General features: G+C 36.3%; 1 protein-coding gene and 1 pseudogene across 1 annotated transcript; one reads left to right on the plus strand and one right to left on the minus strand.

Moving 5' to 3' along the window:
- Positions 1 to 15,284: 15,284 nt before the first annotated feature.
- On the minus strand, positions 15,285 to 57,279 carry SLC6A15 (solute carrier family 6 member 15). Its single transcript, XM_028105494.1, has 12 exons — positions 57,033 to 57,279; positions 38,454 to 38,923; positions 33,464 to 33,621; positions 32,980 to 33,106; positions 31,508 to 31,689; positions 30,000 to 30,110; positions 26,395 to 26,636; positions 26,094 to 26,286; positions 23,593 to 23,785; positions 20,639 to 20,798; positions 16,738 to 16,900; positions 15,285 to 15,656 (listed from the first exon to the last, which is right to left on the minus strand). Exons 2-12 carry the CDS (start codon positions 38,740 to 38,742, stop codon positions 15,285 to 15,287), a joined length of 2,190 nt encoding a protein of 729 aa, XP_027961295.1. The 5' UTR covers positions 38,743 to 38,923; positions 57,033 to 57,279.
- On the plus strand, positions 55,590 to 57,662 carry LOC148163797 (uncharacterized; annotated as a pseudogene).
- Positions 57,663 to 72,089: the final 14,427 nt, after the last annotated feature.

Genomic DNA, 72,089 nt, shown 5'->3' on the forward strand with positions numbered 1-72,089 from the left:
TTTTCCCGTTACCAAATTCAGTGTTCTATGCCTTTGGGATCACAAGTGGGAGCTTCCAGAGGCTTCCTGGAGTCCTCCTGAAAATAACCCATACAGGTACTGCAGGTAGCTGAAGTCACTGGTGATGATTTTCCAAGTTCTCCCATTATTTCCCCCATTTCCTGAAAGTACCTTTTCTGCCCTCCATATCCTCATGGTTTGAAAAGTCTCTAGTTATCCATTTACATGTCTTTTCTGGATCACATTAATCTAGAATGACCTCCAAATGATATACCATTCTATCCCACACTTCTTTTCCTCATAAGCCATGTGATAGAGATGGGAGAAGCAAAAAGAAGCAAAAAAGAAGGCAGCAGACATCAATATTTGTTGATTAGTCTTTGAAATTCATGCAGATTTCCTAGTACTGGGATCCTTAGAGAAGGGTCAGATGAACATTTGTCAGAAAATACTGAAATATAGTATTGTTTTATTAGTCACTTCTAAAATTACTTCTAAAGCTACCATATTGTAATTCTAGGAACCATCAAGTAGCAACTAAAGAGTGGGCGTTCTGAACCATTATGGAATTGTTATTAAATGATATAAAATGTCATAGAAGAACAGTGGCAATCATATCAATAGCTTACATTAGCACTTAAAAATTTTTCAGGGTAAAAAGCCTGCATAATTTCTTCATAAGACATTCACTATTGAGGCATTATTCTATAATAATGTCTACTCTTCCAATTATTTTCAAATGCTAAAATTATCAGTAAACAGATATAAAACACACAGGAATATTTCATATAGGCAAGACCCTGTGCTATGCGTATTTTTAGGGACATACCAAAGCATTTACATGCTCCCTCTTTCACAGAGAACCTCAGGGTCATTCTTAATCCCTCCATTCAATAGATCAGCCTGCTCCAAAATATACCTAAAATCTACTCCTTTTCATCTACCTTACAGTCACACTGAGTAAGCAATCATCATCTCCTGAAGACCTGCCTCCTTACTCCTGCTTCTACACCTCTTCTCCCCACTCCACCATCAACAAGCCAATTCACACTCAGCACACAGAGTATGGTTTTAAAACATAAATCAGATCATGACAATTACCTGTGATACAACTTTCAGGGCTTCTTCTTTCTTTTATGATAAAACCCAAATGCCTCTCTCCAGCATACTCTTGCAAGGTAGAGCTTCTGCATAATTCCCAAGCCTTATCTGGTACGTACCACGCGTTTTTCCTCACGGTGCTCAGCCATCCTGCCTTCCTGGCTCTACCTCCCTCCTCTGCTCTAGCATCTTGTATTTGCTGTTCTCTCTCCCTGGTAATCTCTTCCCTAGTGCTTTTTTTTTTTCCTCCTTTTTCTTTGGAAGTAATTTCAAATTTACATAGAAGTTGCCAGATAGCATTAAGAGCTCCCATATACCCTTTCCTCAGATTAGGACACTTGCTTTCATAGGCACAGTAAAATCATCACAATCAGGAAATTACCACTGATTAAAATTGCTTAAATATTACCATCTAATTCACAAACCCCATTTGAATTTCACTGATTGTCCTAATAATATGCTGTAAAAGACTAAGATCCAATCCAGAATTTTATGATATACTTATTGGACATGGCTCATTAGACTTTTCAAATCTAACAGTTCCTCAGGCTCTCCTTGTATTTCATGTCTTTGACAGGTTTAATGAATACAGCCCAGTTACTTTGTAGAATGTTTTATATTGATTTGTGTTCTCCTTAATACATTGTATTAGAAAGTACACCATGGCTAATTGTATTCCTGATGATGCTAACTTTTACCATTTGGTTAAGATAGTGTCAGATTTCTCCACTATAGCGTTCATTACTTAATGTATTTATTAATAATAACTTTAAAGAATTTTGTAGAAAAATACTTTGAGATTCTATAAATATTCTATTCCTCATTAATGTTTCTATCTATTTATGATTCTTATATGAATTATTTGTATGATAGTTGCCAAATGCTGATGTTCCTATTCCAGCATTGCTTTTACATATATTAGTTAACATTCTACTTAAAGAACTTGCTGTTTCTTCAATTTAATATATAATTATTTTTGTATAGATGGAAATTTGAATTTCTGTTTTACTCAAAATGTTGACAATTGTTACTATTGTTATTTGTTTTGACACTCAAATTCTCTTCTATCTGGTCATTGGAAGCCTCTTCAAAGGGGTTGCCAGTATCTTCTACTCATCTACATCATTCTTGGAGCACTTCCTTGTTCATAGCCCAACTAGTTGTCCTGAGCTCATCTTGCTTTTTCTTTGCCAATCCCTGGAGTCAGACACTTCTTCAAGACCCCTTGTTCATTTTAGTGGAGAATAGTATTTATAAACCAAGGTCTGGGCGCTAGTTGTGCTCTTTTCAAATGGGACATCATTATTCATTGGCTGGTCAGTGGAGAGAATTGGGAAATACATATGTGTATGTACATATGCACACACATATATATGTGAGGATACATTTCTACACCTACTTCTCTACAATTTATTTTTAAAAATCACCATTTCACACTGCTACCTATGATGCTAGACTCCCCTTTTTATGCTGGTAACTCCATCTTTAAAAGCATGGGACTTTATTCGCATTACCCTTGATTTATTTGCTTATTTTCTCCTCCCCCCTATATTGTACCTACCAGTCTTCCAGCAGTGTTGGCAAAAGCTCAATGCCTATGAAGGAGGAAGAAAAGAGGGTAGGGGGAAGAAAGAAAGTGGAAACTTCACCATGTCTTTTAACCACTTCAGTGTCATTCTTAGGTCTTAGTTCAAATGCAACCACCCTTTACAATGGATCCTTTTCACACAGGGACACACTGGTCATAAGTAAAAATATAAAAAGATTGCCTATCTAGTTTTTATAATCTCTTATTTGAAAAAAAATGTGTCAACTTTTTGATGCTTTATTCCAGCCAACTGGTTAAAGTCTCAGGTTCCTTAAGACCTGATTCTGCCACTTACTAGCATTGTAAACTTGGGCAACAGATTTTAATCCTTAAGTACAAAAAAGTGATCACAGTATTAAGATGGCTAACTCAAACAGATGTGAAGAACAAATGAGATCAGAACTGTAAAATTCTGCCATGAGCTTTACTTGGCATGTAGCAAGCACTTTGTCAAAAAATGTTAGTTGCTGTTGCTGAAATATATTTTGGGTAGTATTGTTACTGATATTAAGTTCAATTCATCTTAATGTTAGCATTCACACTCCAGATTTATGTTCTTCAAGAATGTATGTATCCCCCAAATCATATCTTACACAGATACCGTTAAACTATTCATACATTTTTAAAGAAACATTATAAATTTATATCAATACTACATAATTGTCAGCACATTATACAAAACAATGTAAGTTTATTTTGCTAGACTGTCTATTACAAAGAGGTACTATTTATTTTCAAAGATGATTCATGGCATTCTACACACTAATATACACATACACACACACAGGAAATATAAATATCTAAACAAGGATGAAAATTGTCTAATATATTTTCACTACTTATATTTTAATTTGAAAAAAGTGTTTTCAAAATATTTCATTAATATCCAGAATTGTTACTGGAATATCAATACATTATGTCCATTTTCTTAATGGTTTGCTTTCATTGAGGGAAACAAGATTTTCTAATGATTGTTTATTCGTGTTTTGTTTTTAAGAGTCAATTATGTCAGTTTTTTGATATTTTTATAAAGGCTTTATTTCTACATAGAAATAAAAATATTTTTTCTTTTAAATTTACAAGGTAATAGAGGTGTAAAACATAAAGCTTTAAGCCGTAAAAAGTAAGGTTTTTACATAAACATACACCTTCCAAAGCACCAATTATTGCTGTCAATTTACTTGGACATAACATGAATGAAAATATTTGAAGCCTATTGATATGGAAATGTGCTACTGCCCTCTTATGGAATATACTTGAATGACAGTCAGTGATTTTACACCTCCCTGGAAGTAGAAATAAAAAATATTTTAAAAATGTGATTCAGTTCGTTATACTCCGTTCTATTCATTTAGTGTTTTGTTAATTTCCTGACCACAACACATTTCAAAAACTTTGTTTGTATAATTTTCTTTTCCCCTAATCAATATAGAATTTCTACAAATTTCCTTCTCACATAGTATCCTTTGAATTTGTAACAGAATTATAGTAGTATATTTAACGGAAAACTGAAATTTAATATTTGACCATCTAATTTTGAGGGTGGCTGAAAATACTCATTTTAATGTTTAAATCCTGGCTGGTTAAGATGGCTAGTTAATCCAGATGGAAAAACTGGATAAAATAAGAACATGTTGAAAATAATAATTATCACTATATAACATGTACTGTTTGATATGTATTGTTCTAGGTAGAAAGCATTCTAAATATATTAACTCACTGCATCTTCACATCAACCTTGTGAGTTAGGTGCTATATCACCCTAATTTACAGGTGAGGAAAAGGAGGCAAGGATATGTGATCTATCCAAGGTCACTTGGGGACTGACTAGCAGGGCTGGCATCTAAAACCCTGGCAACTTGCTTCCATGTGTTGAATTCCAAAACTCTACTGGTTCTCTGTGATCGAGATACTTTATAAAAAGATCTGATACATTTATCAATGATCCCTGAAAAGAACCCAGAAATCGTCAGCTCATCTCTGTTTAGATTATTTTAAAGAGTTTGAAAAATTGGATGGGTCAACTAGTTGATCCTATTTAATAAGAGTGTGGGCATTCAGATACGTGTTTATTCTCCTCTAATGCTTCTTTCTCTTTCAATTTCTCCTCCTCTCCTATTCCTCTTTCCTTTAAAAAGGTGGTGAGGGGGAAGCACATGTCGATTCTGTGCCAAGCACTATGTAACTCCAGGAAATATAATTCTGAGTAAAACAAACAACTAACTTCTGGGAATTTATAAGCTAATGTGGGAAACAGAGAATCTGAATATAATGTCATGAGTGCCGTTCTAAGGGTAAGCCGAGCAGATAAACACGACAAACAAATCCCCAAAGGAAAACGCTTTTTACACTGAGAACTGAAAGATATATAGATTCTAGCCAAAGACAAAGGGAGGAGTGGGGAGGAATGGAGAGCAATCTGGATGCATAGAACGATATGCGCAAAGAAATGGGTTCAAAGGAATTTAGGACATTCAAAGAAGCATAAATATAGCTATTGTACATGACCACAGTGTAGAACGTGCTGGGAAAAAGATGAGCCAGGGGTAAGGCAGAAATTTATTATGAAAACTCAGGCCTACAGTTTGCAGTTTGTCATTTATCCTAAGGAAAATACAGAGCCTTAGAAGGGCTTTTAAGAGAGTGATCAGAACAGAATTAGACACTTAAATGTTCTCGTTACCTGCATTTTTCTCCAGAAATATAAAGGAAAATAGTGAAACTTATATTTTAGTTTTACTCATAGCTGTTGTTAGATTTCTATTTCACCAGGGAAGCTGAACATAAATGAACACCATTCAACCTTCTCTGTTGTGGGTTGAATTGTGTCTCCCAAAAAGATACATTGAAGTACTAACCCCTGGTACCTATCAATGTGACCTCATTTGGAAATAGGGTTTTCAAAGATCAAATCAAGTTAAGATGAGGTCTTACTGAATCAGGTTGGGCCTTAATCCAATAGGACTGGTGTCCTTACAAGAAGAGAAGATATAGCATCTCTCTCACATGAAGAGAGAAAATCATGTGATGGAGAACTTTGTCAGGGACACCAAGCATTGCCCAACACCATCCCAACTAAAGGCATGGGGCAGACTCTCCTCTAGAACCTTCAGAACTGTGAGAGAATATATTTCTGTTGTTTTAAGCCACCCAGTCTGTGGTACTTTGTTTTGGCAGCTCTGGAAAATGAATATACTCTCCCTCTTAGTTCTGCCTTTATACTGACTTCATTCCAGGAGCACAACAGAGCACTACAGAATTCACCAAGGGATAGGCACTTGACTTATGAGAAAAGGCCATTGTTATATTTTGCAAGGCATTTTTACATAGTACTTTCCCTTCTCTGAATTTTCTCTATAGCTAACTAGTTAAGTAAAGGCAATTATCCAAGCACTCAGGAGGTCTCATAAGTCTAGTGTCTTCTCATTTGCCTGCCAAGATAATAATAGTGTCTGAAGAAATATTCCCTGGTCAGATGATTCTCAAGAGTTTAGATGGACACAGATGAGATACTGTGCATGGATGTGGTTGCAGATTAGCAGCCTGTTTGCAGAATCTGGCCCCCAGACCTGTGTTATTCCATTAACACATGTGACTCTTAGTGTTTTTTTTAAAACAATCATTTTGAATGAATTTAGACATGTAGTCCAGTCCCTAACATTCCCTCCTGCTCTCTAGATTATCAAATTTGTTTAACTTGAAGTATCTGAGTTTGTCACCATTTACCTTGCTTTTCATAGATGTACCTGTCATCCAGCTATATTTTTTTTATTTTATTATGTTAATCACCATACATTACATCATTAGTTTTTGATGTAGTGTTCCATGATTCATTGTTTGTGCATAACACCCAGTGCTCCACGCAGTACGTGCCCTCTTTAATACCCATCACCGGGCTAACCCATCCCCCCACCCCCTCCCCTCCAGAACCCTCAGTTTGTTTCTTAGAGCCCATAGTCTCTCATGGTTCGTCTCCCCCTCCAATTTCCCCCCTTTCATTTTTCCCTTCCTGCTATCTTCTTTTTTTTTTTAACATATAATGTATTATTTATTTCAGAGGTACAGGTCTGTGATTCAACAGTCTTACACAATTCACAGTGCTCACCATAGCACATACCCTCCCCAATGTCTATCACCCAGCCACCCCATGCTTCCCACCCCCCACCACTCCAGCAACCCTGTTTGTTCCTGAGATTAAGAATTCCTCATAGCAGTGAGGTCATATGATACATTTCTTTCTCTGATTGACTTATTTCGCTCAGCATAATACCCGCAGAAGATGAAACTGGACCATTTCCTTACACCACACACAAAAATAGACTCAAAATGGTTGAAAGACCTCAATGTGAGACAGGAGTCCATCAAAATCCTAAAGAAGAACACAGGCAGCAATCTCTTCGACCTCAGCCGCAGCAAATTCTTCCTAGAAACATCGCCAAAGGCATGTCATCCAGCTATATTTATCCTGGTAGAAGGCAGGGAGGGTTGGCTTTGATCTGGTTTTAAGCCAATACAAAAAAAAAAACCATTGCTACTTCCATATGAACAGGATTTTGGTATTCCCATTCAAAGTTTTGATCCCTCAGACCTCATTTTTTCCTTTGATTCTTAGCTCCCATTTCTTCCCTGGATCTCTGACTCTCGACTTTTCTGCCACATCTTCAATCTCTGGCCCTGCATTCATTGGTTGGATCTTATAACTTACTCTGTATCTCTAATTTGGTGGTAATTTACACACGGCATAGGCTTGGAAAATGTATTTGGAATGGAATAGAAGTATGTAATTCCTTGGCCATTTCTAAGAGGCTTAATTTGCTTTGGCATCTCAAGGCTAGTATTACACATAAGAAAAATAGGGAAAAACTTATTATATGGCTTGATTTTTAAGGGATTCTCAAAAGCCTCAAGTTTATAAGGATCATCTTCAGCCTTTGAAGAATGCCTGAATCTAAGGATTGCTTCATCTGGGCCAGCAACTGTGCTAAACATTGCATCTCATTATCTTCTTTAATTTTCCTAATAACCATATGTGGTAGACATTATTATCAATCCCACTTTACAGATAAGGGAACTGGGGTGCAGACTGGCTTGATAAGTTGTCCAGAGTTATATAGTAATAAGTGGTAGAGCATATAATAAAAAAAAATAAATCTAACTCTAGGACCAAAGTGTTCTTATTGTGTGTGTGTGTGTGTGTGTGTTATATATATATATATAATTTGCATATAGCCTCTTGTAAACTTGGAATTCATTTTTTTAATGAAATGTTACCCAACCTAAAAACAGAAAAAAAGTGAACCTGCTTTAGTTGATTGAAGAAGGGGGTGGAGTTGAGTAGAAGCCCTATCTCTTGCCTCCCCAGGCACGAGGGCTTCTGTGGATTAAAAGTGGAATTAATTGAAGACTGTACTTGCTCGTAGGAGCACCTGGGTGACTCAGTCAGCTAAGCACCTGACTCTTGGTCTCAGCTCAGGTCTTGATCTCAGGGTCATGAGTTCAGCCCTACGTTGTGCTCCACACTGGGCATGGAGCCTACTCGGAAAAAAAAAAAAAAAAAGACTGTATTTGCTAGCAAACAGTAGCCCCTGGGAGTGGAGCTAAAACCTAAAACTTTTCTAATTATTTATTCCTTGACTGATGGATAAAAGTTAAGGAAAAGAGAACAGAAAAGAGCAGGGGAACACTACAGGCTCAAAGTGGACAAAGTGGGAGGAAAGACCTGAGGAAAACCTGGTCGGCTTCAAGCCTCAGTTAAAACTAGACAGATCGTCCCCGGTTTAGTGATGGTTTGACCTATGAGGGCTCAACTTATGATGGTTCGACTTTATGATGATGCGAAAGCCATATGCATTCAGTAGAAACCATACTTCTGCTTGTGAGCTTTTTCCAAGCTAGTGATACGTGGGATAATACTGTCTCTTGCGACGCTAGGCTGTGGCCATGAACCACAGCTCCCATTCAGCCACGTGATCACGAGGGTAAACAGCTGACACACGACCACTCTGTACCCCTACAACCATGCTGTTTTTCACCTTCAGCACAGGCTTCAATAAACTACACGAGCTATTCAATAGCTTATTATAAAATAGACTGTGTTAGAAGATTTTGCCCAACTGTAGGCGACTGTAAGTGTTTTAAGTTAGGCTTAGGTATGACGTTCAGTAGGTTAGATGTATTAAATGCATTTTTTGTCATATTTTCCACTTGCAATGCGTTTATCAGGATGTAACCCCTTCATAAGTCCATGAATATCTGTAAATACCCAGCTTAAATGGTGTTAATAAAGACTAGGGATGCGATAGGTAAGTTTTCTATACCTAACTGCCCAGGCCTCTATATTAGAGCTCTTACCTGGAATGTTTACACTTCACCGTTTCAAAATCTTGAACTATAATTTTCTGTAGCTGAGTCTCCAGACTTTCAAATCTACATTACCTAAAATATATTGTGCTCCATAAAACATGAGTTATGGGTGGGAGCTACTTTTCCAGAATTTTCATGGGTTATGCTAAGCAATAACCCCGCTTTCAGTGAGTTCCCATGTGATTTTTAAGATGGGACTATGGTTAGGGCTCCATTCTAATGTGACAGCGCCTAGTGTTTTTTTGTGTGAAACCAGCTGGACAAATCAGAAACCTGGACAGCACAAGGCTCCAAGTCAGCCTTGAGAGCTAATCAATAAGCACAGACAAGGCTGCCATGCCTGGCTGATCAGTGGAGGGTATCCCAGCTTGGGAAGGGAAAGCGAAGTCCCACAGTCTGTTCATCCATCTAGTGCACACCAGGAAGCTCTTCTGCTGGAAGCATTTCCCTCTTTTCTCTGGAAAGACCAGAGCTGACTGATTCGTCTCTCTTTAATGATATCACATAGGCAATCCTTTTTTTTCTATTAAAAGACAAAGACTCGTTCACAGATAAATTACTTTCCTCTCTGATGACCGGAACAGTGGTGTAAAGACAGAGATTCGGAATTCTCTTCCGACTGTTGTCAAATAATTATCAGCATTATTTTTATTCAGAAATAGGACTGTTTAATGCCAAAAATATCTTCTTCCTATGACAAGAACTTCCTTGATGCCCTTGAAAGTCCCTGAAATTATTTGATTATAATAAACACTTGTGCCTCAATCGTATACAGCTATTGAATTCCCATGAGACAAACTACTTGTGAAATTCCGGATACTTTTTCATTTAATAGTAGCAAAATCGTTGAACTAATGCTTGTCAGCACTATATGCATTACAAAGTTTACTTTTGTGACAAGAATACCAAAAAAAAAAAAGTGATGCTTCTGTCACTCCCATTCTAGAGATGTTTTGCTTACTCTGCCTAAAAATAGAGAACCAGTTTTAAAAGCCTTGTTTGGAAAAGTTAGAAATGCAAAAACTTAAAAACTTTGAAAAATTCAAGTTTAGGAAATGGACGACTGTATTTTCTAAAGCAATACAGAAAGTAAGTTAACCACAAAGTGATGGCAAAAAGTGTGTGCTGTTTTGCTATTGTAATTCATATGTAAAATTCAAGAGGAAGGCAGCTTAATCTCTTTGTTTGGACTGGGATTTGTTAGAATATCAATGTTTTATGAAGAGGTGGGAAAAAATTAAAAGTGAAAGAGTTTTGGATGAGGAAATGCTCTCTATTTTTAATAGATGCAAGTTACAGCTACAAGTTAAAAAGTAAAGATAAAATAGATAATAAATTCCATATCATGATAAAGTGTGCATTATGTAAATAACTAGATTTATTCTGTTGAATCGAAGTCTCAGAATCCGTTGATCGGTGACCTCACTTGGCTAAAGTAATGGGGAGTAGATGTTCTTATTTGGAATGGCTGGTTGGTTAGATGTTTGGTTGTCTGCACTGATATTGCATCACTTCATACAGTAACCCAGAAAAAAGGATTGAGATGATTCAATCTCACATGATTATTTATAAAAGGCTGAATTGAATGGTTGATTCTACCTAAAATATTATTTAAAAACTACTTAAGAATAAACTTAGGTTTGATTAGTCAAGCAGAGAGATTGGGCCATACAGATCCCCTCTTGCTCAGAGAGGGTATCTCTTTTGTTCAATTCTGCCAGATATTGACTTAACTGATCCCAAATGTTCTCAGATTGATCCTTTTAATATTTATTCAAGTTAAAGCAAAGCTTTAAGATGAAGGGTGGGGGGAGGCATAATCCTGACGAGAGAGATACCCCTCTAGGGAAAATGAATATAGGCCAGGCATCTGCATGCATGAATTCTGTTGACTTGGGTCAGTAATGTGGGTGAATGCTAGTGATGAGCAGATCAGGTGAACACCACATTGCTACCATGCTTGAAAATGTTAAGCTTTACTCAATCTTTTCAAATTAGTGTACACTAGAGTATTGTGTTCTGCTTTTTTGCTTTTCATAAGCATCCCTTTAAAGAACAGTAAAATGAGATATACTGGCAACTCTTTTAATGGCTTTTTCTCAAGAAAATTATATTCTCAGAAACATAAATGCCACTCTCTTCTAAAATCTTTATCTTCCTTACTATGCAACATATGAATATATTCTGAAAAGGCAAATGGGGGGGAAAGGATTGCAGCTGGGCTACCACCATTAATCTCCAGGGCATGGTTCTTTATACTTACATGTCCCCACAGGCAGCACTGCATGGGTACCAACAGCGCATGGTTTTTGCTATTCATATAAATCAGGTGTTTTTGTTTTCGTTGTTATTGGTGGTCGTGGTAGTGGTCTGTGTGTGTACCTGAAGGTGGCTCTAAGAATGACAGGTGTGTTACAGCAACAGCAGAACCCAAAAGTCATTGAATTTAGGACAAGAGAACATCCCAGTCTTTTTTTCTCCTTTTTACCTCCACATGATAGGCATTCTGTAGCCAATGTTTTAGATGGGAACATATGTCCAAATAAGTAGACAATCAGCCAATTTTGAAGTCAGTCATTTGAGGCAAAACAACATATGAAACACGTCAGGGCTAGTTATGAAAGTAATATATGCTATACTCAGTAATGACTAGCTTATGGAAAGTGTTATCTTTAATATTTCCAATAGTTTTCTAGAGTTTTATATTTTTTTTGTCAAAACTTTAAAGCTCAAAAAATTTACAACTAAAATTTATGGGAAAATCCATATAATTGGTATTATTTTATTCATATTCAATCGACATAGATATGGGTCTTCTGGGGGGGGGGGAGTGTTCAGGAAGCAGTGACCAGAATAAAGTCTCAAAAGGAGAAAGATATTTTACTTTTCAAAGCATTTTTTTAAATTATGATTTCCAACTTCTATCCACCTAAATTATTTTTCTCCCCAGTTATCACAATTATAGTGTCTTCGTTTCCATTCTGCTTGATTGAAGACAATTAGAGTTCATATTTACTTGTCCTTCTTTCCATCTCCTTCATACCCACGGTTCCTAACCAAGAATGCACATTAAAATAAGTTTAAAAAAAAAAAAGTCATGTTCTGCATCCAATCCCAAAAGAATTCACATTTAATAGGTTGGAAATACGTCTCTAAAAAGGACACAAGTAACTCTAATGCATAATTATAGTTAAGAAGCACTACATCTTAATCTTAAACATTCTGCATCACTTGCCCATCTAAAGATTCAATAATGAAGGTAACTTCTTCCTTTAAAAAATGCACATATTGGGGTGTCTGGGTGGCTCAGTTGGTTAAGCGACTGCCTTTGGCTGAGGTCATGACCCTGGAGTTCCAGGATCAAGTCCCGCATCAGGCTCCCTGCTCAGCAGGGAGTCTGCTTCTCCCTCTGCCCCTCCCCCCTCTCATGTGCTCTCTCTCTCTTTCTCTCAAATAAATAAGATCTTTTAAAAAAAAATGCACATACACATAAACACATGGAAATGCAAAAATACTTTCGTAAAATTATATCCTGACTTTGTTGCTTCAAACTACTAGACTCACTCCTTATGATTCTAACACCTAATAGTGAATACTTCTTCTCCCCTTACTTTTTACCCACTGTGAACACTCTGTTAGCCCTACTGTCACACTCCCCAGCCTCCTTTCCATTTGAAGGTAGCCAACACCTGACTCTGTTATATCCAGGTACATTTTAGGCCAGTTTACAAAAGTCATGGAAAGTAATACAAAAACAGGTATAGCTCACATGCACTACTGTTTATTGATTAAATCCTACACTGCCTGGGAAAGGGTGGGAGAGGGGTCTCTCTGACAAAGAGGAGAAAAATAGGGTAAAAATGAATAGGTCACACTAATTACAATAGTGCCTTGGCTTAGTACTAAGAATAGGGTAGATTCTTGGTGGAGAGATGCTCAAAGAAAGGGGAGCAAACGAGTGAATGAATGAACAGCCAAAGAACTGACTGAATAAAAGAAGCAGAAAGGAGAGAAGACCTGTTCTTTTCACTGTCTAGTTGTCTCATCTGCCACATGAGGGCATTACAAACAATTTGGCTTCTCTTCCAGCGTACAGGATTCCTGCATTCTTCACATGACTGTGTAAACAAAATGGAGGAGATCTATTCTCCAGTGGAAGGCAAGTATCCCATCTGTAGATTTAAGAGCCCATGGCGGGAGGGAGCGAAGAGAGATAGTGTTGTTTGACAGTCTATAGTCGTGATAAGGTAAAGGCCAGCAGGTAAATAAGTATTTGCTACAAACCTTTTAAAATTGGCGAAGCTTATAAAAAATACTGCTTCAACACAAAAGTAAAATTTATTCCTTCAACATCTGAAATAATGAGGCAGATCTGTGTGCTTTCACATGAGACAATGTCCAGGATAAATTATTCACAGAAATAAGATCCAGAAGACAGAACACAGAATGCTGTTATTTGTGTGATGCATGTACACATCGCCAAAAGGACACGTAAGAAACTGGTAACGGTGGTTGCCTTCAAGGATGGAATTGGGCGGCTAGGAGAAATGTTGGGAGGGAAATTCACTCTACACTGAATTGTCATAATTTTTGAGTTCTGTAAAATGTACATACATTTCCTATCAATGAATATTTTTTTAATTTCAAAGTGATACAAAATACAATATGAACAAGTATGTAAAAACAAAACCAAAAGTTTTAGTCACCAGTGGAATTATATTTTAAATGCTGTGATGCAGTCTGTTAACATATATCTCTAGCAGACCAAACATATTTGGCCAAACATTCATTAATGGATATGGTGTGTGTACTACCTCCCCCATTTTGCTGCTGTATTTATTGTGATATTTTAAATGTGACTAATATAGCAGTAGGGTGGTTATAAATAAAAGCCTTTTAGTGAGATGGCACTCAGTGGAGTTCTGCTTCATCCACTTTCATAGATACAACAGTTTCATAAAAAAAATCATAATTTACATTTCAGAGACTATACTGACGCCGTAAGCAGTCAACTGTACACATGATCTCCTAGGAGACTACTTTTTCAAGAATTGTGAGACTACGTTAGAATACCATTTAACCCTAGTACTCACTTTTCCTTTGTCTCTGAAGTGGTGGTGACTCTATTAATCAATCTATTAATCCCTCTTGGAATGTAATGATTAATTATTACGAGAAATGCCTAAGTGCTGACTGAAATGCAAGGTAATCCAATTCAGGTGATATAAGAAAAATCAGTGTGGAAAACAAACATCATTTTTAACTTCATTTATTTGTAGCTTAAAATGTAATGCCATACAATCTTAACAATCACTTAAAAAAAGGATTTATATTTGCATAAAACAGAAGCAAAACAGAAAGATATGAAATAAAATGCCATCTTGCTTCAAGTTTTCAAATCAGTACTTAAGAGTACTAATATACATCTATATACATTGCAAGTATATATAAATATACTATGAGTAATCTTGAAACCACAATAAATATCAAGTAGGTTTTTAGGCACACGGCATAGGAAAATGCAGAATCTGCATAATTCTTGAGAGTGCTGAGTGACTCATTCTTAGATCATTTTCACACATATATTTTACACAAAATATACAACCACCACGCACATGATCCCCAGTCACCTCCGAATCGAAACTGTCATCCAGCATTATTCTTTGATACTATTGCTCTATACAGCTATTACATAAGAAAATATTTTGCAGTTTTCTTCAGTGAATTGCCTAAGAAGGTATCAATGCTACCAAAATAAGTACAGCCTATCTACACAACATATTCATGGAAGTGTGCTTAGAGGCACCAACTTACACAACTGCTCATTGTAATACGGGGAGTTACCCGGAAGGCAAACTTATAAATTTTGAAGTATACCATTTTTGAATTGCCAATACTATTAAACCAGAAATTATTAGAAACTGAGGTAACACCTGTTTTTTTTTCCTTTGAGATAGAAATGCTTGAAAAAACACCCAAAAGTATTTTTAAAAATTCTGACAAACCTGGACCTCAGTAACTATAAGCTCTGTCTGTAACTCTTTCTGCGCAAATGTAAACCAAAGAATCCGAAGGAATGCTCTAGTTGCATTTACATATACTTAGGATTAAAGATCACAGCCAAGGAACACCTGAGATCACCCTCTGATAAGTGAAGCCTAATGCTTCTCTTAGAGCCAATGTTCATTGATAAAAATGAACCAAATAGAACCCACTGATATTTTCTTTCCAGCTACAAGTCAGATTCTGGCATATCTGGCATATCTGCCATCAAGTACCCTATTCCATATCGTCCATTGGGAGCAGTATCCAGAGTTGGTGATCCACTCTGTTTTCGATAAATATTTTTACCAAAATTTGGAGATGACATCTCACTGGATATCTTTCCATGAATGAGGCTTGCATCATCGCCCTCTAAGTTTACAGGCTCTTTCAGGACCCTTCCTCTCTTATAGGTCACAGATGCTAAATTACCAGAACTATTGTCTATTAGGTTGCAGTGACGAATGATAAAGACAGCTGGGACAGGGAGTATTGCCAGGACCATCAGTAAGATACAGACAACCAGTCCCCACGTTGGGTAGCTCAGAAATTCTTCAGATGCCTGTGAAAGCCAAAAAAAAAAAAAAATCATTATTGATAATCTTGCTCTGTAAGTACATGAAAAAAAATATTTGTCTCAGGTCTGTAAGCAGAGTCTTGTGACATGTATTGACCACAGAATGTTGTGGAAGTGACATCAATCAACTTTAAAGGCAAGGCTTTACAGGCCTTGCAAGTTCTGCCTCTGTTTCTTAGGATGCTGCCGCCCTGAGTCCATTATGCCGGCAAGAAGCCAAGAATGAAAGATTACATAGAGAGAGACCAGCCTTCCAAGTTCAATCAACTGTATGAGTTCGTTCAGGTAAAAGCCTAGAGAATGAGCCCGTTCACCTGCAGAACCCTGAGAAATAATAAATCAGCATTGCTCTCAGTCATTAAATTACATGTGCCACACTGTCCTTCTAAAATCTGAAAATCTAAATCTTGAAACACATCTGGCCCCAAGGGTTTTAGTAAGGGTTAACAGACTTGTTAATGCCCCAGTCATGAAATTAGTTGTTGTTATACAGCGTTATTGAACGTAGAATAGTTTAAGGTCAGAGGTATCTCTGAAAAATAAGCATTCTGATTTTATAACAGTTAATATGTATCTTTATTATGATGTGGCTAATGCACCTTGAAACAGAAATTGAAATCATCATTGCTAATACAAAACAGTTACAACAAAACTTTCCTTCAATATTTATTTCAATTATATCTTCATGGCTAATGCATATTTTCTTGTTATACAGTATCTGGGATATGATTTAATAAATTTATACAGGAAAAATATTCCTGGTGGTTTGGACAATATGTTTTCTAGAGTCAAAGGCCCCATAATTATTGGTTCATCTATGGTGACATACACACAGCTACTTTAGTGAGGACCAAGTCCATATTTCTCATGTATTAAAAAAATCTACAATCTGTAACAAAATCATACATGTTTGGGGCCAAACAAAATATAAACCTCAAGATCCTTGCATAAAAACAAAACCATTCATTAAACAGCGAAATATATTGTGAAGAAAGCGAAAGACAAAAACCCCTAAAATAATATTTCACATGTATTTTTCATCTAACTTCCTTATTTTGTATTTTACCTTATCTTCAATCCATGCATTATAGCCAGGAGGACTTAATCCCATATTCACAACACTAGCTATTAGCAGTGATAATAGCATTAGAGGAGAAATATATTTCCACATATAGTAGTAATATCTGTTGGGAGCAAACCCCAGCATATCTTTCAGGTCTTCCATAAATCTAAATAAAAAGAAAGCATTTAATTATGCCTTGAGTTAATATTTCTATACCTTAAAAATGTGCATTATATTGACAGTTTGACAAGGGTTTAGCTATGATACCCTATGACATTTTATACTGAATCAAAAAATCATATTGGGAGATTACTTATAAGTTAAGAACATTCATAAAGTGTAAACAGTTAAGTATTGTGATTTTTGTCTAGTGAAAGCACGCAAACCAATTACTGAAAAGTTTCCCACTGATGATTTTCTACTCTATAAACACAATGTTTGCAATACATTCAAAATTCCTTGTCTCTTTTTTTATTTAGCAATAATTAATTAATATCATCCAGTATCTAACCAGTGTTTATATAATCTAAACTTTCACTTCTCTTCATAGTCTATTTGTTGGAATTGAAAGAAGGCCCACACATTGCAACTGGCTGATGTGTTTCTCAAACCCCTTTTTCACCTCTTACGTTCCTCCTACATCTCTTTTTTGTTTCTTCCACTTTTTTTTTTTTCAATCAGCTGGACACTCTATACCATAGTAATCTCAGAGTCTGGATTTTGCTGATTACATCCACACAGTGTTGCTTCACAAGTGCATCTGATCCTCCTATTTCCTGTAAATTAGTACTTAGACTTAGTAACCATTAGGCTTATGTTGTTGTTTTAAGAAGTTTATCGTGGTATTATTTACATGAAATAAAGTTCACCCTTTTAGGTATATGATGTCAACGCTGTCAAGGCATAATCATTACATAGTGGTCTATATATCTCTTATTATTTAAATAGAGATAATCATCGCCCACCCACCAGTGTTCCAGTAGATTTTTTGGTTGTGTAAAGACAGTTCTCTAGTAGAGACTTCAAAGAGAGATCATAGTAACTATATACCCTAATTTCTTCTATGCTCATAATTGTCTGTCTGTGGTCACTATACTTGAATGTGATTGTTGCTGGTTTAAACATCTGTGGCTTATGTTTTCTTTCCTTGAGAATTGTAAATATTTCTAACTACATAATATTGTTACAAAAAAATGTGTTGACTTTCAGATTTTTCTCTCATAAGTAATTTTGATTGTTTTGTTTGTTACTGTTTTTGCCTGGATGGCCCTTTTTGTTTTTTTTTTTTTATTTTTTTGTCTTGAAGTAAGAGCCTAGACTATGTCCTGGTGTTGCCTTATGTCTATTTTTCCAAGTGTACCATGTGCCCTTTCAACATTCAGGTTGTCCCTTATTTTAGGCAAGTTTCTTCAATTACAGCATTTAATATTGTTCCAGCCACTGCTTTTTGAGGACTTCACTGTACACATGTGGAGTCATCTTTGTTTAACTCCTGTTCCTACTCCTTTTCTTAGCTCCTTTGCTATTTCTTCTTTTTTTTAAAGATTTCATTTGTTTATTTCAAAGTTGGAAAGATAGCGAGAGAGATAGAGAGAGCACATGCAAGCAGAAGGGAAAAGGAGAAGCAGAGCCCCCGCCCTGAGCAGGGAGCCCAAAGTGGGACTCGATCCCAGGACCCTGGGATCATGACCTGAGCCAAAGGCAGATGCTTAACCGACTGAACCACCCAGGTGCCCCTTGTATTTCTTCTTGATTAAAAAAAAAAGTATTCCTGGGCACCTGGGTGGCTCAGTCGTTAAGCGTCTGCCTTCAGCTCAGGTCACGATCCCAGGGTCCTGGGATCGAGTCCCGCATTGGACTCCCTGCTCCGCGGGAAGCCTGCTTCTCCCTCTCCCACTCCCCCTGCTTGTGTTCCCTCTCTCGCTGTGTCTCTCTGTCAAATAAATAAATAAAATCTTTAAAAAAAAATAAAAAAAGTATTCCTCTTTTCTAACTTCTAATTCTTGTGGAACTAGTCATTGTGCTTATTGTTTCTGTGTTCTTTGTAATTTGATCATCATTTCTGAATATTAATATTCACAATTATTTCCTGAGTTCTAGCACCTGTTTTCAAATCTTCCTTTTCTTTAATTATCATATTTCCTGATTTTTAAACAACTGATGTATGCTATTCTTTTTCTTTTAGAAAAATATGTTTCAACTCATTTTTGAAATATGGTTAGTTTTTCATCTATTTTGCTTATGTTCTTTTGTTGTCTGCAGGGATTTATTCTGTTGTTTCCTCTTTTCTAAAAAATATTTTTCCTAAGATTTGGCCACATTCAAGTGAATTTTCCTGCATCTTTAGACACTAAGATATACACCAAAAGATGGAAGAGCATTTTTTTGGCATTTTCAAAAAAGAGATTTCTATCTTAGGTTATTGTTAGGCTCATAGGTAATGTATGCAGAACACACTACCTCGCATACAGTAGGAATTTAATAGGTGCACATATAGTAGGACTTTAATAGATATCAGTTTAAGAACTACTATTAGTAGTAGTATCACTATTCTTGCGGTTGTTAACTATTATTAATCAGGGACACTAACTACCAAGAAGAGATATTTTGTACTATGCCTATTGTAAATGACAAACTGTTTAAATGGAAATCTAAATTATGATCTTATTGATCCACAGATCAGTCCAATGATAATATCAAATTCCAACACAGTGCAAGTTAGGGGTATCTTGGTAGAGTATAGGGATACCTAATTTTGAAATTACCTTCTAAATTACAGTCTTGGCTCGTAACTAACATTCTTGTTCTCCTGCACAAGTAAGGCCAATTTTCCATCTATAATATGGATGATATTAGTTACCACAGGGTATTTTTATGAGGATTCAGATTTAATGCATGTCAGACAGCTATTACTTCTATTATTGTATAGCACGTGATTATTAAAAGTAAGTCTCCCTCCCCTTTCTTGCCTGGAGCTTTTGACACGAATAAAAACATTCTCCAAGCTTTGTCACGAAGCTCATTCAATACCAGTAACATTCTCTATGTTGTTTAAGAGGACTCTGGTCTTCACGTAACACACTCGTTCCTCCTTTACGTAGACCTCTAATAAGCTTGCTGATCTTATTGCCTTGGTCCATATATGTTAACTAAAGACAACAACTTTAAAAAATATATTGTACAAAACCTCCAGTAACCTTTTTCTTCTGAGAGTACTCTAATGCCTCATTTCATGCCAAGTATATATACTTTTCACATCAAGCAGGTATATAATTTAGAGGTTTAGGCATCTAGTTATTCAAGTAATGACTCCACATGAATATGAAGTTTGTGCATAGCAAATGCCACATATGCCTCCAAGCAGGATAGATCACTTCCCAAAACTGACCTGCTACATAGGACGTACGTATCATAATAAAATAAAACTCCTCCCATAAAACAGATTAGCAAAGTAATTAGGAAGACAGGCTTTAAAGTTAAGCAGAAACAGCTATGAATCCCAGGTGTGCCTCTGTCCAGGTGATGAGCAAGTCACATGGTGTCTCATAAGCCTGAGAAATGTGAAATGTGGACAACTATAATAACTTAAAACAACTTAACAAGGTTCTTGGAGCATAGCCATTACTCACTAGATCCTGGAAGATACTATTTCAAACTAGAATAAAATCAAAGCTCCAGAATCCTAGATTATATTACCATCCGCACAATTCTATCTAATCACCTAACAGAAGAATAGGCCTTAATAAATGGATTGAACCAAGAAGAGCCTGCAAAAGATTTGATTTTGTTGCAAAGAATTTTTCCCTCTAGTCATTTCCCTCCTCTTCTAAATGAAAAAGATATTGACAATTGGTCTTTCCAATATAGAGATGAAAAATGAATGCATAAAAGCAAATATACTTACTTATCTATGCCATAAACAAAGGATACAGCAATATTCTCCAAAATGACTACAATTAGCAGAGGGAGTGTAGCAGAATAATCATCAAACATTGTAACGAAGTAATTTCCAGAGCGTTGCACAAATATCAGGCCAATACAAAATGCCAGAAAACAACAGATAACTGTACGAAAGAAATAGATGAAAAAATTAAGCTTTTATTCAGTCCAGTCTTTTACATTTAATTATGAGGTATTATATTCAATCAATGTTGTCTTCACTTTTATAACTTTTCAATGATAAAAATAGGCAACACCTTTCCTGATACTATGGAATATAATACATTGGGAGTTGCCTGGATTTAGCCCCAGATTTAATATGAATCCACTGTAAGACAGTAACTTTTGACAAGCTACAATTAACATAAAAGCTTAGAGAGATTTCTGGGATCCATATAATATTCCCATATTTATGTTAAACTCTATTCTCTCACACACTTTAGTAGAGAAGCTGTCAAAAATAAAAGATTACTGCGTTCTATTTCTCAACCACCTTTGAGCAGAGGCGAGAAAAAGTAGTAAAGCAGGTACTGGCAGTTTGGGAGGGGAGAAAACAGACATCCTTGGGTTCAATCACATGGGGGTTCCCCGACAATCTCCCTAAGTATGGGTTAAGTGAAGTCATCACCTCCATCTCTCAAGCACAATGCTAGTCGTATGAGTTACATCATAGATAAATGGATATTATATATAAACATATAATGTAGAGAAGGAAAAGTAACATTTACTTGGAGTCTATCACATACTGAAATTTTCTTTTTTAACGATTTTATTTATTTATTTGACAGAGAGAGTACACAGTGAGAGAGGGGACACAGCAGGGGGTGTGGGAGAGGGAGAAGCAGGCTTCCTGCTGAGCAGGGAGCCCGATGCGGGGCTTGATCCCAGGACCCTGGGATCAGAGCCTGAGCCAAAGGCAGACGCCTAACGACTGAGCCACCTAGGCGTCCCTACTGAAATATTTAAATGCTTGTCCCAGTATACTGTACTCAAAGTCTCAGGATGGAAGTAGCAGGGCTTGAACCACAGCCTGTGTCACTTTCACTCTCACCTACTTACACCGTAGTACATGGTGAATATGAAGAAAGCATATTCTAGTTGGTACAGATAGTAAGAGCTTTGCTGGAGATTTGAGAGTAAAGACTGTAAGTAATTTACTTATCTTAGTCCTACTGTACTATCAGAGAAGACAAAAGCACAACGTTTCATCGAGGTGAAATATGACTTTAAGTATAGGTATGATCCCAAAAGACAGGTAATGGGAAAAGAGAGGACATTCCCCTTTGCTCTGACCAAACAGGTTCTCCAGTGGGGTTCACAAAATACTACCTCGTGTATGTTTTTCCTCTACACTGCTGCTTTTCCCTTAATTTTGCAAGCCCTCTTACTACAGGGGGGTTTACATATGGGGCAAAAATGAGGAAAGTGGCAAAGATGTTATTTAGTATGCCCATCAGGCAGGATACGGGTAGCCTTGAATTAAATAGAAACTTCAGAAGTAGAGACTGCCTCATTTGGGAGAAGATAAGGAAGTTTCTCATTTATAGCTGAGTTAAGACATAAGCATTTAATAAACTGCTAAAATTGTTTTACACGTACATACCAAACTTAGCAGAGCACTAATTCATAAAGATACATATTTGAAAGTTATTTACACAGCAGTTATTACTAAATCTTTCAGAGTCAAAAACAGAACTTTGATGAGCTTTTATATTACTGCCCAGCATTCACTATTATATATATATATATGTATATATAGGTATAGGTATACATTTTCTAATTTGTTTTTGCATCACTTACTGACACTGTTCCTGCACTCTGGTCTGGCTGGCTTCCTTAACTCTTCTCTTTATCTCTGTTTATATATGTTAAATTAAAGCTATTACTAAAGCTATCCTCTGACCCCTACAAGACCCTTCCCCTTTCCAATTTAACTGCCATCCCTGTCACTGATAGTTCCATCATATATTGAGATGACCCTCGCAGCTTCTTAATTCTTGTAACATGTTAAATCACTACTATACCATCTATCAGTATATTACATGGTGTAAGTCTCATGTACCAGACTTGCTGTTAGTTATCAGTTCTATTATTTTTGGAGACAAGGCTCTCCTGTATCTCTCTTTTATAATTTCTCTTATATCCTTTATATCCTTCAAGTGCAAGGATGGTGCAGTACAAAACTGGTACTCTTTTTTTAAGATTTTATTTATTTGACACAAAGAGAGAGCACAAGCAGGGGAAGCGGCAGGCAGGGGGAGAGGGAGAGGGAGAAGCAGACTCACTGCAGAGCAGGGAGCCTAACGTGGGGCTCAATCCCAGGACCCTGGGATCATGACTTGAGCCAAAGGCAGTCGCCCAACCGACTGAGCCACCCAGGCACCCCCAAAACTGGTACTTTAATAATTGCTTGCACGTTGGACTTAATAATAACCGTCAATATTGATAAATTATTTTATTTTCTTTCTTACTTGGAGATATTAACTACTAGTAGGCTACAAGGGCTATTTTATATGAGAACTGAATTTAGGTTTATCAATTTCAACGATGCACTTTTTGGAAAAGGAATATTGGATCTGAACTTTTAAAAATAATTTTCTTATTTACAAAATTATACACGAACATTCTATGACTTCATTCTATTCATGATAAATTCATGAATAAGTTCATAATAGTGATCATTACTATTAATAAAAAGTAATATAATAAGTAATCACCAATGAATAATTAATATAATCTACATTGAATCTAGAATCTATCATTTGCATTGTATATAACATATAAATAAAATAACAAATAATACATACATATTAATAAATGGGCATTAATAAAACACTTTCCATTTCCATCTCTGACCTCTCACCAAGAGTAAAATGGCCTGTATCAGTTCAATGAAAAGTCAAATACCTAAAAACTCACCAGTAAGAATTTCTTTCCTCACTTTGAAAGTATCCACAACAGGTGTGATGATCCCTTCAATGGTTCCAAACATGCTACCAAGCCCTAGATTTACCAGCATGAGGAAGAACATCACTGACCAGAAGGGGGATGCAGGGAAATGTGTCATTGCTTCTGTAAAGGCAATGAAAGCTAAACCAGTCCCCTGAACAGCCTGTAAATTATATAAAATAGCAACATTAGTACTGAGCAATATTGAGGGGAGGGAAAACTCTGCATAATGCTTGGGAGTTACTGGAAATAGATAGGCTGATACCATGCTGTCTCCTAAGAAACTGTGCCTCTAAACAAAAGTTGATTGTGTTATCTCATAAAAACAACAAATCCAGAATTAAAAAAGGAAAAAACAAAAACAAAAACTTTAAAGGGTGATTTAATAATTAAATCTTTCTTTACAAAACTCAAGATTTTTATATAAATGATGGCTCCATCCATAATTTCTTGCACATGATTCTTTATGTTTAGTCTCATGTATAGTGTTAGCTGTCTTACCGCAAGGGATCAATGGTTCATTTCTCCATTATATTTTCCTTTTTGGCAATACAGGGGAAAGGGCAACAACCAATACAATGATACGTATTAATATTCACCTGTTTCATGTTTATTAAAATAAATGACAGTGGCTAAAGGAGTTAGTCATGAACTTGTTAAACAAAAATATTAAAATGGCTAAATACCAATTATGTGTCCAAACAACCATGCAATACATTAATGATAGTCATAACTTCAATTTTGTGTTAAAGATCATTTCAGGAAAAGTATCAGACTAATTTCATTTTCTTTGATGAAAATTGATTTATATTCATATTTTAAATTTTTGTGGCTTAATCAGTGAGATTGCTTTTTAAAGTAAAGCAAATCTTTGTAATTTAAGAAAATATGTTCTTTTGATTTCTCTTATTTTTTCCCCTTTGCTTGTTTGTTTTGTTCCTTAAATTCCACACATTAACTAACTGTTATTAAAATAAAAACCTTAGGTTTTGTTGACTGTTGTTTTTTTTTTGCTGTGCAAAAGCTTTTTAGCTTGATGAAGTCCCAATAGTTCATTTTTGCCCTTGCTTCCCTTGCCTTTGGCGATGCTTCTAGGAAGAAGTTGACAACCGACAGAATGGGAGAAGATATTTGCAAATGACATATCAGAAAAAGGGCTAGTATCCAAAATCTATAAAGAACTTATCAAACTCAACACTCAAAGAACAAATGATCCAATCAAGAAATGGGCAGAAGATAGGAACAGACATTATTCCAAAGAAGACATACAAATGGCCAACAGACACATGAAAAAGTGCTCAACATCGCTCGGCATCAGGGAAATCCAAATCAAAACCTCAATGAGATACCACCTCACACCCGTCAGAATGGCTAAAATTAACAAGTCAGGGAATGACAGATGTTGGCGGGGATGTGGAGAAAGGGGAACCCTCCTACACTGTTGGTGGGAATGCAAGCTGGTGCAACCCCTCTGGAAAACAGTATGGAGGTTCCTCAAACAGTTGAAATTAGAGCTACCGTTCGATCCAGCAATTGCACTACTGGGTATTTACCCCAAAGATACAAATGTAGGGATCTGAAGGGGTACATGCACCCCGATGTTTATAGCAGCAATGTCCACAATAGCCAAACTATGGAAATAGCCAAACTATGGAAAGAGCCAAGATGTCCATCGACAGAAGAATGGATAAAGAATAGGTGGTATATATATACATATATACAATGGAATATTATGCAGCCATCAAAAGGAAATGAAATCTTGCCATTTGCAATGACATGGATGGAACTGGAGGGTATTATGCAGAGCAAAATAAGTCAATCAGAGAAAGACATGTATCCTATGACCTCACTGATATGAGGAATTCTTAATCTCAGGAAACAAACTGAGGGTTGCTGGAGTGGTGGGGGGGTGGGAGGGATGGGGTGGCTGGGTGGTAGACATTGGGGAGGGTATGTGCTATGGTGAGCACTGTGAATTGTGTAAGACTGTTGAATCACAGACCTGTACCTCTGAAACAAATAATACATTATATGCTAAAAAAAAAAAAGATAGCGGGAAGGGAAAAATGAAGAGGGGGAGATCAGAGGGGGAGATGAACCATGAGAGACTATGGACTCTGAGAAACAAACTGAGGGTTCTAGAGGGGAGCGGGTGGGGGGATGGGTTAGCCTGGGGATGGGTATTAAAGAGGGCACGTACAGCATGGAGCACTGGGTGTTATACGCAAACAATGGATCATGGAACACTGCCTCAAAAACTAATGAGGTAATGTATGGTGACTAACATAATATAAAAATAAAAATAAAAACTTTAAAAAAAAAGTATGTTCTCTGAAATAAAAATGTGAATTTTGAAACAGCATAATCTTCCACTGTCATTTTAAAGCTCATTTTCCTAAAAGAAGTCTTCTGGATATGTGTCTTTTTACCTGAGTGATAATTACTGTGTTGCTTAAACATAGCCTACTCACTTTATTTAGCTCATCCTCGGTTTGACAGGAATTGAGATGAAGAGCAGAAAATTCTTCTTCTTTCACTTTTTGAATGATGTCATAAACTAAATGATAATCTTCGGCAGTAACAGCTGAAAGGTTGATATGGTGAGGAATAATATCCCGACTAATGTCGCCCATTTTCAAAAGTTTTATGATCACCTTCGAATTTCTGAAAAATAGAACAACACAACGAATGCACCTTTATGGGTGTGTGTGTGGGGGGTATATGTTTTATACAATTATGCCATCAAAAGCTAAAGGAAATTAATATCCATACTCTGCTATGCATTTCTCACTTATGACATTTGCTTTAAAGCCCAGAACCGCAAACACCACCAGTGTTGCCAGGACAGATGTAAAAAAATTAATGAAGGACACCAGGATAGCATCAAAGTGGCAGTTGTTGTCTCTTTTGTTGTAGCTTGAAAAGGCGATGACACCACCAAATCCCAGACCTAAGGCAAAGAACACCTGAGTAGCAGCTTCTCTCCAGACCTTGGGTTCCAGCATCATTTCAAGCTGTTTAAAATTAAACATAATAGAAGTCAGCTGTAACATAGTACTTCGGAATAATCTACATGGAATCAGTTCTCTTATTTAAATATATCATAATGATATTTATGCACCCAAAGGTTATTTCAACTGGGGGAGTAATCTGTTCTTAGTAGAAGTAACAGAGTTTTCACTTAGTAGTGAGACCAGAAATATAAAAAAGGAAAACTAGAGACAAACGTGTACATGGAGATTTTCTACTTGTGTAGGAATTTTTAAGTAATCTTTAAGACAAATCAAAAGGACTGTTTGAAATTAACTATCTTCAATCATTTCCTATTTTAAGTCTTGGTTTTCCTTCCAAAGCAAAATAAATTAATTACCAATAAAATTTAATTATTTAACTAATTTGCTAAGTTTTGTGTTTTCTGGGGGCAGTCCAGTAGTCAAGGCAGATAATAAGCAGATTATAAGTTTGGGAGCGTTGACTATTTGTACTTTGCATATTCACGTATGTATGATGCATTTCTTTCAATAGTTTTCTGAAAGCCTTTTCTTTGAAAATTGAAGCAATGCAGCTACATCATCTCTAAGACCCTTTCAGAGCCAAAGTTCTGAAGGTCTGAACCTGTGCTGAACATATATTTCAAGTAACTCTGCTTTACTTCTTGGACAATTATCACTGTCTATAATCAAACCTTTTAAATGGGACAATTAATATTAGCCATATGTGACATAGATGTCAATGAACAGGTTTGATTTGAGTAAAAAAAGTGTTTAAATTGGTATTTTATCTCTTTTTACTATTGCAATGAGGCTGCCTTCACTGGGGGCAATGTCAAATGTGGATAAGAAGATGAGGTCCACAGTTTTAGATTTCGATTCTGCCATTTAATAATCTAAAAGCAGTGCAATCTAGAGTAAGTGGCTGCCCTCCCTGAGTTTCAGCTTCTTCAACTGAAGATGGGAGTAACAAGGCATATACCACTCTATCATATGCCCTACCACACTCTAAGTGCTCCATAATTGTTGACATATATGGACTGCATTGGTAGGAGTACTGATAAGCACTTTGTATGGACTGCCTCAATTGATCTTCAGAACAATCCATGAAATTTGTTGCTACTATTGTCTGAATCTTAAAAAGGTTAAGTAACCTGCCCAGGGTTACACGGCAGTTCTGAGGTAGAGCTGAAATATAAACCAAAGTGATTCCAAAATGTGCATTTTCTCAAATATTAGGATTTATTGTTCAATTTTAGTTACTAGGATTTAATTATTTCAGTTATTAGTTATTAGGATGTGTTGTTCAATTTTAGTTCAATTTATTGTTTAATTTTAGTGATTATAATTGAGATAGAATATAATATTCTCATGAAACATAATCACGATTATATTTATAATTTATTAAGATTTAACTGAAATACTCATATTGTTTGTTGATCATTGCTACATTACCACTCTATCATTAATATTGATCTCAAATACACTCAACTATCTATCTCTACTTTACCCACTAGATGGCAGGCAACACCCATTTACTAAAGACATTCCGCTTTCTTCCAGTTCAGGAGCTAAATCTCCATTCACTGTTTTGGGAATAGTTTGTGTGCTTTACTTTCTCCCTTGGATAAACAATGTAAACTAAAAAGTAACTGACAACTTATCGTTATTATATTAACTATCATACGTGCAGTGACCTAAAACAGAATTTTATCTATAGTCAATGAAAAGTGGGCTGAAGAAAGAATTAACTATATTTTAATAGTGATTCCTAGTCCCGGATGAAAATGTCAGTAATGCCATAGTTTTAAATACAGGGCCATGTGAAAGTGTCATATCAAAGTAGCTGAATTCTAAGATAGCTATTTAATTCAAATACTTAGAATTATGTCACAAGCAATTGCCAACTTATATAAGGTGATATTCCAGAAGTTCACACCAAAGTTGGTTGTTTTAAACTAGAAATCTTTTCTTTTAGAAATTACAATGTAAATATTTTTGCTTAGTAAATATGGCCCATTTGAAGCCAAATATCTTAACTAGTTATTCACTGAGGGGTTCCAACAACTCTAAATGCTAACCAGGACTTTTGAATTAGTCAAGAAAATCAGATACCAATGGCCGCATTTTTGCTACTAGAGAATGAATACTAAGCTGAAACTTGATACCCAAAGAACACAGCCTCTTTTACATCCTATCAAGGCAGCTGGAGTGACAAAGAATTCCAGGAAAGCTAATTTCTGCCCAAATCCCACAACATGATTCTGGCTGCAAATTCACCCTTCAGATAACTTCCACTTTCTGAACTAATTTTGAAACTTTACCTTTATAACTCCATGTCTGCCTGTAATAGTGTTGGCAAACTAATAATGAGGTGTTAACTTCATTTCAGTGAATAACTAAAATGTATAAACCCTTCAAAACTTGTTTTTGTTTCCTGCCAAATCACTATCCCAAGTCTACAAGGATTGATTAAGCAGGTTCAAGGTGCCCAGCATTGAGTTCAACTCTAAGATGAATGAGAGAACATCAGTTCTGAGTCTTTTGTGGAGCCTAATGAGAACTTTCCTGAAATGCATATGCATTTATAAAGGTTACAAAACTTCCCAAACTCACCACTATAAATATTATTCTAGGAGGCACAAAACCTCGAAACAAGAACATGGATTTTCTCTGAGACAGGATTTAGAGTACAGAAGCCTTCTCAGCCTGGGTTCACGGATTTTAGGTGATCTGTCAACCTTCTGAGACATTAAACAAATTAATACGTTCATTATGTTTCTCTGGTTAGAAGATCTTACCGGTTTTTTCAAAGGGGTCAATTACAAAAGATTAAGAACCACTGACATAGAGAAGGAAATAGAGGAAAGATGGAAAAGTCCTGGGGCCCCTGGGTGGCTCAGTCGGTTAGGTGTCTGACTCTTGATTTTGGCTCAGGTCATGATCTCAGGGTTGTGGGACTGAACCTCATGGCAGGCTCCATGCTCAGCACGAGTCGGCTTGTCCCTCTCCCTCTGCTCCTCCCCTTGCTCATGTTCTCTCTCTCAGATAAATAAATAAAATCTTTTAAAAAGATGGAAAAGTCCTAAAATTTATCAGTATAAAAATTAGAAGTTAATTTACTATAAAAGGAATTTTTAAGGTTCACATAGTGATTGTCTCACTCTAGAACTAAAATGGGACATTTAAAATTGGAAATAGATGGATATAATTATGGATATTTAAAAGCCCTGGTTTTTCTAGGCTGATTAACACAACAGCTATAATTTAAAAGGCTAGCATATGTATGTTAGAACAATTATCCTTTAAATCTAGCTGTGGGAACATATGAACAATATACCTAATGCTTTTATGATCATAAGCCTTAAATAGAAATGCAGTACATACCTTAGGGGTAAACATGTGGCGGATGCCATCAACTGAACCATTTAAAAGGAGTGCTCTGATTAGGAAGCATATAAGTACCACATACGGGAAAAGAGAACTAAAGTACATGATCTACAAAGAAAAAAAAAAATGTAGGTGAGACACCCTAACAACTATATTCCTTTCTGTAGTTAAGATCATGTTTTATTCTATACTTTGACAGTCTCTGTTTTTATAGCATGATTAATAGTACTATTAATACGTTGTATAGGCATCATATTAGAATGGCTTATTAGTCTTAATGGAATGTGACTTACTTAAGATCCTATTTGAGATATAACGAGAAATAGGGAATCTCCCTTACTTACACTCCTTTAAAACAGTCCACTGGTATGATGTAATTTGAATAGTGTTTATTTCTTATAGTTCACAAAACAAGCAATATTTAAGAGAAATAATGGCTACTATCTCCCTAACAAATTCGTACTTTTATTGTTTTAGGTAACAGCAACAGCAAAAAAGAGTCCTTTTTTTTTATTAATCAAAATTCCATTATAATTCTGTAAAGCTTCTGGAGTTGAGAGTGGGCCCCTGTAAAGGCTCCTAAGACTCTGAATAATTAACAATGTCAAGGTTTAACTTTCTGCTTCACAAATGTTTATGCTTAAAGTTATGCAAATGTATTAGCGTAGAAAAGCAATTGTCCTAACCGGATATTTACTGCTTCCTTGACATTTGCACGTGGAAGCCTAACAGGTCTCTAAAATTTTCAGATCCAGAAAAGAACTTCTGACTGTCGCCCAGAGATGTCCCCACCTATCTCTGTCTCAGCAAATAGCGCAACCATCCATCTAGGTGCTAAAGTCAAACATCCAGAAGTAGTCCTGCTCTACTGGTGATATTCTAGTTTTCAGGCTACCACTCAGGTTATCTTATTCCTGCTTAAAGAACTCCAGGGATTTTTAATACAGTTGCAATAAAATGTGAATTCCTCTCTCTGACCTGCAAAGCCTCACATTAGAGTGCCTCCCTGCCAGCCCCGCCCCCCTCCCCCCAGCTGAGCTCTGCCCCCAGATCCTTGCCAGGTACCACAGATCCAGCTCTGCAGCTTCAGGACCCAGCAGGGCTGTACCCTCAGCCTGAGGCACGCATCTCCTGATTTGTAGGACTCACTCTCCTGTTATTTCTGTCTCACCTTCATCTTCAGTGAACTAAAACATGAGGATCAACAGAATGAAGAGCAAAAATAAAGGTCTTCTAGGTCCTGACACAAAATTTCAAAAAATCTCTTTGATGAAATAAGGAAAGATTAAAAGTGACTTTAGATTTCACTATAAAATATGTCTGTAGGTTCTTTCTTTAGTTTAAACGCATTTTTTAAAGCACCACTTTTCACCAATCTTTATTTAACTACCTAGAATGACGTGGTACTTGTAGTTTGCCCACAGACGTTTATAGCGGAGCCTGAGGTGGGCATCATATGCAGGAGTGGTGATTAGCAGAAGCAGGAAGGGCTCTAGCATACTAACTTTTCCAGAAGATTGAATGCCTTTTATCATAGCCAAGCAAACCACAACCCAGGCAGCCAGCAAGCAGACGGTCATCTTCCAGTTTAAGCCCCCACTTTCAGAAATGGAACTGGAAATATTCAGGGCTTCTCTGTACCAGTAATAGGTGGTGGCGGAACTTTTTTCACATTCTGGCTCTACAACTGTAGAAAGAAAGATATTACAATCATTTCAGACTAGGAAGAGTCATGGCATTTTGTTTCCCCAATAAGCCTACAAATCAGTTCTTAACATTTCAGAGAAAAGTACTATTATTCTAGAGAAGCATTTAAATTCACAGTGAAAACTCAATTGTGCAAAATTGTGAAAAATCCACGGACATGTATTCTTGTTAATATTTTTTATTACACATTTCTGAAATAGGAATATGTAAGCTTTTTTTAGCAAGGTAATTAAAACACAAAAGGTTTATAGCCCCTTCCACGCCCAGAATTATCTGACTGACTTCCTGTGACGGAGCTGTCAAATACACTAGCTCCTGGTCATATGTGACTTTTTGAAATGAAGCTAGTCTAAAGTGGTATGTGCTGTAAATACAAAATGCAAAGAAGATTTTAAAGACTCAGTGCAAGAAAAATATTTTAAATTATTACATTAACAATTTTTATATTATTTGTTGAAATGTTAATATTTTGGAAAAATATTTCACCTATTTCTTACTTTTTTCAATGTGACTGCTAGTAAATTTTAGACTACATATGTGAGTTGCATTCTAGATTTATTGGACCCCACTACTATAGGGAATTGTCCCTTATTTATTTTCTGGGATTTAAAAATAAATGATGGGAAAACTATGAAACAAGGGAACTAAAGACATAAAAAAATTATTTCGATCCAAATTCTTTTTGTCCTATTTTTTTATGTATGATTACCTGTATGGCCTTTTTTAAAAAAAATTGGGTTACTGAGGTATAGTTGACATAGAATGTTATATTCATTTCAGGTGTACAATATAGTGATTCTACAGTTCTGTACATGACACGATGCTCACCACAATAAGTGTAGTTACCATCTGTCACCATACAATTATTACAGTATTATTGACTATCTTCCTTATGCTGTACTTTGCATCTCCATGACTTACTTATTTTATAACTGAAAGTTATATTTTATTTATTTTAATCAAAGTGTAAGGCATCAAGAAAGTTGTACAAAATAAAAAATTGTCAAAGCTAACAACTGAAGAGTTATAATATTTTACCCCAATGTCATGCAGCATGATAAAATAACTTGGGAAGAGCTAGTAAAATTAGATGGTGCCAACGGTCTTCGTTCTAAGTATGCCAATCCTAAAAGTGAGGAAAGTTTGTAATGATAATTTTGAAAGATTTTTCCACATTATTTTAAGAAAAGAAAAAAAATTCTCAAAATCTCACACCCTTAGCAACTTTATGATCTTTATATACAAAACCACTACATGATACAGGTCTTACAAGTGTGTGAAGCATTTTTCACCAAAGGACATTGATCCCAAGGAAGAGGTTGCTGAAAAGACTGAGAAAAATAAAACAAACTCCAGCCAATGATGACATTGTAGTAGAGAGCCACAAAAAAGCACACCTGCAAAACAAAATAGCACGATTACATTACACCTTCCATGCCACTTCCTTTGAAGCGAGATGAAATGCATAAAACCCCATTTAACATATTAAAAATCTTCATTCATTTTTATTTGAAACACATTATCTTTTCTAAATAGATGTCTCTCTTAGATCTTAAGAACATACATTATCAAGATGAACTGTATTAATATTTACAGCTTGGTTAGTGCATTAGTGCAAACTCCAATGGTGTTTTTTAAAAACATGATTACAGAGTTGAATAGAAATACACACTCAACAGTTTCATTTAAATGCAAACTATACAGTTACAAACCCGGTAAAAATTATATGGCATATACCATACCAGGAAACTTACCACACAACTTGCAAATCCAATGCCACCCAGTTTAGGGCTTATGTAATTCCATACACCAATGCTTCCTCGCCGAATTCTTTGACCCACAGAGAGTTCCAGGAAAAAAAGGGGAATACCTATTACCAGTAGCAGTATTAAATATGGCAAAAGATATGCACCTATAGAGACAAGAACAAATAAAATATATTTTCAACAGTCACAGTAGAGAATACATTAATTTTAAATTATCTCATAAAAGACAATATTTGAACTTCTATATAGTATAATTATGAGACTTTAAAGAAAACGCAATTTCATCATTTTAAACTTTTTGTATTTGAAACCTGAATTTGACTGCTACAAAGAGTTTATGATAAAAAATAATTATGATAAAAGTGAGAATATAAATTTTAGTTTCATTTTATTGAAAGGGTAAAACAATTTCATTTTCCATAAAAAATTGATTCTTTAAAATTATTTCCTCAAGTAGGTTTCACAAAATCCTGGAATTCTTATTCACACACTGCTAGTGAATTTATTAAATCTTATTCAAACTCACCTATACATGCATTCCAAATCAGATAAATTAGAATGAATGAAATTTTATAGTACTAAAGATTACTTTTTCCCTAAATAACAACAGGAGAGAAGAAATGGCTGCCTAGATTGAAAAAGAAAAAAAAAATAGAAAAAAAAGAACTACCTCAGACAAATGTCATTTTTTCCCCAAATATACTTCATTTAAAAAGTATGTTTCAGGAATTATTATTATTATTATTATTATTATTATTATTATTTGAGAGAGAGAGAGAGCATGTGTGCACAGGCTGAGGGGTGGGGAGGGGCAGAGGGAGAAGGAGAGAGAATCTTAAGCAGAATCCATGCCTACGGGGCACATGATGGCTCAGTTGGTTAAGTATCTGCCTTTGGCTCAGGTCATAATCCCAGGGTCTTAGAATCGAGCCCCACATCAGGCTCTCTGCTCAGCAGGAAGCCTGCTTCTCCCTCTCCTCCCCACTCCTGCTCTCTCTCTCGCTATCTCTGTCTCTTTCTCTCAAATAAATAAAATCTTTACAAAAAAAAAATAATAATCCATGCCTACTGCAGAGCCTGTCATGTGGCTCGATTTCACGACCCTGAGATCATGACCTGAGCCAAAATCAAGAGTCAGAAGCTTAACCAACTGAGCCACTCAAGTGCCCCAAAAGGAATTTTTTATTTTCCAAAATTCTGTGAAGGGGCAGTGAGGTTGAGTGAGAAACTAAGATATTTAACACCTATTGTAAAATATATGTGCAAATATATATTATCCATGTAGTAAGGTTTTCATACTTAAGAAAATTATAGCCAAATCTCAAATTAAGACATATAACTAGTTATTTTAAAATAGTTTGACAATGTTAATATTAGGCTCTATTAACTGATAAAGTTAAATGTGAAATGTATTCATTTTTACATAAGAATACATATGCAAATTATTCATTAAGTAACCTCTAGAATGGTCTTCCTACATTCAAATTTCTTATCTGGAGCTTTGTCCAACCAGAGACTTGTCAAGTCAGTCATGCAATTGATGGTGTCAATGCCCTTTTCAAATTAGAGGCCATTATTGTATTTTCCCATTTTAAAAAAGTGTTTAATGGTATTGAATAGATTTTGGAAGTTGTCCAAATTTTTTTGGTAGTCTGTTGAAGAAGTAAACATTATTTTTTTAAATTACTTATCTCAGTATCTCTATGTATCTGTGAAATAATGACCATATACAATAATTTCCCTAATATGGTGGCCCATAGAAAATCTCTACTTTCTTTTTTTTTTTTTAATTTATTTATTTGAGAGAGAGAGAGAACAAGCAGGGGAAGGCGCAGAGGGAGAAGCAAGCTCCCCGCTGAGCCGGGAGCCCGACGTGGGACTCGATCCCAGGACCCTGAGATCAGACGCTTAAACAACTAAGCCACCCAGGCGCCCCTAATCTCTGCTTTCTTATGACCGATTTGCAGCCTTTTGGACTTGAGTTGATTCTATAGATGGGTATGTAATGTAAAGAAAGCATGGATACATGAGCTCATAAAACAGAATTATAAAATATCTAATTCTAAAATTATTAGGAACGTTCAGGCACTAATGACCTGAAAATGTCTCCCAAAGGACTGAAAGTGCATTTTAACACATGCACCTAATCTTAGAATATGGATAAGTTTATGTATGTGTTAATGACTACAGACAGAGAGAGTGAATTAAAACTGGACTCACTGGGAATCTTTCCTCAGTTATGTGTGCATGGCATGCCATTAGATACTTAGCTTTTTCTTTAACTCAAATTACTGTTAGCCCCCATATTAAAAATAGTCATAACTAAATAAATAAACTAAATAAATAAAAACAACAGAACTAAGATATAACTGAGCATTTACTATTTGCCAGGCACATTTCTAAGCATGTTACATGTAGTTATTCATTTATTCCTTACAAGAATACAATGGGGTAAGTACCATTATCATCACTTTTTATAGGTGTGGAAACTAAACCAGAAGAAGTAACTTAACTTGTAAAAGGTCACATAGCTAGTGTGGGAAAGAGCCAGGCTTCAAGGCCAAATTGACTTCAAAACCTGAGCTGGTAGCTTCTATTATACACTACTGATTAAGCTTAACCATTGTACTTTAAGTTTAATATCTTCAGACAAATCAACTTATGTTGGGTCTATCACTTTTTAGTTCTATTATTCATGAAGTGCCTCAAGTGACAAATGAGTGGGATTCAGGTGGTCAGAAGCTGTTTGACTAAACAGCCAGAAAACACTACTCAAATACCAGGAAGGTTCAATGCTATACTGTGCGTTGGGTACAGCCTTTTGTTTCCTGACAGCCATTTTGAAACAATAGAGTCCACTGGCATTTTATAACATCACTGTGTAGTATTTGTGATTAGAAGAGAGGAAACAATAGTAGGAAGAGCATTTTGACTCTTTTTCCATATGAAAATGAGGAGGAGCAATTTTTGCTAATAACTAATTTCTAAATATGAAATCCTTTGAGTTTGCTGCCAACAACAACAACAACAAAAAAAAAATGGGATCAAATGGAAGGCAACCTGACTTCAGCCAAGACAGCCTTCTTCCTTAATAGTGTGGCCAGTAAGGCTCATAAGGTGAAAGGCTTAAAAATCAGAATTCATCTTCTGCTAGACTTCACAAATGGGATGGCTCATGAGAAACAAAAAGCAGGGTAGTGCATAGCTGCTTATAGCTGATTCGATAAATAATTCATATGTAGTGTTAATGACTAGCTAAGGAGCTTACAGTGTCGGTGGAGTGCTGTAGTATTATCACAGACGTCCTATATTGATTCTTACCTCTCAGGCAGATTTGTCAACCAGGCAACTTTCTCCAAACCTGTTGTTTTGTGCCTAGCTGAATTAACTAAGCAAGATCTTTAACATATTTTGTCATCGGAACACCTTAGCTTTTTATCTTATACTCTAAAAAGAAATTTCACATATGATTATATTATTTCATTTGATTTGTACATCAAATATAAAACCATATTTTTGTCCAGTCAACAAAACTATCACAAACTGAAATCAAATATCGAAATATCTTTCTACCCTTTGTGTGCTGAAATGCAGTTAATATAGTACTTAGTCTTTAACTATATTTATTTTAATAGTTTCCATGTATAGAGATAACAAAGTTTCAACCCAAATGTTAGTTAACATTACTTGACTTTGGTGTACTATAGAACTTGTGTCTTACAAGAACAACCCATTCTTTGTACATGCTTTTTTATTGATATTTAGGATAATTTTTGCTAAACAACCTTTACTGATTATATGCGAAAATGCAAAAAACTAGAATGTTATGTTGATGGGAAATATTTTTGTTTAAAATTAAGGATGGGGGTTGCGCCTGAGTGGCTCAGTCGGTTAAGCGTCTGCCTTCGGCTTGGGTCATGATCCCAGGGTCCTTGGATTGAGCCCCGCATCGGGCTCCCTGCTCTGCGGGAAGCCTGCTTCTCCCTCTCCCGCTCCCCTGGCTTGTGTTCCCGCTCTCACTATGTCTCTCTCTGTCAAATAAATAAAATAAAATCTTAAAAAAAAAAGTGAACTAAACTTTTAAAAATAAATAAATAAATAGAAATAAAATTAAATTAAGGATGGGGGTGCCTGGGTGGCTTGATCAGTTAAGCATCTGCCTTTGGCTCAGGTCATGATCCCAAGGTCCTGGGATGGAGCCTCTGCATGGAATTGGGCTCCCGGCTCTATGGGAAGTCTTCTTCTCCCTCTCCCTCAGCCCTACCCCCTTGCTCTCTCGTGCTTTCTCTTTCTCCCTCAAATAAATAAATAAAATCTTTAAAACAAATAAAATTAAATTAAGGATGCTAATTTCTTTGAAGTTTTCTTTGAGACTAAACATTGTCCCCAAATACTGTAGCATCAGAAACCAAATATATATGATATCTAAGGATGAAGAATGTTTGGCATTACATTAATTGTCTGTTTAAATCCCTTCTCCTGGGATCTACAAAGTTCTGGTCAGCATTTCAACACCATAATTATTCTAAATTGTATGTAATTTTTGTTTTGAAAAGTGAAATAATTTAAAATTCAGAGTTAATAAATTGTGGAGAGAACATTCTTTCTGACTTCTTTCACCAGTCCTGTCTTATATCAGACACTTTAGGTTTTTCTCCAAAGAGAATAACTGACTGCCTCTAACGTTTGTTAGAAAGGTCAGTAATTTAGCGAATTTTAATAGCATCTACAGAAAGAATCTGTGAGCAATCTTTGAGTATTCATAACAAGCCATCTGCTCCTATGGAAACCTAATCTGAAAACAGAGTTGAGCTCACTTCCAACAAAGAAGTCTCCCTGGCTTTACAATGGAATTCATGGTTTCTGAAATAATGAGGCTGCAGCAGCAACACGAGCTATTTGAGACAGTCAATTGCGATTTACTCAGCAATGTATCACTTAACAACAAAAACAAGAACAAAAAACCCCCAAAACTTACCACCTCCATTCTTCTGACATAGGTATGGGAATCGCCACACATTTCCTAAACCTACAGAAAATCCAACTTGGGCCAGGATGTATTGTAGCTTACTGTTCCAAGCTGGTCTTTCATCTTCAACTTCAGATTCCTCTTCAACATCTATATCTTTCTCTTCCTGAACATCAACAATTAGTTCGCTCTTCTTAAAAGCATCATCAGCTGAGTCTTCATTGGAAAGAAGGTCTTTGACAGACTCAATAACTTCATCGTCTAATTCTCTTTTTACCACCTTGCTATTCTTCGGCATTGGAAAGTGTGGGTAGTACTATTTTTTTTTTAATTCCCTTATGGTAAATGTGTTAATTCTTTTTTGAAATATGTTAATTGGTATGAATAAAAGATGGAGGAGGGTATCAAATAAATCCTTGGCTCAAGGTGACAGAGTCTTAATGAATCCTGGATCTGTATGTTCAATATCCTATGGGTACCTGTAAAATTTTAAGTAGAAAAGCAATAATATTTAATGAGGAAAAGTACTTAAAATAATGAAGTCTCTTTATTATTAATTTTTATGATAAAAACTCTTTCTACAGAGTATAAGACATCTGATTGTCCTTGTCCCTTCACTTCAGAGCTTGATATGACCAGAAGTATAAAAAGTGTAAAGTACACATGTGCTTTAGACATTTCTTTTAACTAACTTCTTCTTGCATAAATCAAATTTGATCTTAGGTATATGCCAATGCATAATATATGCTATTTGTTAGTAATTAAAATTTTCTGACTCTTTTTTCTTAGTTCTTCCGTTTTACCTTTCTGACTAAAGCACATCCCTTATTTTATTCCTTACAGAATTACATACACAATCGCATGCCATCCTGTAAATTTGTCTTACACAAAATCTCTTCTGTCCACACATTCATCATTCACTCACTTGATATTAATTGTAATATGGATAAAATTCAGAGATATAAACAGTAATGAATCACATGATATCTGCCTTAAAGGAGCTTGTATCTAATAAGAGAGAAAGACACCTCCCAAATAATTATACTACATTATATAATTTATATGACCCAATATCATTACAGTAGGAGAGATCAGGAATTTTGGATAAAAGCGGCATTACAGTTGGGCAGGGATGGAGCGAGGCCACACAAAACATATGGGACAACATAAACAGAGATGCAGGAGGTGGTAACAATTATTATTTGTGTAAACATTCTCTCACATGACCCCAAAAAACACACTGCCACCACTTTGGCATTTTTCCTTTTCTTTATTTCTTTTTATGTTATATCTCATATCCTTTTCTTTGTTCAAATACAGACCAAGTAAGGGTATGTCTACAAACCAGTGGCATTGTCTATTATAAAAAGTGATTGAATATATGAATATATCTCTTCAAAGCTGGGTTGGGAGCTTTAGAAATACTATCCCAAGAATTTTATCATTTATTGCTGGAAGAAAAATGGAATTCTTTGATAGAACTACATTCAAAGTCAGAGAAATAGCCCATCATACTTTAATTCATAATCTTAATGAATAAGACATGGTGCTGGGTAACTCAATGAAAAAGAAAAAAAGGAATTCATTAAACTTGACCATGTAACTTATTTGTTGCCTTTAGGTTCGGAGGTGTTTAGTTGTTTCCAAATTAAAATATATACCCTAATAGCAAACCCTTATTTTGGATTTGGTGAGGATTGAGAGTTAGGCTGTGAAGAGGAAATTCTGAAAAAGTAGCATTGCAAGATATTTAAACAATGGGCACATCTCTAGAATAACTGAACAACTTCTCATAGTGACTACTGTAAAGAGATCACCAAATTTTTGATGTGGAAAAAGTTTCAAGAGGTTAGGGGTTATGTCCGTTTAATTTGCTTTCTTTTCTCTGAGAGCTCCGTAAATACGAGTTGAGTAAATGAATAAATACAATCATTGGAAAACTGAAATCAGGTAATTTTCCAAATGATTTTTACTGTAAGAAAACAACCTGACATATGGGAAACTGTGATTTGCGAGACATGAATTACGTAGATCTACACTTGTTGAATTATCTAAAGGTAAGTTGTTGGCACCGTAATTTAACTGATACATTGATAAGAGCATTGGCTTTAATCTGACAAACCTGGAGGTGTGTCCTCGTTCTTTTATTTATTAGTTATATAACTTCTAGTAGTTATATCATTCCCTCAATAAACTAAGGTTACTAAGCTATTCTTTTTTGCTTTTTCCATACAAATAGAAAGGTAGGGAATGTATCAAAGTTTAGAAATACTATTATAGTAAAAACACCCATCATTTCAGAAAGAAAAAAATTAAAAGACAGGGTTACCCATGAGCCTCCCCCAAATTACCTCAGAAATTGTAGTATTTCTTCTATAAATATCTAGACTTTGCAAAAAAAAAAAAAAAACAAAAGGAAAACTAACAACTTTGGACGCTGCTGAATGCTTTATTACATATTTAATGAATAATCATACAAATGTACATATGATATCCTTTGGCAAAGTTTACATTTAAAAGTTTCCATCAGGCTGGGACGCCTGGATGGTGCAGTCAGTGAAATGTCCAACTCTTGGTTTTGACTCAGGTCATGATCTCAGGGTCATGAGATTGAGCCCCACGCAGGGCTCTGTGCTCTAGGCATAGAGTCTGCTTAAGACTCCCTCTGCCCCTCCCCTACCCCACACTTGTGCTTTCTCTTTCTCTCAAATAAATAAATCCTAAATAAAAATAAAAGTTTCTATCAAACTACCCAAAGTTCATATTTTCCATGAAATGAAAGTGTCACATGTAAACAAAATTTAAACACAATGATATAAATGCCTGAAATACAACTAATATATGAAACATTATCTATCTATATAGATTATATAATACAATAATCCTAGGCAACCTTTATAAAATTAAACATATCAAAGAATGTGACATAAATATTTTGTTGCATTTATTTAGAGCTCTTTTCTTCACTAGGCCATAACCTCTGCCTGGAAAATAACTTTATCTGACTCATCTCACATTCTCAAGGTTTAAACTTGTCCGTCATATGAATGAACTCCAAAGAGGAGGACAGAATAATATTGCATGATATCTACAAGCATTCTACACTATTACATGTTTGGTTGTTTTGGGGTTTTTGATTTTTTTATCCTAAGGCCCTATACTCACTGAGTCCGAGACCTTCCTTTCCGAGGGCTGCAGAAAGCCAAAAGTAAAGATATAAATTGAGTTTCTGAATGGATTTGCAAAAACTTAGCATATGAGACAACAATTTGGAAGCCAAATTACTTTCACATCTTCAAGACCCAACTTTTCTGAGAGATGACATTTTTTCATGATGCCAAAAGCTTATCGAAGAACTTAGCTCATAAAAGTAGACTATAAACATGGATTAAAAAGAGAATAAAAAGCGAGGTTGACTGTTGCCAAAAGTATTTTGATCATCACTACATCTGGGAAAAGAAGAAATGAAGCAGGAATGCCCAGGAAGCAAGTGAGGTGGGAAGGTCATAAAGTATCAGTACTCTGCAGGTCACAGGCAATAGGATAATCAGTTTCAAATAACTGCACAGCCAAGTTAGCACCAACCATTCCTGCGACAGAAGCAAGCTGTCATCTACTGCACTTCATCTGCACCTAGGAGTGGCATTAGCAGTCTGCATCATTACCTCGTAACGGCCTCCTGTCTATCCCTGATATCTTGAATATCTGATCAAGGGTCAACAAAATATCGCCTTTGGGTTAAAAACAACCCATTGTGTGATTTTATAAATAAAATTCTATTGGAACATAGCCATGCCCACACATTTACATATTTCCTATAGCTAATTTTGTGCTGCAACAGCAGTCACTTTGTACAGACTGCAAAGCCTAAAATATTTACCGACTGTATTGAAAAAAAATTTGACAACCACTGTTCCAGAAAATAAATCTGAATTGAAGATGGGGAGTTCCTCAGATCACTTGATCTAGGCTCCATTTCCATGGCACTAATTTCTTTATCAAATAGTATGACAAGAAAGAACTCTACACATTTAAGGATAATTACTAAGAATGATAGGGTTTTATATAGAACCAGGGAGACGGAGTGGTAGTTGTTGAGAGGGGAAGAAACACAAGCAAAAGACAAATGTAGAAAATAGCTCTAAAGTTTCAAGTAGATTACTTATTTAAGAAAACTCAGAGACACAGGGCGCCTGGGTGGCTCAGATGGTTAAGCATCTGCCTTAGGCTCAGGTCATGATCCCAGGGGTCCTGGGATTGAGTCCCACATCAGACTCTATGCTAGGTGGGGAGCCTGCTTCTCCCTCTGCCTCTCTCTCTCTGACTCTCATGAATAAATAAATAAAACATTAAAAAAAAAGAAAACTCAGAGACACAATAAAATAAAGATTAAAAAAAGTCTCTCTTTAAAAAAAAAAAAAACCCAAAGAAAAGATATAAAAGATGATTGGGAAGAAGAAAAGTTAGGTGGATGAATATGGAATACAGAAAAGAAATGGGAAAATTCACTATAGGAAGGAAAGGCACCTTAGAAACAAATAAAAGCTGCTACAAGTACATCCATACACATGGAGAACAGACTCCAGGAAACTTTGCAAAAAGAATGAAAAGAGTCAAATATCTTAAAGTAATTCAGAGAAAAAGCTAACGGAAACAGAAGTCAGATAAAGGTGATCCAACAAACTTAAAATTGGTTTTTACAAATCCATTCAGAAATTAAATTCGTATCTTTACTTTTGGCTTTATGCAGTTTCTGAAAGAAAGCAAGAAAATAGAATATAACAAAAAATTCTGAAAGATAAATTAACGGAAGTTTTGCCTGGGTCATATTTTCAAATAACAATAATACAGAGGGGTCAATACTGAAAAATACTGGTATAAAGATTCCTAGGGATTTCAAGCAAAAGTAGAAAGGGGAAATAAAAGGACTTCTCAGGATGTTTAATAACCTCTAAAAGAACTATGAGGAAAAAGTACTCAATCTCCAATTTTTATATTCAATTATTTTGTATTCCAATTATAAAAGCCACAGGCAAATATTCTGGTCTGGAAGAGATCCGATGATCCCTATTAGGGAGGGAGAGGAACAGGTTACATGATAATGAAATTTGGCCAACCAAGTGAGAAAACAAAGTAAAAACTTCAGTAACATAGAAGCCATGCTAAAGGATAGAAGTGAACATTAACTTAAGCAGGAAATAAGCTTTAAAATCTATATGAATTATGTTTAAGGGAAAAATATGAATTAAAATTCAAAAAAATAAAATAACTAACAAAATCAGGGGAACTGAAATGGGAGAAGACAGAAATAAAAGTATGAGAATGTCCTCATCTTTCATATCAGGAAGCAATTTAGGATACTGTCTAAATATAAAACTCCTAGTCAAAAAAAGGATAATGACCCCACCTCTTCACATTTTCATATAATCCTTCTTGCTTACTATTATGAGATCTTGTAGAAATTAATATTTCTTGCTGATAAGAGACATGTATTGATGCCAAACACTTATATCTAGATTCTAGAAACAGGTTGAGTTCAAATCCTAGCTCTATCACTTACAGTTTTATGACTTTGGCTAAGTTACTTTGTTATCTAATAATAAAATGTTTGGATAAATGCCAGCACATTGACAGAACTCAATATATGTATTCTTTTGTTATTATGATTATTATCCCTTTTATAGTTGTATTCTGTTACAACTGGTTTATTGCAAATGATTTAGGATAATATAGGTCTAGAGTCAATGTTATATGTTAAATTGTTTTAACATCACTTTTTTTTCCTAATACCAGTTTTCTACTGCTGCATAAGTTACTTCAAAACTTAGTGGCTTAACAAACAAAGGTTTTATTTGCTTATGATTCTGTGGGTTTGCAGTTTGAACTAGGCTTAGATGATCAGTTGCTTTGCTGGTCTTGACTCAGGTCACTTCTCCACTACAGTCATCTATCAAGTGGGTAAGGATGAGCTAAGATGGTCTCGCTCACATTCTGGCAGGAGGCAGTCTATTAGACAGAGCACTTTGATTCTCCCATATGTAGTCTCTCCAAAATGCTAGCTCCAACTTGTTGACATTATAAGCTCAGAGTTCCAACTCTAGCCAAAAGAAGTAAGCCCAACATGCAAATGCTAGTAAAGCCTCTGTGTAGCATTTGCTAAGGTTTCATTGGCCAAAACAAGTCACTCAACTAAGTTCAGATTGATTTGAGTGGATAAACTCCACCTTTAATGGAATTAGCAAAAAGTCAAATTGCAGAAGGTACAAGTAGAGAGAAAAGAAAAATACTGCCACCACCTTTGAAAATAATCTTCTACACTTGTCCAGTTAGAATTCCCCTCCCTGGATTCTGAATCTTGAGGACAGGAACAAAGAGATCAAAAGGTTGGCATCTCAATTCCAAAGGCACTGTGCCCAGGCAGTAACTACTATTGTAGTCGTGGGTTCTGGTTCCTAGTTTTAAGAACTGTTTTCATTCTTGCCCTTTTCCATCCCATTGCCAAGCACCCCATTGTTCCTTTGAGCCCCTGAGCCTTGCCAATATTTCTTCTTCATTTTATTTTATTTTTGCCTCCTAGCCAGCATCAGTCTCTACAGCTTGCAAACAAAGAACCCTAAATAATACAACTATTATAAATTTAAAACAATTGGTGTCTTTCCACTCATCTACTGTGTAAGGACTTAACATATATGAAAAATGTTGGGAACGTTACATTACTTAATTTGGACTTATATTTATATTTTTCTCATTCTCCCATTTTTGCATTGCTTTAATTATCTTTACATGCAAGTTTTCAGAAAAAAACTTAAAGCACTTAAAACTAGATCCAAAACATTTTTAAATCAACATAATACATTTCTAACTCAGTGTTTTTCAACCCTAACCATTTTTAATGGTTTTTATTTATTTTTTTCCTTGCCTTTCCACATAATTTTGAAGTCAGCTTATTAATCTTCTATATTTTTATTTATTTATTTATTTATTTGAGAGAGAAAAAGAGCGAGAGAGAGGGCACATGCAAGCATGAGCAGGGACAGAGAGGCAGATGGAGAAGCAGACTCCCCGCTGAGTGGGGAGCCCGAGGTGGGGCTCCATTCATCCCCGGACCCTGGGTTATGACTTGAACTGAAAGCAGATGCTTAACTACTGAGCCACCCAGGTGCCCCTAGCTTGTTAATTTCTACCCCAAGAAACCCAGGCCTGCTAGAATTTTGACTGGGTTTACATCAATTCTATAAACCCTTTTGGAGAGCACTGACGTCTTAAAAATTTGAGCTTTCCATTCTATGAACTTGACATCTTCTTTAAATTGTCTCTGGAAAAAAGTTGATTTTTAATACAAGCTTCCTATTCTGCAACAATGCTAATTCGAGCTGATGTTGTTTTAGGATCCCTTAAGATTTATATACAGACAGTATGTCAAATGTAAATATAGTTTAAGCTTCCTCTAATTGTTTACCTTTAATTTCTTTTTCTTGACTTACCATACTGGCTTGGACATCCACTAAAATTTTGAACAGAAATGTTAAGAACAGACATCTTCATCTATGCCCCAGTGCTAATGGGAAAGTATTCAATATTTTACTAAGGACAATGTTAGTTATGGATTTTTTTCATAGATGCCTTTTGTCAGTTTAGGGAAGTTTCTTCTAATTCCTAGTTCAGCGAGGGTCTTTTTTTTTTCTTAATCCTGATTAACTGTTGAATTTTGACACATAATTTCCTACTTTTATTAAGATAATCATGTAACTCCTTAATCTAGTGATATACCATACAGCATCAATTGATTTTGTATTTTAGACCAGTCTTTCATTGTGTGATAAACGTCACTGGTCAAGACGTATTACCTTTTTAATATATTACTAGAATCAATTTGCTAATATTTTGATAAGGATTTTTTCTTGTATTTCACTTCTCTGGTTTTGGTGGACTCATAAATAGAATTTTAAAATGGTCTCTCATTTATTTTCTGAGAAAATATATGTAGAGTTAGTTTTAATTCTTCCTTAAATGTTTGGCAGCACTCACTAATAAAGCCATCTGGGCCTGGAGTTTTCTTCAGAGAACATGTTTAATTAAAAATTCAATTTACTAAAAAAATTCAATTTGTTTCATTGATATATAGCTACGGAGATTCTTTTTTTAAATTTTTATATTTTTTAAATTTTTTTATTAACATATAATGTATTATTTGTTTCATGGGTACAGGTCTGTGATTCATCATTCTTACACAATTCACAGCACTCACTGCTTTTGTCTTTGTCTTGCTAATATTTTCATTATATAATTAACTCAAAATATTATGCAATTCTTTATCTTTCAAGACTGTTTAGCTCTTAAACTATTGTTACAACCTCTTTTGAAACTGTATTAAATTCCAATTAATATTTCCAGTGAAAATATGCAAAGACGTAAAATAACAGGCAGGCACTTGCATCTTAGAGACACGCCTGCACTGGCTAATTACTGGCACTTGCCAAAAGTTTAATATTCTATATTAAAGAACAAGAACAGCAAATTACCTCCCTGACTTGGACAATTACAAATTTTACTGAATAAAATTTTCTTTAAATATCAACTAACTATGAATAGTGAATCTGAACTTTATTGTGGATTCAAATGAAATATATTTTTCTAATTCTAATATATAGGGTAAAAAGTAAAGGCTATCTGAATAAAAACAAAATGTTAAACTATATTGCAACACCCAAGAAAAAAATGACACATCTTGAGAAGTTTATAGTTATGGAATAATTGCAAGAGGAAAAATATAAGGGATTCTATAATGTACTGAAATAATGATCTTGACAAATAATACAAAAAATTTCAACAATATAGAGTTCAACCTAAACATTTCTTTTCCAAATTATACCCCCTTTACATAAAATGTGTTCATTAAGTGAAAAAGTAACAAAAATCACAGAGCCAAACAAAAGGAGAGAAACATCGTTTTACAAAGGACAATACATAGTCACAACCTACACTTTTATGTATTTTGCCCAAAAAGGTGGACTATAACATACCTATGAAGATGGCTAAAATCAAAAGCAAATTTTAAAAAGTAAAGACACCAAAAGTTGCTGAGGCTGCAAAGAAACTAGATCAATCATATATTGCTGATAGAAATATAAAACAGTACAGCCACTCTAAAAAATAAAAAAAAATAGCTGGAATTTCCTTTTAGCACTAATAATAGAGTTACCACACTGACCACCAATTTGCACTCTTAGACATATAGCCCAAAGAAATAAAGACTTATTTTCAAGCAAGAACTTGTACATAAACGTTCATATCAACTTTACTTATATGGCCCCAAACTGAATGTTCTTCAGTGGGTGAATGGTAAAGCAAGTTGTAGTATATCCATATCATGCCATATCAGCAAGAATAAAGGAAAGAATTATTGATACATGCAATAACTTGGATGAACCTCAAGGAAATGATGCTGCATGGGGGAAAAAGTCAATTTCAAAAGGATACATATTGCATAATTTCATTTATATAACATTTGTGAAATAACAAAATGATACAGATGAACCAACAGTGGTTGCTAGGAGTGAAGGTATGGACGGGCAGGTGGGTGTGCTATAAATGACAAGGGAGTCTTTGAGATGGTACAGTTTAGTAGTATCTTCATTATGGTTAAGGATTACATGAAGCTACACATTTGATAAAACTACAAAAAACTATACACATATACACACACATAGGCAGAGAAAATTCATAATCTGCAAAACTATGGATTACACCAATATCAATATGCTGGTTTTGATATTGTACTGTACATCTATACAAGATCGTAAAATGAGAGATGCTAGGTGAAGGGTGCACAGGACCTCCCTTTGTACCTTCTTGTGAGGTTGCAATTATTTGAAAATTATAATTACAAAGTAATTTCCATAAATTGAAATGTATTTTTTGTTGACTTCTACTAATCAAGGACAGATTTTAAATCTTAACAAAGCATTTCACTAAGTTTTTAAACATTTTAAAACAGACAAAAATTCTTTCAAATACTTAAAATCTTGTTAATACATTGAGAACACCTCAGATTTAGGAAGCCTGGGTGGCTCAGTCGGTTAAGCGACTGCCTTCGGCTCAGGTCATGATCCTGGAGTCCCGGAATCAAGTCCCACATCGGGCTCCCTGCTCAACAGGGAGTCTGTTTCTCCCTCCGACCCTCCCCCCTCTCATGTGCTCTCTCTCTCTCTCATTCTCGCTCTCTCAAATAAATAAATATAAATAAAAATCTTTAAAAAAAAAAAGAGAGAACACCTCAGATTTAGACACTGTATTCTTTTCCTAAGAATTCTGTAACAAATTACTTCAAATTTAGTGGCTTCAAGTAGCATAAATGAATTCTTTCAAGGCTGTGGAACCCAGAGATCAAAATTATTTTTAATAAACCAAAATCAAGGTGTGGGCAGGTCTCTCCCTCAAGAGGACCCTGGGGACAGTCTGTTCTTTGCCTTTTCTAGCTTCTGGAGGCTGCCAGCATCCCTTCACTTAGAGCCACATCCCTCCCATCTCTACCTCCACGCTCACCCTGACTCCACCTCTTCTGTGGGTGTCTGATCTCCCTTTGACTCTTTCATATAAGGACATTGTGATGGCATATAGGGCCCATCTGGACATATCGGAATAATCTCTTCATCAGCGGATTTTGTCTGTCAAGACTCTTTTTCCAAATAAGGTAACATTCACAAGTACCAAGAATTAGTAGGCAGACATATTTTAGGAGCTATTACTAGCTTACTATAGGCATATAATATTATATTACGTTTAATTATATATTTGTATTATCATGTCAGGAAAAATGAATTTGGAGGCAATCAACATGTTTTATTCATTATCATCATAAACTATCAAGTATGACCTTTCTTAATTATTTCCTAGAGTAGATTGTGTGCAAAAAGAAGGTTTACGATTCCTCCCAATGCTGTACATGTGTGCTCCTCCTCCCATTAGGAAGTGGAGTCTATTTCCTCTTCTCTTAATTCTGGGCCCTAGTTGAGCTTGAGTTTGAATTCTGGGAGTGTGTGAACTTGCTTTGACTAGTAGAAGGCAGAAGTGACACTGCAAGTTCCAAGGCTAGGCCTGAGGAAGCCTGGCATTTTCTGCTTTCACTCTTTTGGAATTCAGGCACTATATATAAAAGTCCATCTGCCCTGCTAAAAATCCCACATGGAAAGAGAGGGAGTGCCTCAGTGACTGAAGCCCTAGGCCCAGGAACAAAGGCACTGACATTCTAGTCCCAGTCCAACTGCTAACACATACCAAATGGAACAGATGAGGTATCCAGCTGAGCCCAGCCAACACACAGAATAATAAGAAATAATAATTCATTATTGTTTTAAATTATTACAATACCAGAAAGGCAACAGAGGGTAAAGGGGCTCAATAAACCATTGTTTTGAACCTACTGAAAAAAAAAAAAAAAACAGGGGCAGGGAGTATTTGTTATGTAGCAAGAGATAACTGAAACATTTGCCAAGGGGGGGACAAATTGAATATTCATTGAATTTAACTGAAAGTATAAATATTTAACTCTACTGAAACTTAAACTCTTGTCCAAGGAACTGTTCACAATGGGGCTTAGACCTGTGTAAAAATCGTGTGGTTTAGATTTTTAAATCCATGCAGTGATTTTCTTTTAACCATAAAGTAAATATTAACCTTGAGAGACACATTTAGTTATTCTTTTGTAAAGTTCCATGTGGTCAGTCTTATATTTAAGGCATTTGTATATCAGAAATGCAACAGGGATTATCACAACAAAACTTACAGACATCAAAATGATCATAAGAGAATAATAGCAAAACACTACACACATAAATAAACAACTTAGATGAAATGGACAAATTCCTCAAAAAACACAAACTACCACAACTTACCCAATATCAAACAGATCATGTAATAACTCTGTATCTGTTAAAGAACTTAAATGCACATTATTTAAAATTCTCACAAAAGCAATCTCTAGACCTAGCTGGTTTCATTAGGGAATCTTATTAAACATTTAAAGAAGAATTAACACCAACTCTACACAATCTCTTCTAGACAATACAAGATAATGGAACACTGCACATTCATTTTATTAAGCTAGTATTACTCTGTTACTCTGAAGACAATACCAGGAAGAAAAACAATACAAAAAACTATAAATCTATATCTCTTATGAATATGGACACAAAATTCCTCAACACAGTATTAGAAAACAGAACTCAGCAATATATAATAAGAATTACATACCATGACCAAATGGGCTTGATTCTAGGTATACAGGGCTGGTTCAGTATTCAAAATCAATAATGTAATATACCATAACAGGCTAAAGAAAAAAATCATATGACTATATTGATTGATACAGAAAAGGCATTTGACAAAATTCAATATCCACTTGTAATTAAAAAATTGTCAAAAAAACCCCAACTAGAAATAAAAGGAAACTTTCTCAATTTGATAAAAATCACCTGCAAAAAACATACAGTTGGTATACTTACCAATGAAAGACTGAATGCTTTTGCTTTAAGATCAGAAACAAGAATGCCCACTCTCATACTTTTAAGAGTGGGCAGAGTACTGAAAGTTCTAGCTAGTGCAATAAGGAAAGAAAAGGAAATCTAAGGCATTTGGATTGGAAAGAAAGAAAATTTTCCATATTTGCAGACATTCTGGTTGTCTACGTTGAAAATCCCAAGAAATCTACAAAACATGGACAGTACTTTTATGCTGAAAACTACGAAGTGCTGATGAAAACAATAAAAAAAGATCTAAATACATAAGCAGACATAACTACCATGTTCATGGTTTGGGAGACTAACATAGTAAATATGTAAATTCTCCCTAAATTGATATACAAGTTTAATGCAATTCCTATAAAATCCCAGAAAAAATTTATAGATAAAATTATTTTAAAATTCATATAAAAAGGCAGAAAACTAAAATACCTTCAACAATTTAGAAAGGAAGAATGAAGTGAGAGGAATCAAGGAATCATTCTACCTGATTTGAAGATTTATTTTATACCTACAGTAATAAAGATTATGTTATCTTAGCAGAAGGATAGACACATAGATCAATGAAACAGAAGAGAGTACTCATAAATAGAACCACAAAAATACACCCAACTGATTTTTGACAAAGGTGCAAACACAATTTCAATGGAGAAAGAATGACAGCCCTTTCAACAATGGTTCTGGAATATGGATATCTCTAGGCAAAGATACAACCTCAACCTAAATTTCACACCTATACAACGCTTAACTCAAACTGCATCATGGACTTACAGGTAAAACAAAAAGTATAAAACTTTCAAAAATAAGTCATTGGAGAAAATCTTTGAGATCTAGAGCAAAGCAAAGAATTCTTAGATATGACATCAAAAGCAAAATTTAGTAAACTGAACTTCAACATTAAAAACTTTTGCTTTATGAAAGAACCTATTTAGAGGATGAAAGAATAAGCTAAAGACTGGAAGAAAAATATTTGCAGACCATGTATCTGGGGAAGGGCAGGTATTTAGGACCTATAAAAATTCATAAAACTCAACAATTAAAAATAATTTTAAAATGGGTAAAAAATATACAGGGATATTTCACTGAATATGATATCTGGATGGCAAATGAGCACATGAAATGAGGTTCAACATTATTAGCCATTAAGGAAATGCTAATTAAAACTACAATGAGATGTCACTGCATACCTCTCAAAATGGCTAAAATATAATGACAACAAAATTCTGGCAAGGATACAAAGAAACTGATCATTCATACATTGCTGGTGAGAATGCAAAATGGCACAGTGCTCTGGAAAACTAAACATGCAGCTACCATATAATCCAGCAATTACACTCCTGGGCATTTATCCTGGAGAAATGAGAATTTATGTTCCATAAAACCTGTAAATGAGTATCCATAGCAGCTTTATTCATAATAACCCTAAACTGGAAACGACCCAGATGTCATTCAATGGGTGAATAGTTAAACAAACTTTGGTAAATCCATACCATGGAGTACTACTCAAAAATAAAAATAAACTACTGATATACACTACAGCTTAGATGAATTTATAGACAATTACGCTGAGTGGAAAAAGCCAATTACAAAATGTTGTGTACTATATGATTCCATTTCAATAACATTCTTGAAATGCAAAATAAATACGAAGAGCAGAGTGATGTGGTTGTGATTATAAAGGGCAACACAAGAATCCTTACAGTGATGGAACTGTTCTGTTACTTGACTTTATCAATGTCAATACTCTAATTATGAAGCTGTAATACAGTTTTGCAAGATGTTACATTTTCAGGAAACTGCGTGACAAGCACACACAAGCTCTCTGTATTATTTCTTAACAACTACATGTGAATCTATAGCCATCTCAAAATAAAATTTCTTTAAAGCCCCAGTCAACTCACTAAGTATTTTTTTGTATTTTTATGCTGATAATACTGGATAAATTTAGTGAATCCACTAAATCCCATCTGCTGCTCTAATATAATTTTATCACTAAGAATGTTGAAAGCAAAAACTCTCTTGTAAATTCAGAAACTATGAAAATCATGGAGCCAAAATACCCATTGACTTTTATACCTTACTCATTCTATAGCATCTGATGCCTAGATACTGTTCTCCCATGGGTATTTGCTATTGCCTTCACTTTAGAATATATTTTAATGTATACTTTGAATAACTAGTATAGTAATATAGTATTAAAGGGCATAGAGTGAAAAGTATCTTCCCACTTTGTCCCTCAGCATATCAGTCCCACCCCTACTTCCCTGTAAGTCACCAAAGTCCTCCACAGGTATTGGTGTATATATATCCAAGCTGATATGTGTTTTCGCCCCACCCACCCAACCTGTTTCTTCTTACACAACAGTCACCATATGCATAACTCTGCATCTTGGTTTTTCATTTAAAAAGCTTTCAAAAGCTCTTGCTTTCAATACAATTGTTTGGTTTTTGTTTATTCGTTCTGTTTTGTCTTAATTGTATGATAGACCATGGTACGAGTATATATTTAGGTCATTTCTGATAATCTGCCTCAATGTTCAAGCAAGTGACTCTGTATATCTGGCATTTGCATATCTGTAGAATAAATTCCTAGGAGTGGACCTACTTGATCAAAGGTTATGTGCTTCTACAATTTTGGTAAATACTGCCAAGTGGCCCTTTATAAAAGTTGTCTCAACTTGAACTACAAGCCATATATGAGAGGTGCCTGTTTCCCTCTGCCCTCTTCAATACAGTGAGTAATTTTTTGATCTTTGCCAATCTGATAGGTGAAAAAGCTCCCAGTGTAAGCATTTCATTCAAAGATACAATCAATGAATCTTATGTGAAAGGATACCTTAGTGTATTAATCAAAAGGAAATAAAGTGACCTTCAAGACTGAAAACAGTCTTCTATATCAAGTGATACTGAGCATTTAAAACTATCCTGTAGCCCAGTGTCTGGGGCTTGTTATTCACAGAGAAATATGAGAAAATCATTATTGGTCAAAGTAAATATTTAATTAGATACATCCATACAAAATTTACTAAATATATTCAGAACAGTAGTTAGGACTTATTTTAAATTATAAGGGAAATTGGAAATAAACATAAAGATTCCTCCTGCCATGTAACTTTAAATGTTTTCATGCATCAGACTATGCCCATGGAATTTTGTTCAGAAACTATCTTAATATTACTCTGCATAGGGGCGCCTGGGTGGCTCAGTAGGTTAAGCATCTGCCTTTGGCTCAGGTCATGATCTCAGGGTTCTGGGATCCAGTCCCTGCTCAGCAGGGAGCCTGCTCTTCCCTCTTCCCACCCTCCACTCATTCTCTCTCTCTAATAAATAAAATCTTAAAAAATAGTACTCTGCATAGAATATATTAATATATCCGATCATGCCTATGTATGTAATAATAGTCACACACTACCCAAAAGAAGTTGAGAAGTAAATTGAGAAGTAAAAGTTTTCAGAGCTTTTGATAATAAGCAAGGTCTCTTTCAGGTCTATCAATCCAAGTCAATGATTTTTTTACTACCTGGGTAATAACCCCAGAGTTCAACAGAATGCAACTTTCTTACCTATTCATACACAAGTTTTATTTTATGACAGGGCAGCATATTTTCTAACATGGCCTCAGCAAAATTTGAACTCTGATCATTGAGTAAGTTAATGATTATAAACATAGAGTTTAGGTTTTAGTAATTATTCTAACTTACTTTACTTACTAACTTAATAATTGACAAGTAAGGCATTTCATTTGATTATTGGTATCTCAAATGGCTCTTAGCCAATTAAATTCTTCTACTATTTGCTATGGCTTGAATGTTTGTGTCCTCCACTCCAAATTCATATGTTGACATTCTAACCCCAAGATGATGGTATTAGGAGATGGGGCCTTTTGGGTAATAAAAGTAACCCCAGAAAGCTAACTAGCCCCTTCCAACATGTGAGGATCCAGTGAAAGGCACCACCTAAGAAGCAGGAAGCAAGCTCTCACCAGACACCAAATCTGCTGATGCCTTGAATTTCTCAGCCTCCAGAACTATGAGAAATAAATTTCTGTTGATTATAAAGCACCCAATTTATGTTATTTTGCTACAGCAGCCTGAACAGACCAAGGCAGTGTTTCTTATTTACGTTATCATTTGGATGACAGAACACTCGTTTTCTAGAAACATGTATAAATATCTTTCTTAAGCCTTTAAAATATTATATCTTGAGTTAACATATATTGGGAGTATAAAGTAATTCTTGAATCAAGAATACCGCAATGCAATCAGAAAAAAGAAAACCTGTCAACAAACAGGAAAATTTTATCTTCCTTTCAAAATAGTGTTAATTCCTGTCTTCCTGAAAAAAAGAACACATTAAATGTTTCGCTTGGAGGAAAATGATCAATGAATTCTGTAATATATTTTACTCCAATAAATCAACATGGATCATTGATCATGTGGATAGAGGGTACGCACACAAAAATAAAATATATAATTCTGATGATCGAATACTCCGAATTTAATGAGATAAAAACTCTTCGCGGGCAATTCAGTCCATCATCAACTACTTATTAAGTACCTACTACGCAAGTCAAACCTAGGCGCCAAAGACGCAAGTAGGTCGGTATCTCAGCACCGTTCTTGCGGAAATGAGGCTGGGTGGGGTAAGAAGCTCTATCAGGTTGCTTCGTCAGAGAATACTTCCTAAAGCAAACACACAGTGCCCGGTATCCTGGGAAAGCAACCAACCAATGACAGGTATAAAACAGCTTTAAAAACTGGGTGATGAGGCGCTTAAACGCAGTACATAAAACAAACCCTTCAGTCCTCCCGTGTTTCTGGGTAGTGAACCATACAAATGGTGCAGACTAAGTAAGGCTGCGTCTACCTTTAAGACCTGGAAGGGCCCGGCCAGACTGGGAGAAACGGACGCAGCCTCATTTGCATAAGCACCCAAACACTGCTGACGTCACCGCGCCTGAGTGCGGACCCCGCCCCGTCTTACTCCAGCCTTTCCCTTGGAAGGAAGAAGATGGAAAGAGGGAAGAGAGCGAGACACTAAGCGCGAGCCTGGGGGCTTCCCTCTCCAAAGCGCGGCCAACGCCGCTCCTTGTCTTAACGGAAAAGAATTCCCGCTCCCGCGGCCTCTGCGACTGGGTGGGTCACACCTGTACCCGGGATGTCTCGGCCGGGCGTTTCGATTCGCTCATGTTTATAAGGCTGGTTTGCCTGCGTGTTATGATTTGAAAACCTCTCCCTATATTCAAAATCGTCCTCTGCCCAGGCCACTCACAGACAAGCCAAGTAAATGGTGTAGAAACGTTCTGGCTTTCCAATTCCTCCCATCCTCTCCTTAAAATCCCCAGCATCACCATCTCACCGGCACACTCTCAAATTCCTGGATGCGCAGAAACACACAGGTTGTGCTTTCTCCAGTAGCCACGTGCCTTGTGCGCGGAAAGGCCCACTTACGGACGTTTTATCGCAGGATTCCTCGGGCAAAAGGGAACGAGGGTCACGTGAAAACACAGAGCCTCCGGTAGCCGCCCTCAGCAGTGGCAAAAGCGACGAGAAGCGAATGAGGAATGAGACTGGCTCCTCTCCCCGCCCTACCGCCCACCCGCGCGGGGATCGGCTTCCAACTCACCTAGAACCTCGGAAGCGCCTCGCTTCGTCCGGACCCTACCAACTTTCCTCTCGGACTTGCCCCAGTCGGACCCCACCCGTCCAGCCAGCCCTGACTTGACTTGGAAACGACTAGTCTCTCGGGGATGCTGTAGGCGAGTTCCACGACGAGAAGGAAGGATGGCGGCACGTTTCGCCACATGTGCTTCCCCCCCCACTCGTCACCCCCACCCCCCATTGTGCACAGGTGCAGAACCCAGCCTGGAGCGTCGCCCGCTCAGCCCAAGTTCACCCTCAAAAGCTTTGCAGCTGCCCCCCCCTCCCCTCATCCCAGGACCCAGCCTGAGTCCTTCCCGGGATCCATCCATCAAGTCCGCTCGCGTCCCCGTCCCCCGGCTCCAGGGTGGCTAACGGTGCGCCCCGCCCTACCTAAAACCGTGCCCTTAGCAGTAGGAGCGTGTCATTACCGTTCGCCTGTCTCCACCGGGCACCTCTTGGGTCTTCCAGGTCCCGACAGCAGCAGCAGCGGCCAAAGCGTCGGGCCCAGGTGGCTGCGACGGAGGCCGCGGAGGAGCTGTCGAGAGAGAAGCAGCGGCTTGCCAGGGGCGGGCCCTGGGGCTGGGCTGAGGGGGTCGCTGCCCTGCGGGCTGACTACGAAAGACTCCTGAGCGCCTGTGTGTCGGCCAGGGAAAGAGCACGAGATGCAGGCGCGCGGGTGCGTGCGCGCGGGTGTGTGTGAGGGTGTGAGTGAGGGTGTGACGGAGGCGCCCACGTGCCCGGCCCGCCCGCGCTGCGGCCGCCGACCGGCTGCGGGGGAGAGGGGGAGGCTGCGGGCGCCGCGGGGGAAGGGAGCCAGGTCGCCAGGCTGGGCGCCGCACCTCCCCGCCCCACCGCTCCTTGACGCAGAGGCCGCTGCGGCTGCCCAGCCGCGTCCTCCCTCCGCTCCAGGATGGGCCCGCCGGGGCGGCACGGACCGGGCAAGTCCGCTCCGAAGCAAAACCAAAGGGCTACCCCTGACATGCCAGCCTCCTTTAACCCACCCAACGCAGAGGACAAGCGCCAGTTGCCCGCCCGCGCCTTTGTCTCAGCGAGGATAACAATAGAAATGGTCCTGCCTCGCACCCTCTAATATTCTCCGAGAGTCCGTGACGGGACAAGAAGTGGGTGGGTGACCCAAAGAACCCTTTTCCCTAGCTGTCTCTCAAGCCGGCCATTTACATCTCTTGCAAAAGAAAAGCCATCTGGCATTTGCTTCTCCACCAAACGTTGGCCTGATAGCGCTCAGGGATTCTGGCCAGGTTAGGAAAGGCTGCTTTAGGGAGCTGGTCCTCACCCTATGTTGGTCCCTTAGTATCGGAGTCTTCCCCAAGGGGTCTCAGTGCAACGTGAAGGCAGTCAAGACATACACATAATTAAGCCACGTGGAGAATCCCTAACATCTACCTCACTGAACATAAAGCTAAGCCTTCCTTTGAAAATGGCTGAATCTTCCCCTAAACAGGGCATATGCTCTACAGATTAAATTTTATGTCCTTGCAACTTTAAGTCCTTTAAAAATTTGAAAGAAATGCAAAATAAGCCTAAAACAAATTATAGCAGAAAGGTTCAGTGACTTGATGAAGGACATTTTTCACTTCCAGACGATTAATGTTACCATTAAAAAATACCTTTGTGCGCTTTTAGGCCTTCCAACAATCCCTCAGATTTTGACGGGTTGTATCCAATTAAGATTGAATTAAATAACAAGGCCATTGCAGACAGGTTTTTCATGCAGTGAAAAATGTCCTGGAAAGAAATCACAAGACCTAAATTTCAGGTCAGAACATTGCAACTAATCCTTAGCTTTTAACGCAGCCAAGAGAGTTTTTCTCAGTCTCTTCCAATCTCACCTTTAAAATATTTTTTTAATTAAATTAGATTTGATTCCCTGGATGCCCCTTCCCTGCCATGAGTAAATAAATACTCTGACAGATGTCCCACGGGAAAAAAATAAGAAACAGTTACAAAAAACCTCTTACAGAACATCGTGTATAATTTGTTTTTTACTTCATATATTGGTGACAGGCAAATATTTATGTTGATATATATCATTTTATGTACTGAAATTGATATACAGTAGAAATAATACCAATAACAACTGAGAAGAATTTAAGAAAATAAGTAATGCTATGTCTTCCATAACCAGGACTAGGCTTATCTTTGGGAAACAAAGTTTTCTGTATGCTTACAAGAATGGTTTATAGCAGTACAAAGAAGGCCTACTTGCCTACAAGTATTCCCTCCTCACACTTGTTCACTGACATTTGACACCTACCTCAAATACATATACAAAGCTACAAGTCACAAAATATTTGTGGAGTGATACCCTCAAGAATGACTAATACTAATTCACATCTTGAAGCCAATGAGAAGAAGAAACAAGAGAAAGCACATAGATAGTTCAATGACAAAATGGAGATTTTAACCCAGATCTGGCTCGCTCCAGAGTTCATGTTTTTTAATGGTATCTTGTAAACCTTTAGTGAATGTATAAATTTTAACAGGAGGAAAATATAGAATTAACACAAGGGCTAGTCACCTTTGAAAATAAAAAGTGGAGGGGCGCCTGGGTGGCTCAGTCGGTTGGGCGTCTGCCTTCCGCTCAGGTCATGATCTCAGGGTCCTGCGATCAAGCCCCATGTTGGGCTCCCTGCTCAGTGGGGAGCCTGCTTCTCCTTCTCCCCCCTGCTCGTGCTCTCTCTCTCTCGCTATCTCTCTCTCTCTCTCAAATAAATAAATAAAATCTTTGAAAAAAAAAAAGAAAAGAAGTGGAGAGAGGTGGGGGGTGGTGAAAAGATCCCAAAAGGAGAACCTAGAAACCTAGAGGTAAAAAGTATCTATTTTTAATTTTAACAATAAAGACCCTTCAGTGATCTAATGTCCAATTGCTAATATCTTTTAGCTAACCGTTGTTGGGTGCTTTCTTTGTCACACGGGGGAAAATGATCACATGGTGTTGGTGTGGCAGAAGGGAAAGAGTAAGACTTAGATTTCAATCCACAAGTAAAGGGAGGCTAGTCTTTTTGGCCACACTGTAGTTAATATCAGCAAGTATTGATTCAAAGTTAGGAATGTGCCTTGGCAATGTGCAGAGTAATTTAAATGCCTTATTTTTCCTAATTCTTACACTAACTCTATGCAAGAGGTATAATTATTAGCCACACATTGCAGAAGAAAAAGATGAGACTGTGGTTGTCCATGTTTATAGTCAGAAGGCATCTGTTAGATAATGTAAATACCTGCCCCTATCTAAATCACTTTCTGAATTTGATACCTACTTTTAAGAACCAAATCCCTCAAAATGATAACATTATGCAAAAACTCCCAAAGGTATAGCACCAGAGTTCAGAAAAACAATGCAAAGATACGCCAGAAAAAGATTTAAAAATCACAGTACTAAAGGAAAATATTTAAATCAATTCACACCATGATATTATATTAATTATCCTATTTGTTATATGTAGTATATTGTGGAAAATCTTTTTTTCTGATAAAAATTTTATTATAGTATTCTCCATACTAAAGTTTATTTGATATACAGTTTTGAAATTTTTATGACACCAAAGTCTGGAGAACCCCAAAATACCTAGTGAATATCCTATTCATCCTACGTCTTCTTGACTAATCAAGGGCTGAGAGGTAGAAGCAAGACAAGTAACTATATTATTTGATCTCTCTATAGGTAGAGGATGGGTTAACTGAATTGACAAATTTCAAAGCGATCAAATCAATTGGTATGGTTTAAAACTCACAGTGTTGTTTCCAGAATTTCAACCATCATTTGAGGAAAACAGGACAAATTCAAGATTCTTTTTCTTTTGATTTTTATGAAAATAAATGCTTACAGGTTTTTTCTGACATCTGGTAACTCTTTATTCATCTTCTTTTATTCTTCTCTTTCTAAATGTTAATGGCTTTGGGGCTCTGTCCTTGGTCCTTATATCTTTTTTTTTTTTTTTCTCTCCATACTCTCCTCAGGTGATTTCATTCTATGTTTTCTTTCATGTGTGATTTAAATAATGGTGACATCAAAAATATTTAGTTTTCTGTAACTAATAACTATAATTGTACTGACCAAAGAAATTGAGCATAGAGAGAACAAGCATCCCAGGAAGGGAGCCAGGGTGACTAAAATAGCAGAAAGGAGGAACTTGGGGGACTAAGGCACAGCTATTTTTTCAGCAGTATGAAAATATTCAATATTCCTTCCACTGGTACAGCTGAACAATGTGTGATAACTGAAAACCTTTCTTCATTTTATTTTTTTAAAGATTTTATTTATTTGAGAGAGAGAGAATGAGAGAGAGAGAGCATGAGGGGGGGAGGATCAGTGGGAGAAGAAGACTCCCCACTGAGCAGGAAGCCCGCCCGATGCAGGACTCAATCCTGGGACTCCAGGATCATGACCCGAGCACAAGGCAGTTGCTCAACCAACTGAGCCACCCAGGCGCCCTCCGTTCTTCATTTTAAAATGTGTTTTTGGCATAGACTATTTCTGATTTAAAGAAATTTCATTACTAATTTACTGAGTTTTTAAATCATGAACTATTTCATTCAACAAATATTTATTGGGTACTTATTGTATAGCAGGCACAGTCCTAAGTGCTTGAAATATATCAGTAAGCAAAATAAACAAATATCCCTACCCTCGTAGAATTTATAATCTAGTGGAGTGGGGCAAGGGAAGGCATAAAATTTACAGTAAACATAATAAGTAAATCATATAATATGTTTAAAAGAGCTAAGTGCTATAAAATAAGAAAAGATAAAGTAGGCTAAGGGGGTTAGAAGATTCAGGGGAAGGAGGGTGCAGTTCAATTTTAAATTGAGTTGTCAGGATAAGCCTCTGAGATTTTATTGGAACAATGACTCGAAGGACTTGTAGAAGTTAGCCTTGCAGATGTTCCAGGCAGAAAAGTCAGTGAAAAGACCCTAACAGGAGTTTACAGGGCATGTCTGAGGAACAGAGAGACCCAGATATAGCAAATTCTTACCTTATGCTCTAAAGGCAATCTTATGGTTTTTAAACTTTAATTTCTTTTATGATATTTATATTCAACATTTTTCTGGTGTTCACACATGCTTTTATTCCTGGAATAAATCCCACTTGACTATGATGTACTATTACTTTTTATTTAAATTGATGAGTCCAACTTTTTCATATTTTATTTAGTTTTTCATCTATATACAAAAATGAAATTTTTTGTTTTTTGTTTATGTTTCCCTTACAATTGTTTTTTAAATCAAGGTTATTTGAGCATTGTAAAATGAGATCCAAAGTTAACACTCCTAGTCTCTCAAATACTCTTACATAAGATAGAAATTGTTCATTACTTGCCTAGGAAACTGAGGAAAGTAGGAAGGGAGGTGTTACATAGAGATACTTTATTATTAATTGAATTTTTCTATTGGTCTATTTAACTATTTCTTAATTGAGTAAATTTTGGTAATTCCTTTTTTTAAATTTTTATTATATTTTTAAAGATTTTATTTATTTATTTGACAGAGAAAGAGATAGCGAGAGAGGGAACACAAGCAGGGGGAGTGGGAAAGGGAGAAGCAGGCTTCTTGCCTAGGACTGAGCCCGATGCAGGGTTCGATCCCAAAACCCTGGGACCATGACCTGAGCCAAAGGCAGACGCCTAATGACTGAGCCACCCAGGGTCCCTTGGTAATTCCTTTTCTAAAAAAAGGATTTTAATTTTTTAAAAAAATTGTTCATCTAATTTTTTAGTGTGTTGCAATAAATTTGTTAGTACTATTTTATTTTAAATCCTAGATTATACTGGTAGATACATTCACTTTTCCATAATGCTGCTTATTTTGACCTTATCTCTTTCTTTTCCTATCAGTCTTGCTAAACATTTGTCTATCAGTTTTTTCAAAGAATCAACTTTTGATATTGTTGGTAATGTATTTTTTTTTGCTTTCTTGTGAATTTCTTTTCTCATGTTATTTATATATTTCTTTTAGTTGTCTTTTCTAGCTTTCGGATTTGAACAACTGCTATTAAATTGCTTCAACATTATAATTTACTCCCTAAGTACAGTATTAATTGCAAACTACAAATTAATTAAGTGACCCTTTTAAATAATTTCAATTCTTATTTGCATAATTTATAAGCACATTTTTTAAATTTTATTTTTACTGCTGATCATTTATGTTAACATTGTAGTGAGATAAGTTGATCTCTGTAATATCAGTTCTTTTGGAATTTTTGAGATCTTTTGTGGTCCAGTATTTGTTCCTTTTTTAAAAAAATCATTTATGTCGGGGCGCCTGGGTGGCTTGGTCTTTGGGTGTCTGCCTTCAGCTCAGGTCATGATCCCAGGGTCCTGGGATCAAGCCCCGCATCGGGCTCCTTGCTCTGTGGGAAGCCTGCTTCTCCCTCTCCCACTCCCCCTGCTTGTGTTCCCTCTCTCACTGTGTCTCTCTCTCTGTCAAATAAATAAACAAAATCTTTAAATAAATAAATAAATAAAAATAAAAAATCATTTATGTTGAATTCAAAAGAGTGGTTATGTTTTATTTATTAGATAAAGCTCATTAATTATGGATTTTAAATCTTCCAGTATGTAGCATAAACTTTAATGTCCATATGATTATATAATACTATGCCAACTAGATTTTTTAAAAATGTGTGTTTTGTTTGTTTTTGTTTGGTTATTCTGGGTTATGTTTTTATATCTGAACCAAGTAACATAGCTCTGGAAATGAGATTCATAGTTCCATAATGATCACGTTGAGTAGAAGAAACTTCTCCCAGTGAAAGAAGACACCATTAACAGAAAAGGAGCATAAACGGAAAAACATTCTAAGTAGCCAAAAATATGGGCTAATAGAAGAACCCGTACAAAGCATGGTAACCTTCTACAGGCAGTATAGTTACATTGGATTCTAGAAACTGGGTGTTGGACGAGGTCATCGAGAGGATGTGACTGCTGATTGACCCAGAAGCTGGACCTGGACAATCAGAGATTCCTCGCCTCCAACCCTATCCTTGGAATGTGTATTCTTCCTACTGCTCCCATAGCTGGAGACATTTCAAGAATGCAACCTTGAGAGAGTAATTTGTTGTTGAGACCATCTGGACCATAATCATGACTGAACCCCACTAAGACCTCTATAGAAATTTTAAGATTCTGGTGAGCAGATGCAGAGATTTACTCATCTTGTAGCAGCCTTAAACAACTTCATATGTAAGTTTCCTTGCTTATTAAACCCGCCACCTACCAATGTGGAATGGTCTGCCTCTTTCTTGGGTTTCTCCTTGCCCTCTGTATGGGACCTAGTTTCGGATTTCACCTGGGGAGCTCCTGAGGTTTCAAATCAAAAATTGGTGAGCCAGCCAGGGTCTGACATATGGGCCACTCACCTCCCCACCACCACAGAGAGGTCATTGGCTAACCCAGAATTTCCCCCACAATACCTCTTTCCCAAGTTGCAGAAAGAGTAAGTAAGTAAAGTTGCATTATAACAATCTTCTAGAAAGAATTGTCTGAGCCTTCCAATGGCAACTTTGTAAAATAATGAAATGATTATGACAATCTCTGTTGCATGAGGAATGCAGGCAAAATGACTCACTATAAGAGATAGAGAGATAAAAGGGGAAAGTTTGTAGTGAGAAAGGGGCTACATCATTCATGGGCAACTAAGTAAGGAGCAAAAACAATTGAAATCTAGATCAAATCAAATATCTTAAATTTGTAACCCTTATAGCTTGAGTTCCTACTACTCATAGTTCTCAGACTCAGTTTTGTCACTGTTCTTTAGTCTCTTTCCTAATATTAGAGTGACATCAGAAACTCTTTTACCAATTGCAGGGGTTTCACAAAGCCTTTAAACATAAGCAAATTCCAGAATCAATTCCAGACTCCCTTCCTTAAGGTTCTGTTCCCTTAGAACCACTCTGGTAAGAACATTTTTATTAGTCTTGTTTTGGTCAGCCAGAGCTGAGCTGTTATAAATATATGGGAATAAGAATTTAATATAGGAAATAGAAGTTTAAAAATGTGGAAGGAATTGGGGACAGGGCAGTAAAGGTCTAGATCACTACAGCCGCAAAATCAGAGAAACCATCACTAACAATTCAGCCTAAAGCTATGTAGAGAATGGAGATTTCCAAGATCACAAGGAATTCCAAGAAGCTACTGCATCTGGCCCCGTGACCTTGTGAGATGGTGACTTGCGCTTCACTTCTGTTTTCCAGGTTACATGTGTGTCCCTTTCATTGGCAAACCCTGAGTCTTCAAAGAAGGGGATTCTTAGAAATGTAGTGCCTACCTTATAATGATGGTGTCGAACTGACAACAGCCCATCTACCACCTAACACCTCTAGCCATAAATGAGGTGTGTGTGTGTGTGTGTGTGTGTGTGTGTGTGTGTGTGTGTGTGTGACGTCTTCAGTGTTACTGTGGCTGTGTTGGCTTTACAAAACGAATTGGGAAGATTTTGTTTTACTAAACTGTTGAATAGTGTGTATATATCTTCTTGGAAGTATCTCTTTTTTAAAAGACTGAAATGAATTAGCTTGTAAAACCATCTGGGCCTCGTAATCTTTCAGAAGTAATTCATGTTTTTTCCAAGAGCTTCTAAAAAATCCGCCTATTTAGGTTTTCTTCTTCGTTTTTAGTCATTTTGGAAAAAACATTTTTTTCAGAGCCTATTCTTTATTTCAACCAAATGTCAAACCTAGAATTGGCATAATATCATATTAAACTTTAAAAATATGTTTCCTAGCTATGCTTGTATTAGTCAACCTTGCTGTACAACTAACTACCCAAGAACGGCAGTTGCTTACGAGCATTTATTTTTTACTCATATGACATTTCGACTATTGCAGTTAGCTCAGTTTTTACTTCTCGAAAGCTTCATATAAATGAAATCATATAGTAGTGTATTTTATTAAGTCTTCCTTCATTCAGAACAATACTTTTAAAATTCGTCCATGTTGTGGGAGGAGTTTATTCCTTTTTATTACTGAGTAGTATTCTTTTGTATGAATATAAATATATAATGTTTATCGATACTCCTATTGATGGATACCTGGGCTACTTCCAGGACTATTATGACTACATTGCAATAAATATTCTTTCACATTTCTTTTCATTGATATATATTCTCATTTCTCTTGGGCAAATTCCTAGGAATAAACTTTCTGTGCCATAAAGCAGATATATGTTTAGTTTTACAGAAAACTGAATAATACTTTCCAAAGGAATCTGACTTCCAAGGCTGTGTTCTTAATTATGCAAAAGAGTTGAAATGAAATTTGCAAGAAAAATGGGACTTTTCCAGATAGGAAACTTAGGGGAAAATACTTCAGATTATGAGAACAATATTAGCAAAAGCACATAGTTGTGAGAATGAAGTTTACTCATGAGAGGGAAATGAAATATGGGTCTTATACACAATTAAGAGATGAGATTGCAAAGGTAATTAAGTCATGTCCTGGTGATCTGCTTGAGAGCAGTGCTAAAGATTTGCAGCTTAAAGACAGAAAAAAAAATGGAAAATCGTAAGAGTTTTTCGGGGAAAGAATGATCATTCATTCATTCATTCATTCTCTACAGTAAATATTTGCTGAATCCTAAGCATATGCAAGCATCACAATGGTCTTTGCAGTGGTTTAAGAAGTGCTAAAGGTTTGAAATAGCAAAATGTCAGGAAAGGGAAGAACATCTCTGAGAAATATTGAAAAGAACAATTCCAAAGGATTCTCTGGTTAATTAGATACAATTTCCTGAAGGAGAGTAAGGGCTTCCTATTGGCCACAACTTGCATAATCGGGAAACTGATATTGAGCTTCACCACAATAGAGAATTTAAAAGACAATCAAGTTAAGTCTAAGAAGCTGAAAGCAGAATGTTTTTTCGAAGACTTACCATCCAGGAAACACAGTAGTTCTGTTACAATACCAAGTATTTTATAATAAAAAGTTCTAAATGTAACAGAGCTTAAGTATTCCAGGTTTTTACATTAAAAAAAAAAACCCTGTAAACTACTCTGTAATAAACAGAGGGCAATTTTAATTCTAAGCTGGTATACTATAGTCCAATTACACTTATAAATTCTGTGAAATAATTTCTTAGAATAGTTTTGTTTGTTGTAGGAAATAAAGCCAAGAAGATCATATTTCCTTTGAAAATAACAATATCCAGGGATTAAAAAATTGATTTCAGGGCTTTTGAAATTAAATAATGTGTAAATATTGGTGCTCTTTTGGACTCAAGCCACACTAATTTGCAGAACCTAAAAGTAGAGGGAGATATAATAGCATATCTTTCAAGAAACAGCAGTGTGCAATCATATTTAATAATATGTTCATCTAATGTTATGCCTATAAGGATTTGGGGATATGTGTAAAACATAAGTGAGTCAGAAGAGAATCTATAGTCTAATAAAAACTCTAACAGGAATTTTTTCTCTTCTATTATTTCCACACACCCTTACCTTAAATCTAATTGTCATATTGTAATATCTTAGTTATTTGCACATACTTCTCTTGTGAGTAATACCTGAAAATTATATTTCCCACCCAGCCAGGTAGATTCTTTTATTAAATTAAATTCTGCTTTTTTCCCCTCATCTTTAGATTCTCTCTGCATCTGATAATGCTGGGGACCACCATTTGACGGTCTCTCCCCACCTATCTTCATAGATCTGTCAATTTCTGATTATGAAGGGAAGGATAATAGTTATAATTCAAAATAATAGCATGACAGGAGTAAATGAGAGGGACTGGGCCAATTCAACTGAAAGATAGTGCTAACTCAAGAATAAGTGAGGAGTACTGAATAAGTCACTTATTTTTGCAGCAGTAATGCTGCAAAAACAAATCATTCCCAAACTCAGTGGCTTAAAACTACATTATTATCCTCATCACATATCTATGGGGTGGTTGGGAATTACCTTATCTAGACTGACTTGGCTCTATTGGTTCTAAACTTCCATCAGGGCTGCTCCACATGTCTCTCACCCACCTTAGACCATTAGCTTCCAAGGCATGTTCTTCTTATGGCAAAAAGGCAGGAGTGCAGAAAAGGTCGAATAGAAACTTGATGCCTCTTAAAGCCAGAATTAGAACTGGCATACTATCAAAACTTCCCACTTCTATCAGCCAAAGCAGATCACTTGGCCAACCCCCATAAAATGGGACAGGGAAGTATATTTTTCCCATAAGGTTAAGGAAAAGCCTGAATGTTATGAACAGTCATCTAATCCGACCCAAGCAATAAAGTAATCTAAGGTATTTTCTGTAGCTAGATTTCTCTCTTTGGTTTCACACCCATATATTTCCCTATCCAGCTGTCCCCACTGGTAACACAACTTCGCAGTCCTTGACGATTCCAATCTTGCCCACTGGCATGTTTTAAAGACCTTCCATTTGTAGGTGCAGCCTCACGCAGGCCTTGAGTCAGCATAATGAGGAAGGCAGTTTGTTAGTCATTGCATTTCTGTTAAGTCTTGCTGTAGAAAGTATACGTCCTTTTGCCTGGGTGAAGACCTACAGGCTTACTGAGCATTGACCTCTTTTTCTCTAAAAAATGTTTGCAGGTGTGTACTAAAACTGCGTAGGTGACTGATGTCAGCCTTCTGTGACCATCTCAAGTGACCTCAAGGAGATATCGAAAACAGGAAGAACTGGAAAAGCAGTTCAGTGGAGGCATGCAAGCAATGCTTTTGAACAATCAGATATGAGAGAAACATAACGCATTAAGATGACCCTTAGGTCTATCACATGTCTATGTGGAAATCAGTAAACCTTAATTTTTACAACTGAACAAATTGTACATTGTGACACCCAAATATTTGGAGAACTGCTTGCAAGCACATACGCTTCTTTTCCTCTTTTAGGTATATAATCCCTTACAGCTAACAAGCTTCAGAACAGTTCTTCAGAGCAATCTCAGACTGTCTCTGGGCTATACTCCTTAGTAAGACAACAAATGAAGCATTTATTAACCTACTTTGAGGTTGGCTTTCTATTAGTTGACACACGGAGGCGGGTGGCTTTTAAACTAGGACTCTGTATCAGTTTTCTTAAGTGCCAAGAAGGAGGTAACAATAATTTGTCTTAAAAAATGCATCGTGTGGTATTGACATTTTAACTATATTAATTCCAATTCCAATCCATGATCACAGAATATCTTTTCATTTATTTATTCTTCTTTAATTTCTTTTATCAATGTCTTATAGTTTTCAGTGTACAGATTGTCCACTTCTTTCGTTAAATTTACTCCTAAGTTGTTTTTTTTTTTGATGCTATTGTAAATGGGATTGTTTTCTTAATTTCTTTTTTGGATTGTTTGTTATTAGTGTATATAAACACAACTGATTTTTGTATGTTAATTTTATATCTCACAACTACTGAATTCATTTATTAATTCTAATAGTTTTTTTTTTGGAGGCATCGTCAGGTTTTCTTTATATAAGATCATTTCATTTAAAATTAGAGACAACTTAACTTCTTCCTTTCTTATTTGGATGCCTTTTATTTCTTTTTCTTGTCTAATTGGTTGGACCCGGATTTCCAGTACTATATTGAATGGAAGTGATAAGAGAGAGGATCTTTGTCTTGTTCCTGATCTTAGAGGAAAAGTTTCCAGCTTTTTACCATTGAATATGATGTTAGCTATTTGTCTGTTATATATAGCCTTTATTATGTTGGGATACATTCCTTCTATACTTAATTTGTTGAGAGTTTTTGTCATGAATGAATGTTGAATTTTGTCAAGTGCTTTTTCTGCATCCATTGAGATGATGATATGATGATATGATTTTCATCCTTCATTTTCTTAATGTAGTTTATCACCTTTATTGATTTGCACTTGTTGAAACTTTCTTGCATCCCAAGGATAAATCACTGTTGATTATGGTATAATGATCCTTTTAATGTGCTATTGGATTCAGTTTGTTAGTATTTTGTTGAGGCTTTGTGCTTCTATGTTCATCAGGGAAACTGATATCAATAAGGCTGAAAAAAATAAAAATACATATTTCTATACACCAAAATGACACATACAAAACTGAAAATCAATGAAAACTAAAGACTGCATTATTAATAACAATGACAAGGAAGATACCATTTTCATTCATTTAATTGCTAAATATAATAAGAATCTAGCTTGTTCTAGGCATTCTTCTAAATTCTAGATTTCAGAGGCTGAGAAAGAAACATTTGGACAAAATTTGGATCTTCAATCTGAGAACAACTGGAAAAACAAATGATAGTGTCATTAAGAAAATACTTATTTGTTTTGGTTTTCAACTCTAACACATTTTGATCTGCAGCAAGCTATATATTATTCCATACCCAAATTTACAAAGTCAAAGTGCAGATTTTAAAAAATAATACCTACCAAAAACATCAGTCAAACCCATGCTCTTTTTTATTTTATTTTTATTTTTTTAGAAGATTTTATTTATTTGACAGAGAGAGACACAGCGAGAGAGGGAACACAGCAGGGGGAGTGGGAGAGGAAGAAGTAGGCTTCCTGTGGAGCAGGGAGCCCGATGTGGGATTCGATCCCAGGACTCTGGGATCATGACCTGAGCCGAAGGCAGAAGCTTAACGACTGAGCCACCCAGGTGCCCCCCTTGCTCTTTTTTAAAACCTCATCTTTGAATATTAGGAATTCATTTAATTATTTAAATTGATAAAAATGATAAAATGATAAAAATTGATAATTTAGAATATTATTGTTTCACGATATGCTCAGTACATATTTGAAGTGCTTATGATATTGAATCTTAGAAAATTTTTTAAAAATTTTTTAAAGGTTTCATTTATTTATTTGTCAGAGAGAGAGCAAGAGAGAGAGAGAAAGAGAGAGAGAGATTGTGCACAAGCAGGGAGAGCAGCAGAGGAAGAAACAGGCTTCCCGCAGAGCAGGGAGCCCGATGCAGGGCTCTTTACCAGGACCCTTGGATCATGACCTGAGCCCAAGGCAGACACTTAACCGACTGACCCACCCAAGTGTCCCGAATCCTAGATAAATCATTATTTTTGAAATTTTAGTCAAAAGTTGTCTCTAATTACTTTAGAAATAACTGAATTCAAAGGTACAACCAATTGTGTTTTATAGAAAGATGTATACTGTTTAGAATAAATATATATATAACAATAAAGTTTATTCCCTGTCCTGTGGTAAAAGTTGAATACATTTTCCCCATCATCTCTGAGGACACTACTATACTCCAGGGTATTAAATTGGGAAAGTAGGTCCATGTACACAAAAATACGGTCAGAGAACAATAAGCCCATGACTAGTACTACTCTTTATTCTCAAAAGAATGGTCATTTCAGGGCCCCTGCGTGGCTCAGTCATTGAGCATCTGTCTTCGGCTCAAGTCATGATCCCAGGGTCCTGGGATGGAGCCCCGCATCCAACTCCCTGTTCTGCGGGAAGCCTGTTTCTCCCTCTCCCACTCCACCTGCTTGCGTTCCCTCTCTCGCTGTGTCTCTCTCTGTCTAATAAATAAATAAAATCTTAAAAAAGTAAAAGAAAAAAAAGAATGGTCATTTCATGGGATAATAATAACTTGTATTTTGTCAATAACTGGATACATTTAATAGTTGCTTAGTTTGTGGTTTTAAAAGTGTTGGCTCATGCAATTAAAAAGAATAATTAGCTGCAGCATCAAAAGTAACAATTTTATTTTGTAGTACTTGTTCTAAAGAAATGATGATATAAATATACTGCTTTTAAAGTGGTAGTGCAATCTAATCTTAAAGAAAGCGGGGCCATCCATTATCTCCATCAGGTACGCTCTGGCTTTTAAAGAGAGATTTTGTGATGTCTGGGTGGCTCAGTCAGTGGAGCTTCTGCCTTCGGCTACGGTCACGATCCCAGGGTTCTGAGATCAAGTCCCGCATTGGGCTCCCTGCTCAGCTCCCTGCTCCCTCTACCTGCCACTCTCCTTGCTTTACTCTCTCTCTCTGAGATAAGTCTTCTCCATTTGCCAGTGATTCCTTGTAATTAGGATATTGTTATGGCTGGACCTCAAACAAAAAGGGCTTCTTGATGGTTTCATCCCTCATAGTCTTTTATCTTAGAAGCCACCTCTACTGACAATACAATTGCAAACAAAGGCTTTAACCAAGCATACAACAGCTTTCCTGGTAAAAACAGCCTCAGAGCTCACTATGGGGCTTCGAGGACTTATGTTAGGACTGCAATATAAACTAAGCAAAACAGTTTGCTTGCTCAGCAGGACTCTAAATGATACTTCCCAGGCACTAAATTCACTCAGCCAAGAAATAAATTCAGAGAAGGACTTCTCGAGAACCACTATTGACTGTCTACCATTGCTACACCATTCCTCATGTGTTGTTTTAACAATACAGTTAACTCCTGCAAGGTGTCCCAATTAATAGGGGACATTTGTGATCAATTAAATAAGATCAAGATATCCACTGATCTCTTTGACAAAATTGGTAATTGGGGATCTTATCTAAGGGATGTGATCATAATTTTGGGCCT

Source organism: Eumetopias jubatus, unplaced genomic scaffold (genome assembly GCF_037043125.1).
Source record: "Eumetopias jubatus isolate StellerSeaLion01/CBP00866 unplaced genomic scaffold, mEumJub1_p1.0 scaffold_8, whole genome shotgun sequence".
NCBI classification, from domain to species: domain Eukaryota; kingdom Metazoa; phylum Chordata; class Mammalia; order Carnivora; family Otariidae; genus Eumetopias; species Eumetopias jubatus.

Coding starts and splice junctions, on each gene's coding strand:
- SLC6A15 (XM_028105494.1), bottom strand. CDS start 38,742: ATGCCGAAGAATAGCAAGGTGGTAAAAAGAGAATTAGACGATGAAGTT. Junction 33,622..38,453: donor ATGTCAGAAGAATGGAGGTG/GTAAGTTTTGGG, acceptor TTGTCTCTATAG/GTGCATATCTTTTGCCATAT. Junction 16,901..20,638: donor TTTGTTTATGGCATAGATAA/GTAAGTATATTT, acceptor CTTTTTATTTAG/ATTTATGGAAGACCTGAAAG.